This window comes from Mustela putorius, unplaced genomic scaffold (genome assembly GCF_011764305.1).
Source record: "Mustela putorius furo isolate JIRA1106 unplaced genomic scaffold, ASM1176430v1.1 tig00003899_pilon_pilon_pilon, whole genome shotgun sequence".
Taxonomy (NCBI): domain Eukaryota; kingdom Metazoa; phylum Chordata; class Mammalia; order Carnivora; family Mustelidae; genus Mustela; species Mustela putorius.
In genome coordinates this window covers 16,440,700-16,509,830 of record NW_025422048.1, presented here as the reverse complement: position 1 = coordinate 16,509,830, position 69,131 = coordinate 16,440,700, and the positions used below count along the sequence as shown (strand labels likewise).

The following is a 69,131-nucleotide window of genomic DNA, read 5'->3' as shown; positions in this document are numbered from 1 at the left end:
AGGCCGCGAGGAAATCTTCAGGGTGTTAAAATCTGGCCTGTACAGTGTGTGCTAGAATCCCTATAATACAACAGTTAAGGGCACCTGGGTGGCTCGGTCGATGAAGCATCTGCCTTCGGCTCCGGTCATGATCCCAGGGTTCCTGGATGGAGTCCCACATCAGGCTCCTTGCTCAGCAGGGAGCCTGGCTCTCCCTCTGCCAAACAAATAAATAAAATCCTAAAAACTAAAACAGCCACTTCACTAGCCCTTATACCCACAAACATGAATGCTATCACCACAATGCTTGAAAAGAGATACCAGTTCCTATAGTAGTAAAAGGTAAACCTAAAGTAACTTGAGCTTCTTTGACTTGACAACTTTCCCTGTGTTGTGAGCCTAAACTACAAGACAGTTTACTGTTGATCTCATGAAACATACATGAAGCATACCTATTATAATTATTGCTAACACACACCCCTCCCTACCTTTGCTTGTGAGGTCACACTGTGAGTCAGGTACTAGCCGGCATCTAGGAGAACAGCTAAGGATGGGTTTTGGTGTAAAATACCTCATCAGTTGTATTATTCTGAACTTGGTGCCTGATCCTAGGAAAAAGCAACATTAGAAAGAGATGTTGGGCAGCGGGGGGGGGGGGGGGGGTTAAATGTGCGATGGGCATTAAGGAGGGCACTCGTTACATAGCACATGCCCTCAATACCCATCACCCTGTTACCCCTACCCCTCCTCCCCTCTGAAAGCCCCAGATTGTTTCTCGGGGTTCATAGTCTCTCATGGTTCTTCTCCCTCTCTGATTTCTCCCCCTTTGGATTTTGCTCCCTTCCCCTATGGTCCTCCACGCTATTCCTTAGGTTCCCCGTAGGAGTGAAAGCATATGATTGTTTTTCTCTGCTTGACTTATTTCACTCAACATAATCCCCTCCAGTCCCATCCATGCTGATGCAAAAGTTGGGTATTCATCCTTTCTGATGGAGGCATAATACTCCATTGTGTATATGAACCACATCTTCTTTATCCATTCATCTGTTGAAGGGCATCTCGGCTCCTTCCACAGTTTGGCTATCTTGGACAATTCCTGCTATGAACATCGGGGTGAATGTGCCCCTTCTTTTCACTACATCTGTATCTTCGGGGTAAATACCCAGTAGTGCAATTGCTGGGTCGTAGGGTAGCTCTATATATTTTCAACTTTTTGAAGAACCTCCACACTGTTTTCCAGAGTGGCTGTACCACCTTGCATTCCCACCAACAGTGCAAGAGGGTTCCCCTTTCTCTGCATCTTCACCCATTCTGAAGCTTTAACCTTTGACCCAGTTTTGCCTGTAAGGGTTTCATTTCATTGTTTTAGGACTTGGCCCTGGAGCCAGAATTTTACAAGCTTCCCAAGTGACTGGACTGTGCCACCAGGGTTGAGAACCCTCACTAGATCTATCCTGTCTCTTCTGGAATAACTATATTGAGGTAGGATAGGGACCAACCATTTCTTATTCATCTTCAAGCCCACTGATAGACCTAGCACAATGTCTTACAGTTAGCAATTTCTTAGGAAATGCTCCTTAATATCTCTCTGTCAAAAAAATAAATAAAATCTTTTTTTAAAAAAGGAAATGCTCCTTAAATACTCAATTTCTAGAGAACACGCTGTACTACAATATTGGTGTTTGTCATTTTGGTGCAATGGAATCACTGTTTTCTTTCAGATATACATTGGTTAGATACTTTGGTGAGAATGTCTAAAAGAATATCACTCAGCTCTATACCTTGTTGTGGCACACATTCTTAATTTTCTTTCCAATAGTCCTTTCCCCCACCTTCTTTTCTTTGCTAACAGAACCCTGGGTCTTGTTCAGTGGACAATGTGCCCAGTCTAAACCAATTCCCACTGACCACTGACTGGTTTAGAGAGAAGTAAGTGTGACACAGTTTTTGGCCATCTAGATTACAGGGGGGTATATGAGAAAGACTTTTCTTCCTTATTAGAGAATTGTAGAAATAGGGTCTTGGGGAGCCCTCTTCCCTCCTGTTGTGCTTTGAGTCTTGTGTGAATGTCTGGAGCTACAGGAGACATCTTGTGACCAAGAGGGGACAAACCTGAGAAGGGTATAATAGAATGGGAAGAAAGGCTTGACTTCTGGATCATGTCTTTGAGCACTCAAAGCCTGGGATGGTTTTCCGTCTGATTTCTAATTCAGCAAACAGTAAATGTCTTCCTGGAATACAAAAAATAATAAAATAAAATAAATTTTATAACCTAATACCCAGAGCTTAGTTTCTAATACTAGTATTTTCTCCTACTTCTAATACTACTTTCCAATGAGTGGAACCAGGGCTTTTTGGAAAAACAGCCAATTCCAAGGCTAGGATAGGAAAAGTACAAGATGAGCCTGGTGTATCTTGTGGTGCCAGAAATTAAGAAAGTGCTCAAAGAATGATGGGAAAATAACCACAAAGACACAGGAACCAACACAAAGGGACTCCCAAGAGCCAACTTCTGGGCACAAAAGTAATTAATGCTACTGATGGATCACTACCTACAGGATAAAATGCCTGGGTCTCTGGTGATTTAAATAATTTAAGAACTAATGAATAGAGAGAAGAGAACACTCTTTATTACAGCAGCATTCCAAATAGTAAGCGAAGAAGTAATGATATTCATGGAAAGAGCAACATTCGACAAACATCCCAGTAAGAACTATTATAGTCCAGAATCACCAGTGGATACCAGAATGAGTCAGTGAAAGTTTGATGGGGAACAGAATAGTTCAGTCTCCAAGCAGCCTGCCTCATGGTCCTTATTAATTACAAGGAGGAAAATAGTATGTAGTGAAGAAATATGGCAGACACTGCCTTAACTGAGTGATTCAACTTATCATCAATAATGGAACAAACTAGGGCACCTGGGTGGCTCAGTCGTTAAGTGCCTGTGTTTGACTCAGGTCATGACCCCAGGGTCCTGGGATCGAGCCCCGAATCAGGCTCCCTGCTCAGCAGAAGCCTGCTTCTCCCTCTCCCACTCCCCCGGCTTGTGTTCTCTCTCTCTCGCCGCGTCTCTCTCTGTCAAATAAATAAATAAAATCTTTTTTTTAAAAGGGACAAATTGACAAGCCTGTGCCTCCTAATAGAGAAACACACCATTGTGACTATTGTGTATCTCGTCCAAAATGGAACACCTGAAATTCCGTCGTGTAGTAACATCAGACAAACCTGAACCGAGGGATATTCTACAGAATAACTGGCCAGTGCCCTTCGAGAAACGTGAAGGTCATAACAGACAAACACGGGAGCTGTTCCAGAATAAAGGAGGTTAAGGAGATTTAAGGAAAGGCAACATGTGCTCCCGGATCAGATGTTGGTCCGGAAAAAGTACACTGATGGGACGACTGATGAAATTAAGATAAGGATTCTAGATTAGTTAATAATGTTACATCAATGTTAATTTCCTGATTTTGATCATTGTACTGGGTGTGGTTATATTAAATGTTAATGCTGGGGAAGGGTATACACACCTTGCCCCGCTTACAGTGGGGGGAGACCCTGATAAACCCACTGTAAGTTGAAAATATCATAAATCAAAAAGCATTTACTACACCTAACCTATCAAATATTACAGCTTAGCCTAGCCACCTTAAACATGCTCAGAACACCTACATGAGCCTACAGTTGGGCAAAATCATCTAATGCAAAACCTATTGTATAATCAAGTGTTGAAGATCTCATGGAATGTATTCAATACTGTACCGAAAGCCAAAAACCAGAATGGTTGTCAATGTATGGGTCGTTCACCACCACCCCCCCACCCCGTGACCGTGTGACCGACTGGGAGCTGTGGCTTGCTGCCGCCACCCAGCTTCACGAGAGAGGACCGTACGGTATGCTGCCAGCCTGGGAAAAGACCAAAATCCTAAATTCCAGGTATATGTTCTACCAAAGGTGTACCGCTGTTGCACCACCATAAAGTCGAAAAAATGTAGGTAAGTCGGGAACTATCTGTACTGAGAAGGTGGAGAGAGAAAACCAGACTGGAGAGGCAGGACAGTCAGGAGGGTGGTGTCCCAGAAGCCAAAGGAATAGAGAGGCACAAGAACCCAGTGACAAATCATGTCAAATACAACAGCGAGGACGGTTCTAGGCCAAAAATAGCATCCATTGGATCTGGCCAGAGAACAGTCCATGGTGTTGTCCAAGCCAAGGTGTTCTGGCACCGTTGTGGGTGCGGAAGACAGAGCGCAGTGAGTGAGGAGGCTAACGGCAAGGGAGAAGTCTGAACAACTCACGAAGCTGGTGCTGTGACTGAAATTTTTTTTTTAAAGATTGTATTTATTTAGCTGAGAGAGCTAGCAAGCGAGCAGGGGGAGGAGCAGAGGGGGAGAGAATCTCAGCAGACTCTGCGCCAACTGGGGAGTCCAAAGCGGGGCTCAACCCCACGACCCATGAGATCATGACCCGAGTCAAAACCAAGAGTCTGATGCTTAACCGACTGAGCCACCCAGGCATCTCCCCGAAAAAGAATTCCTTTTTTTTTTTAAATTTACTAAACAGTTTATTAAAAAAAAAAATCCTGGGGTGCCTGGATGGCTCAATGGGTTAAGCCTCTGCCTTTGGCTCAGGTCACGATCTCAGGGTCCTGGGATTGAGCCCCACATCAGGCTCTCTGCTCAGCGGGGAGCCTGCTTCCCCCTCTCTCTCTGCCTGCCTCTCTGCCTACCTGTAATCTCTGTCAAATAAATAAACAAAATCTTTTTTAAAAAATCCTAAGCAGACAACAACTTCTGTGAGCCATGTGTGATTTTGAAAGTTCTAGAAATCAGTCTATATAAAAGACTCCCTGCAATAATATCAGAAAGCTATGAAAGACGTTAAGACGACCACAGTAGGCAGCTGGGAGAAAATTAAGTCCTGCCAGTAAGAGTTTAGTGGACGTTAAGAAGACCCTGATCTATGGGGCACCTGGGTGGCTCATTGGGTTAAAGCCTCTGCTTTCAGCTCAAGTCATGATCCCAGGGTCCTGGGTTCGAGCCCCGCATTGGGCTAACTGCTCAGCAGGGAGCCTGCTTCCCCTCCTCTCTCTCTACCTGCCTTTCTGCCTACTTGTGATCTCTGCCTGTAAAAAAAAAAAAAAAAAAAAAAAAAAAAAAAAAAAAAAAAAAAAAAAAAAAGAAGAAGACCCTGATCTAGACATGGAACGTTAGCCTAGAGATTGAATGAGGGAAACTCTGGGTGATGGGTGGCTGACAATTTTCAGAAGAAGAGATACAGAATTTGAAAAGAATCCAATAAGAATACATAGTCCTATGATATAGCACCTGGCCTTATTTGTTATAAACTCGTTTCTTTGTTCGAGCTAAAGCCAGTACGCGTGACTTACAACAGCAGTTAACTTGCTGTAGACATTCCTGTCATAAACTGTTTCACGACATCAGATTTTCCTCAGAATGTCATGGAAATTTTTCTGAGAACATGAGGGATGACATCAGGAGAGGACTTTCAACATGCACAATCATTCACTCCATTATTCACTGACTTATTTCTTGGGAGAAGAGAAACTTGAGTCTGTACAGGCCTGAGGGGAAAGATGAGGAGGAGGACAGAGCTGTGAGACAATAAAAGAGACAGGTACCAGAGGGGATGGATGTGCTGGTCAGAGGGGCTCCTCACCTCTGGCCTTGGTGGAGAGAGAAGACCGCGTAGATGTGGTGGGAGGGACTGACGCGCTTCTTCCCTCATTTCCGTTGCTCTCTTCGTAAGTTAATGGTGTCCAGTCTACCTTCCAGAGTGAGGATGATGAGGCTGAATGGGGGGAGATGTTCACAACATTCCTGAGGGGAACAAGAGGGGTTGCTGACCAAGGACTTGCAAAGAACTGTAGCAGGCTGTTTAGAGCCCAGAAGAGACCTGAGCCCATGAACCCATCTCCATGGTTGTGGGATTTCCTCTGCTGCCTGGTAGGGGTAGATAAAACAGGCTGTGGGGCTGAACCATGGTGTGGCTTTGCCATCTTGGCAAAGCAGAATTAAGAAAGGTACAAAGGGGGGTGCTTGGGTGGCTCAGTGGGTTAAGCCTCTGCCTTTGGCTCAGGTCATGATCCCAGGGTCCTGGGATGGAGTCCCGCATTGGACTCTCTGCTCAGCAGGGACCCTGCTTCTCTGCCTACTGCTCCCCCTGCTTGGGCACTCGCGCCCTCTCTCCCTCTCTCTCTGACAAACAAAACCCTAATAGAAAAAAAAAAAGGCTACAAAGCACTTCCAGCAGTTGGCAAGAGAGTGGTTCTGGTGGAATCCAACCTGATGTGGGAAGGAAGCCAGGGGCTCCGTGGTAGACCGGGAAATTGGAGGTCGCCCACGAGCCTGAAGCACAATTCTGCTAGGCAGGGTGGCCGGGGACAACTGGAGAGGAAGAAAATTGTGGTCGGAGGTCAGGAGACCGCAGCCAAGAACGGCCATCCACAGTATTGAAAGGCGTCCCCACCATTGAAAGGCGTCTGCCACCGCAGGGGGGACTCTACTTTCCAGTTTGCCTGGGAGGGATGGTTACCCCAGCAACTTGTCCACGGCAGCATTTGTCCCAGAGTTTTCATTTCCCCACCAGGTGTAAGTAGGAATCACTGAATCGCCCTAAGCCAGGATGCGTCTGGGGGGCCACCGCTTTTTAATTCCAGCTTCTCTGCCTTGGTCTTGTCTGCCAGCTTGCGTGGTGCGTACCAAGATAAGCACATTCTCCCTTTACCACAGAGTTAAACTAGTGATAACCCTTCTCCCTGTTTCTAATCTTTTCCAAATACGAAGCAGCCCTCTCAAGGACGGCGAGCTAGGTGTTCACAGATAACAGAGCCAACGCACTCAGGCATTAGCCGTTGGAGACAACCGACTCATTCTCCTCCCGGGCGGGGATGAGAGGGAAGATTCAAGATTGTGCCCCTTGCTGGACCCACAGGCGTCCCGGCAGGAAGCTGCCCGGCCACGAGTGGGTAGCCCAGTGGGCATAGTAAATTACCTCCTTCCATGGACATAAAATATCTTTAGGAAAAGGAGGCTGAGGTGTCCTGACGTAGAGCACAGTAAGGATCCTCAATGCTCTCAGTACCACGGTTATGTCATTCATTATATGGCACAAATCTACGACCCGTGCCTTTTTAAGAATTTGCAATCCCCCCCTTTCGACATGGGAGTTCAAACACTAACAGAGCGAAATTTGTGAAAAAGTAAATACCGTATTTGCTACCTAGGAAAATTGATCATGACTGTGTGTGTCCCGTTCACGAGGAAAAGTGAAGTGATAGCTTTAAAGAAGTAGCCATCTAGACCATTAGAGGCTTCCAATAGGAAACCAGTTGTATTAGGGTTCCCCGGAGAAAGGGAACTAATGGGATGTGTGTATGGGGGGGATGGGGAGAAGAGAGGAGGGGGAACACGAAAGAGAGCAAGAGAGGTTTATTTGAAGGAACTGGCTCACGATTGCGGAGGCTTGACGAGTCCAAAATCTGATGGGAGAGGCCGGCAGGCTGGACACTCAGGGACGAGCTACGGTTCCAGTCCAAAGGCAGTTGGGGGCCCGAATTCCTTCTCGCTCAGGGGAGGTCAGCCTTCCGCTCTTTCCAGGCCTTCAAATGATTGGATAAGGCCCACCCACATTGGGGAAAGGTAATCTGCTTTAGTCAAAGTCCACTGATTTAAATGTTAATCCCATCCAAAAAACACCTTCGCAGAAACATCCAGAATATTTGTCCAAATTACCTGGGCACTGTGGCCCAGCCAAAGGGACACGTAAATGAACCATCCCATTAGTTAATTCCAATACTAGTTCAGTGTTCATCCAGTTTCCGGAGTCAAAGCAAAGTTTATGGAAATTTATTCTGATGAAGGTGGAAATAATCCAAGATTATTGGGAAAGCTCCTCTAAATTCAATTTTATAATCCAACATTTAGGTTAAGTACTTTTGTGGTGATTTTTTTTTTTTTCATAGAAATACAGCTTACTTACTAAGTGAAGAAACGTGTGGAGCCGAAATATACCCAAAATTGGTTGTGGAAGGTAAATAATTCCTCATTCTGTCCAAACAAGTAGACTTTTTGGAAAGGCAGGAGTAAAGAAGGGGAATGTTGGGTTACACCCAAGCTTTCCTTATCTCTTCCTGCATGCAAATATTCTAGTAAAACTGGCTACCTCGCATATTTCACACCCAGAGTAGATAATATTTTAATCAAAGATTTTATTTATTCATTTGACAGAAAGAGAGTGAGTACAAGCAAGGCAAGTAGCAAAGGGAAAGGGAGAAGCAGGCTGCCCTCAAACCCGGCAGGGAGCCCAATGCAGGATATGATCCCAGGACTCTGAGATCAGGACCTGAGCTGAAGGCAGATGCTTAACTCACTCAGACACCCAGGTGCCCCAAAGTAAATAATAATTATTATTATTTTTATTTTTTTAAGATTTTATTTATTTATTTGACAGACAGAGATCACAAGTAGGCAGAGAGGCAGGCAGAGAGAGAGGAGGAGGAAGCAGGCTCCCTGCTGAGCAGAGAGCCTGATGTGGGACTCCATCCTAGGACCCTGAGATCATGACCTGAGCCGAAGGCAGAGCCTTACCCACTGGGCCACCCAGGTGCCTGATAATTTTTATTGTAAAAAAATTACAAAATGGGGCACCTGGGTGGCTCAATCAGTTAAGCATCTGAATCTTGGTTCTGGCTCAGGTCATGATTTCAGGGTTGAGAGTGAAGCCCTGAGTTAGGCTCTGTGCTGGGGGCAGAACCTGCTTGAGATTCTCTCTCCCTAACCCTCTGCCCCCCAACCCTGCTGGGGTGAGCCTGCATGCTTTCTCTCTCTCTCAAAAAAAAATGACAATTATTTCTCTACATGAAAATTTTATTTTATGTAATAATGAGTAATAATTATTTTGATTTCTTTTTTGGGTTTAAGACAATTGTAATTTTAATTTTCCAATTTTTTTAAAAGATTTTATTTATTTATTTGACAGACAGAGATCACAAGTAGATAGAGAGGCAGGCAGAGAGAGAGGAGGAAACAGGCTCCCTGCTGAGCAGAGAGCCCTATGCGGGGCTCGATCCCAGCATCCTGGGATCATGACCTGAGCCGAAGGCAGAGGCTTTAACCCACTGAGCCACCCAGGCGCCCCTAATTTTCCAATATTTTTTAAGTAGGCTTCACACCCAATGTGGGGTTGAACTCATGTCTCTGAGATCCAAGAGTCGCATGTTTCACTGATTGAGCCAGCCAGATGCCCCAACTGTTATAATTTTAAAATAACACACTTTGATTTTAAATATATTGTCCAAATTCAGGAAAATATTTCATATGTGAGCCAGATTTCCACTTCCCAAACAAAAGTACTGCATCTCGCAACTTGAACTATCTGCTGTTTTAAATTTTAAACACAAACAAAAGCTCCAAGTTGTCATAGAATGACAGGACTGAAATAATAGTTCTGTTTGTCCTGACAATCACCAGACTATCAGTGTTTATTTCAATCCTCCGTGAGAATACAAGAGTATATGTGCTACCACAGGGCTCAGAGAAAGATTTTGCAAGCCACCGACAAGCCAGAAGAGCTCTGGAAGTGTTGGATATCTTATTTAGAAACAAATGGCGGAGGCGGGCAGGGAGCGGCACCTGGCTGGCTCAGTTGGTCTGACTCCTTGATCTTGGCTCAGGTCTCCATTGCTGGGGATGGGCTTACTTAGACAAAGAAAGAGAGAGAAAGAGAGAAAAAGAAAGAAAAGAAAAGAAAAGGGAGAGAGAGTGGGAGAGAGGAAGGAAGGCAGGAAGTGAGGGAGAAAGGAGGGGGAGAAAGAAAGGCACTCAGTCCACCTGTGCAGGGGTCCAATGTATAAACCGGAAGTGCTATGAATTAATTCCTGGTGGGACACAGTGTTTGTTAAAAGGATAAGTAATAAAAATGTGCTGGTAATGAATCTCAAAGTCTATATCCAAGAGAAATGCATTCATGTGTTTATGTACAAAATATGTATAAAATGTTCATAGCAGCACTATTTGCGGTAAACGAAACCTGCAAACTGCCGAAATGTCCATCAGTAGGAGAATGGAGAACAGGTTTCATATGCTAGAAGGATAAATAGAGTGAAGAATTGTTTCAGGCAAAAATATGGAACACACAGCATTGGTATTAACATTTTTTGAAGCAAGGACTATATTAGGAGCTCTGGCATTATTTTGTTTAAACTTCGCCATGCTCTGTGATGGAGATATTATCTTCATTTGACAAATAAGGAAACTGAGGCACACGGAGGTCAACGATCCTGCTCAAGGTCTAACACTGGTTCGTGGTGAACTCAGGATTTCAACTTAGATCTTTCTCAGTCCAAAGCCTACATGTACCTTTTCCACTACAGTCTGTTAATCGTTCCATGATTGGGGGGGGGGGCGAGAGAAACTTGGACGCTGTGGTGTTCACATACTCATATGTCTACAATTATAACTGCTACTATTTCTTGAGCACCTACTAGGAGGCAAGTAGTATGCTACAAAAATGGTTTTTACAATTCTCGGAACAACCCTTCACAGCAAGAATTTTTTTTTTTTTTGATGAAGGCTCAGAGGAGTTCAGTGACTTGCCCAGTGTCACAAATCTCTTACCATCACGTATCCCTCAGTGGCCCTAATAGAAGACCCCTACTATGTGCTGGGCACTGTCGTGGGGGTAGAAGCAGTAGGAACGTCAGGAATGGCACAACCGATTATTTGCTTACCTGACCTATGTAAGACTAGGTAAGACTAGGTCAGGTCAGGGAAGATCCCCCGCCCAGTTCCATACAGGGATTTGTGGAGGCAAAAATAAGGATCGGTAACAGCCACATTTCCCATTTGCTGATTATGCAATGTCTCAGGTACGGTGCAATCTATATACATATGCACACACAGATACCATGTCTAATCCTCACAACGATCCTGTTAATATTCTCACTTAACAGAGATGAAAAGAGGCTCATTGGGTCTGATTCACACAAGGCCACACAGCAGTTGGGTGTTCTCCAGCGGATCTGGACCCTGACCTGCTGACTCTACAGTTCTAGGTCTGAACTCGCACACCCAGTTAAAGTTTTTTTTCAAAAGGTTTTTTATTTCTTTATTTAACAGAGAGAGAGATCACAAGAAGGCAGAGAGGCGGGGGGTGGGGTTGGGCGGGGAGCAGGCTCCCCGCTGAGCAGAGAGCCCGATGCGGGGCTCCATCGCAGGACCCTGAGATCAAGACCTGAGCTGAAGGCAGAGGCTTAACCCACTGAGCCACCCAGGCGCCCACAGTTAAAGTTTTTTGGTAGAACTGGGCCACCAGTCTGGAAAACGAAATCCGCAATGTGGTCCAAGGTCTTGGGAAGGGGACGCCGGGCGAGAGAAGCACGCGGTGACTGCAAGCGGTAGAGCCGGAGCCCAGTTTAGGGCCGCAAGGAAGAAGCGAGGCGGCGGCAGGTTTGGGAATTCGGGAGCCCTCTGGCTGGCGGACGCGGGGAAAGCGTGACAGAGGCCGCACGCGAGGAGTCTCTGCTTTTTCCGGAGGAAAGCCCCCCCTTCGGGAGCGTGGACACCAGCGGGCGCCCGCCCAGGCTCGGGGCAGTCTGGGGGGCGGAGCCGGGGCGGGGCGGGGCGGGGCGGGGCGTGCTTTGCCTCTGCTCCGGCGGCGGCCTAGAGCGCTGCGACCAGCGCATCGCTCAGTTCTCCCGCGTGTCGCCACCTTCAGCGGAACCTCCGCCTCCTCTGCTGCGCCGCCGGCTTCCTCCTCTTCAGGCTGCCGTCGACCCGCACGCCCGCCGGCTCCGTAATGGCGACCCGCAGCCCCAGCGTCGTGGTGAGCAGCCTACCCCGCCGAGCCGTGACCGTGGCCGTGGCGGCGGCGGCGGCAGCGGGCGGCCCGCGAGGCGCGCGGCCCGCGGTGCGGCCGCCGGGGTGGCCGGGGGAAGCCCGGAGGGGCGGGGGGCGGCCGCCGCGTCCCGGCTGGGGCCTTACGTCACGCGGGGCGGCGTGTGGGACGGAGGGCGAGGTGCCGGGTGGGTGCCTCTGGACGACCCTGGCAGGGAGGGCCGCGTGTGGGAGGGGAGGGTGGAAATGGCGTTTTGGTTCACTCGTGCTGCCGGGGAGCGTGCTGCGGGGAGGGGCCGCGCGGGCCAGTTCGGGAAGGATCTGGCGCGCCGCGGGTTTGGGCCGTTTACTGGTGGGGAGTTCGGGGCGGGGGCTTTCTCCCGGGAGGCCCTTCTCTAAACTGGGGGTGTGCTGCCCAGGTCCTCGGGGTGCTGGTGTAGAGGGCCCAGGCACGGGCACGACCGCAGGGGAGGGCGCGCGCGGACTGGCATTCGTACCTAGTTCCGCAAATACCATAGTGACTGTGCGAATGCGCATTGCCTGATTGAATCCTCACGGCAGCCTTGGTAGCGGTAACCATGCCTGCCTTTTTACACACGGGGAAAATAGACGATATTAGGTAATTTTCCCACGGCCCAGAGGTAACCAGGCCTCGAATTGGGATGCGCCTCAACCTGGTTCCTATGCTCTTCGATCCTGCGGGGACAAAATACGCGAGTCCGCTCCTTACCTTCAAGGACATTCCTACCATCATCAGCCTCTCGTATCCTGTCTCCAACCTCATTGGTTCTTTTTGTTTCTCGAACAAGCTCAGCTGCATGCCCCTCCCACCTTTCGGATCATTCTTGCTAAAATGGCCAACGCCTCTCCCAGACAGTTACATGCCTTAGTCTGCATCTTCGTCGTCATCGTCATGGTCGTTGTTATACTCAGTCACCCGATTACCTGTTGATTGTCTTTCCCACTAAACCATAAACTTTGTAAAAGGTCAGGGATCACCACCATAACCCCAGCACATAGGACAGTGCTTGGCATATAAGGAATTACCAATAATGCTTTGCTGAATTAAAAAATAATTAGTCACTTGAGCCCTAAAAAGGGAAGGATTCTGTTGATATTCGGAACTGTGGCTTAATTAAGGTAAAAACCAATGTTCTTAATGGAGTCTGGCCTGGAATCCTGCTTTTTTGGGTTGTTTCCAAGCTGTGTGGCTTTGGGTAACTGACTTCACTTTTCTGGGCTTAAGTGTTCTTAATGAATCACTGAGGTGCCGTTGAAAAGATTGTAAAACTGTCTGCAGTCTTAACTGACGAAAGAACCTTTCTATGGTCCTTGACTGGGAATAGTAATATAATAGAATAGCTATCATTGTGTTTACCTATATAGTCCTACTTAGTCCTCAGAACAACCCTATAACAGCATGATTATTTTTAAAAAGATTTATTTTTTTGAGAGAGAGTGGGGACCAAAAGAGAGAGAGAGAGAGAGAGAATCCTCAAGCAGGACTCCCTGCTGGGCTCGGAGCCTGATGTGGACCTCTATCCCAGGACCCCAATATCAGCACAATGATTACCATTTTACAGATGAGGAATCTTTGAAACCTCTGAGAGGTTAAGTAATTTAAGCATACGCACATGACACAGTTACTAAGAGGAACTCAAACTCAAACCTTGGTCTCTTTTCCAGAGCCCAGGCCCTTAAAATGGGACACTAATAGTAGGTACTCAAAAAATGGCCGGGGCTGTTTTTTTTTTTTATTCAGTTGCTGAGGAAGTTAGACACTTTTAGCTGTGATACCCCGCCCCAGCACATAGTGAGTTATTATTGCTAGAACTGGCTGTTAGTTTTGTTTGAACATTAAGATCTTCATTGTGTTTGCAATGTTTGCCAATTCCCGTTCCTTTTTTAATTTCCTTCCCAGAAATGGTCTGGATGTTAGTAGTAACAAACACACAGTGGTTACTATGTGTTGGTTTCTTTGCTAAAAAAAAGACAGAAGGACCAACCAGATCAGCAGAAAAGTGGGGTCTTGGAGTTTTCCTTTCGTTTTCTTGTAATTCATCAGGTAGTCATTGGGCCATGTCTTGTGGGGAGAGGCTGAAGATGCACTAGTTTAGCTTTCTTTCTTGTATAATTTTATCCTGTGTGGATTCAGTAAGATTCACCTGCTCTAAAAGTGTTAACCACCTTTGTTAATACCCACGGTGAGACTGCATTGTTCCTTTGCCATTGCACCTGTGCCGCCAAATCACTAACATTTAGAATAACTTGCTACTAACAAGAATTCATACACACTTCTGATTGCTATGGAACTACTCTACTCTCCACAGTGTGTGTCTGGTAATTGACAGGTATATATATATTTTTGTCCAGAATGAACATGGCTGTTACTCCACAGTGCACACTAATAAAAGGAAAGGTCATAGTGTAGGATAAATTCATGTACTTGAACATAGAGCAGTTATGGACCAGCTTATCTAGAAGCAGCTAATAATTTACCCCTGGGTTGAATAGTAAGAAAGCTGATTTTAGGGGCATTTGGGTAGCTCAGTCGGATGAGCATCCAGCTCTTGATTTCCGCTCAGGTTGTGATCTCAGGGTCTTGGAATTGGGCCCTACATTGGGCTCTCCACTCAGTGGGGAGTCTGGGGAGTCTCCCTCTTTGCCCTCTCCTGAAATAAATTTTAAAAATCTTAAAAAGAATGCTGATTTTAATTCTTTTTTTAAAGATTTTTATTTTTATTTATTTGACAGAGAGAGATCACAAGTAGGCAGAGAGGCAGGCAGAGACAGAGAGGGGGAAGCAGGCTCCGTGCTGAACAGAGAGCTCGATGCTGGGCTCGATCCCAGGACCCTGAGATCATGACCTGAGCCAAAGGCAGAGGCTTTAACCCACTGAGCCACCCAGGCGCCCCTGATTTTAATTCTTACAATCCTTCAATTCTTAGAAACCTTTTAATTCTTTAACCCCTAGAAGGGAAGGCAAACAATTTATATATGTAGTTTATTTGTAAGACTGATACTAAATTGGAAGATGAACATACTGCTAGCTTAAATTACTTTCACATTAAGAATTAAGTGCATCAGTGATCCATAATTTCATTTTATGATTCCCCAGGTTATCACAAATTATCCCAAAGCGATGGCATATTCTCTGCTTTGGTGTTTTTTTGTTTGGTTGGTTTTGGTTTTGGTTTTAACTTGCTATTTTAGTAACATATAATGTATTATGTTCCCCAGGGGTACAGGTCTGTGAGACATCAGACTTACCCATTTAACAGCACTTAACATAGCACATACCCTCCCTCGTGATATTTTTTAAGAATTTTAATACTTTTGGGGCACCTGGGTAGCTCAGTGGGTTAAGCGTCTGCCTTCGGCTCAGGTCATGATGTCAGGGTTCTGGGATCGAGCTTCGCATCAAGCTGTCTGCTCAGCAGGGAGTCTGCTTCCTTCTCTCTCTGCCTGCCTCTCTGCCTACTTGTGATCTCTATCAAAATAAATTAAAAAATAATTTTTTCAAAAAAAGGTTTAAAAGAAGTTTGATATTGTTTTCCAGATTTTTTGGAGATTTTATTTATTTGACAGAGAGAAAGATAGCAAGAGCAGGAACACAAGCAGGGGGACTGGGAGAGGGAGAAGCAGGCCACCCGCGGAGCAGGGAGCCCAATACGGGGCTCCATCCCAAGACCCTGGGATCATGACCCGAGCTGAAGGTAGAAGCTTAACCGACCGAGACACCCAGGCACCCAGGTACCCCTTTGTTCGAGTTTTCTTTAAGAATTTTAAAGTGGGGGCACCTGGGTGGCTCAGTGGGTTAAGCCTCTGCCTTGGGCTCAGGTTGTGATCTCGGGGTCCTGGGATCGAGCCCCGCATTAGGCTTTCTGCACAGCGGGGAGCCTGCTTCCCCCTCTCTAGCTGCCTCTCTGCCTACTTGTAATCTCTGTCTGACTTATGATCTCTGTCTGTGAAATAAAATTAAATCTTTTTTAAAAAATTATTTATTTTTTTAAAAGATTTTTATTTATCTATTTGACAGAGATCCCAAAAATAGAATTTTAAAGTATCTGACTGTAAAAGGTAGAAATATGCTACCTAGCAATTCCTGCCCATTCTAGAAGCTTGGAATTGTTGTTGGTTACTAGGAATAAGTAAAATATATTTTGTCTATTACTGTACATCTTTTAACTCATATTTTAAGCTCATTTTGAGACTCACTTCTGTTCGGTCTTGTCTGGACCCATGGGCATTGCTATATTTTGACCACACAGAGGCTTAAGCCATCCTGGTCACAGATGATGAATTGATGTAGCTCCTGTTGCCTCAGGTTGAGGTAATTTCCTTGCCTGCTGTAATTTTAGATAATAATATTTTTGTAATTAGAAATCTTACGTGTAAACCACAAAAAAATGTTCACTGTGGAAACCGTTACTACAGATGTGCGCACATAATTACTAAGAATTTGTGATGCCAGTTTTATGGGGAAGGAAAATCATTTTGGCAGTCTGTGATAGCGAAAGTACTGACCTTCTGGACACATGTTACAAATGCTAATGTTACATTTTCCGGTAGTCTTACATATTAATGAAAGCACCTGTGTAGCGTTTACCATTAACAAGTATATTTACAGAGAGGCTAGAATTTGAGAGTTGTGTTCTGAAGCTCAGAGGAGATGCGCAGATTTACCATTACTGAGTAAATGGTAAGTAACTCAGAGCTATTAGTAACCTATTCTTGGATTTCCAGTTCAGCCAGATACGGCCATAGTGGGAACAGTGGGTCTGGAGAGAAACCATTTTCATTTGTTTACCGCTTCCTGTGCCCCCTTCTGGCAGCACATACACTAACATTGTTTACCATTTCTTGCCCTTCCAAAGTGCTCCCCAAATATTTTGGGGTTGGGCTCTCCCCAGAGCCATCTAGAACCTTCTTCGTGATCTTCTTTAGCCATTTATGTTAGGTGCTTGTGACAGACTGAAAAGGAGCCACTCCTGCCCAAATTCCTCTGTTGAAGCCCTAACTGCCAGTGTGTGGTATTTGGTGATGGGGCGTTTGGATGGTCATTAGGAGTAGATGAGGTCATGAGGTTGGGACCCTGTTCTTTTAAGAAAAGACCTCAAAGAGCTCCCTCCCCCACCCTCCACTGTGCACATAGGAGAAAGCAGCTGCTTAAAAGCCAAGAGGAGAGGCCTCAGAATGAAACCTGCTTTGCTGGCATCTTGATCTTAGACTTCCAGAAGGAAGCCTCCAGAACTGGAGGAAATAAATTCCTGCTGTTTAAGCCCCTCAGATGGTGGTATTTTGTTACAGCAGCTCCAGCCGACGAATACAGCTGTTACAGAAGGTGTCAGTGGTAACCTCCTGCTTGGACATGCAACACCAAGTTACCAAACATGAAGCAGATGGGATTTCCATTCATACAGAAATGTTACACATTCATAATCAACTATTGCCTGGTTGGTTTAGAAGGCTGTGCTAATTAAGTATCAGAGACATGCCAGTCTACCCAGTTTACAACCTAGGCAATGGAACATAACGACTAAGCCCGTTGGTGCTTTAGGGGGAGTCACTGTGCTGGGTTCTTGGTTTGCCTTTAGTGTATGTATAAGTGCTTTTGATAATCAATGGTTATTGGCTTGTCAGATTAGATTCAGGTAGAAATGACAAGCTTAATTGTGCCATATAGTTGTGTGTGTGTACGTATGTCTTTTCACCTAGATTATAAACTCTAAGTTTATAATGATAAATTATAATTATAATAAAGTTATAAATTATGATAAGTTATTATAAGTTATAATTAATTTATAATATAAAAGTTATAACTAAATTTAAATTTAGGGCTCTAAATTTAAAATCATCTTCGGCTCCCCCTACAAAATCTGTTGCACAGTACCTTTCTCAAAGTGGATGTTAAATGCATTTTGATGTAATTTTATATATTGCAATCCCTTCCTATCAAAGCAGCCACTGGATTATTAAGTAATCTGTATCAGATGAGGTTAATAGTAGACATTAAGTAATATCAGATGGGACTGATAAGGGCTAATAAGATTAAAGGCCACCAAGTACATTTCTGTCTAGGTCTTGTGGAGATCGAGGTTGTTGGACGAGTTGAATGTGAAGTTTGGGTGTTTGGGATGATTAAAAACAAGTTCCTGTTTATTGAATTGTGTCTTAGTTTATTTCTTCTCAGTGATCCAGGTGCAAATGAGGCCTCTGAGAGGTTGGGTGGTCTCCTAAACCTCCGGCACACATCCCCTATTTCTTTTCCATAGCACCTTACCACCGTCTCGTGGTTATTCACGTACATGTCAACTCTTCTGAAGGAAGCTGAAGATTTATCTAGTCCTCTACAGTATGTACAACATAGTAGGTTCTCAATAAATATTTGAGTATTAGTAATAAGAATTCATGTTCTGGATAAGGTCATCACCATTTTAAAATTAGTACCCTAATATTTACTCATTTTATATGGATTTAAAAGACTTGGACTTTCATTAAATGTAAAACTGGGAAAAGCGACGTTTGTACCTTGTCATCATTTACATATTGCTCTGCATTTAACTTCATATTTGAAATATCTACAAGTAGACATAATAGCATAACCCCCATATACCTGTTGCTCAGTTCTGACAACTACTATGGCCAATCACTTATTTCTCAAATGATGACCCCCCTAAATATACCCCCATTTATTTGTAGTGAATTAGAACAAAGTTGTGAATTCATGCCTTGAGTACCTTAAACAATGCAAGTTTTTTTGTTTTTTTTTTGTTTGTTTGTTTTGTGAGTAAAGCGATGGAAGTTTATTAAGTGAGGATAACGGAAAAAGCTCTTAAGGAGTGGGTCCACAGGGTTGCCTTAAGGGTTCGTCTTTTATGGAAAGCTAACCAGGAAACTTAAATCCTTTTAACATCTCTGTGGATAACACCTTCTATGAGGGGCTGGTTATACTTTGTTGGTCACAGGTGATTACCATAAAGACGCACCCACCCCACTCACCTGGCACCCTAGGGCATGGTGGCACACCTCGGGCATGGTTGCCCTATTTGTCCCCTTATCTCTGGTTTTCTCACACCTCCACATTTTTGGGGGATTTCTGTGTGCCTGATCACTTAGCCACCTACCTCTCTCCCCCTACCTAGCCCTGCCTGTCCTTCTCTCATTCCCCCTGGGATAGTAACCTTAACTGCCGTTAGGGAATCGAATCGGGACGATGACTGCTCTGGCTGCTTCCTGCTGGAATGTGGCAGCGGGCTGTGCCGCAGTTAGAATCTATCCAGGGGTTGGTATGGGGGCTTGTGGTATGGTCCCAGGGGATCATGATGGGCAGCAAATGGTCCATGCATCAGCAGATGGAAAAGTAGTTCCTCAAAAAGTTGAAAATAGAGCGCTCTATGACCCCGCAGTTGTACTACTGGGTATTTACCCCAAAGACATAAATGTAGTGATCTGAAGGGGCATGGGCCCTCAATGTTTATAGCAACAATATCCACAATAGTCAAACTATGGAAAGAGCCCAGATGTCTGTTGACAAATGAATGGATAAAGATGTGGGGGGTGTGTGTGTGTGTATGTGTGTATATATATGATGGAATATTATGCAGCCATCAAAAAATGAAATCTTGCCTTTTGCAAAGAGTGGATGGAACCCAGAGGGTATTATGCTAAGCAAAATAAGTCAATCAGAGAAAGATAGTTATATGACCTCGCTGATGTGTGGGATTTAAGAAACAAGGCAGAGATTGCTTCTCGGCCTTTTGGCTAAGATCAAGTGAAGAAAACAAGGCAGAGGATCATAAGAGAAGAGAGGAAAAAATGAAACATAATGATACCAGAGAGGGAGACAAACCATAAGAGACTTTTAATCTCAGGAAACAAATTGAGAGTTGCTGGAGGGGAGGGGAGTGGGAGGATGAGGGGAGGCTGGGTAACAGACACTGGGGAGGATATGTGCTATGGGGAGCACTGTGAATTGTGTAAGACTGATAACCTGTACCCCTGAAACTAATAATACATTACATGTTAATTAAAAAAAAAACTGTAGAGGAAAATTTCAGTAAAGGTTCATTTGACAACCAAAGAAAAAGTATTAGGCCCAAAATTATGATCACATCCCTTAGATAAAATCCCCAGTTCCCAATTTTGTCAAATAGATCAGTGGATATCTTGATCTTATTTAATTGATCACAAATGCCACGTATTAATTGGGGCACCTTCGAGCAGTGCAAGTTTTAAGAATTTCTTTTTGCCTTTTCTGGGAAGAGTTACATTAACATGTTTTTTTATGCTTGAAAGAACAAATCAGCCATTTTTAAAATTTTTATTGTTTTTAAATTTTAATTCCAGTATAGTGCACCTGGGTGGCTCAGTCAGTTAAGTGTCTGCCTTTGGCTCAGGTCATGTTCCTGGAGTCCCGGGATCTGGCCCCACATTGGGCTCCCTGATCAGTGGGGAGCCTGCTTCTCTCTCTGCCACTCCTCCCACTCATGCTCTCACTGGCACACTCGCTCTCTCATAAATAAAAATCTGTAAAATTTTAATTCAGTATAGTTAACACAGTGTTTTGTTAGTTTCAGGTGTACAATATAGTGATTTAACAATGATTCTATATGTAACTCAGTGCTCATCATTTAGGTGTACTCTTAATCTTTATCACCTATTTCCCTTATGTTTCCCCCACTCACCTGCCCTCTGGTAACCATCAATTTGTTCTCTATAGTAAACAGTCTGTTTCTTGGTTTGTCTCGCACTCTTTTCTTTCTTAAATTCCACATATGAGTGAAATCATAATGATACTTGTCTTTCTCTGACTTATTTCACTTAGCATATACTCTAGGACTCCATCCATGTTGTTGCACATGGCAAGATTTCATTCTTTTTTATGGCCGAATAATATTCCACCGTGTATATGTACAACATACCTTCTTTATCTTTTCATTAGTCCCAACAGTTGGGCTGTTTCCATAATTTGGCTGTTGTAAATCCTGCGTCCATAAACATGGGGGTGCATATATTCCTTTGAATTCGTGTTTTTGTATTCTTTGGGTAAATACCCAGTAGTGTGGTTGCTGGATCGCAGGGTAGCTCTGTTTTTAACTTTTCTGAGGACCCTCCATACTGTCTTCCACAGTGACTGCAACAGCTTGCATTCCCACCCACGGTGCAAGAGGGTTCTCCTTCCTCTACATCCTCACCATCCCCTATTGTTTCTTGTGTTGTTTTGAGTTTCGCCATCCTGATGGGCGTGAGGTGGTATCTCATTATAATTTTGACTTGCATTTCCCTGATGATGAGTGATGTTGAACATCTTTTTGTGCATCTGTTGGCCATCTGGATATCTTCTTTGGAGAAATGTCTGTTCATGTCTTTGGCCCATTTTTAAATTGGATCCTTTGTATTTGGGTGTTGAGTTGGATATGTTCTTTATATATTTTGGATACTATCCTTTATTGGATATGTCATTTGCAAATATCTTCTCCAGTTCTGTCGGTTGTCTTTTAGTTTTCTTGATTGTTTCCTTTGTTGAGCAGGAGCTTTTTATTTTGATGCAGTCCCAATAGTTTGTTTTTGCTTTTCCTTCCTTTGCCTTAGGACACATATCTAGAAAAATATTGCTATGGCCTACGTTAATGTATGTGTTCTTGTCTAGGATTTTTATGGTTTCAGATCTCACATTTAGGTCTTTAATCCATTTTGATTTTATTTTTGTGAATGGTATAGTCAGGTGGTCCAGTTTAATTCTTTTGCATGTTGCTGTCTAGTTTTCCCAACGCCATTTATTGAAGAGACTATCTTTTTCCCACTGGGTATTTTCTTTCCTGCTGTGCTGAAGGTTGACCATATAACTGGGTTTGTTTCTGGGTTTTCCATCCTGTTCTGTTCTACTTTTGTGCCAGTACCTTACTGTTTTGATTACTACAGCTTCGTAGTATAATTTGAAATCTGGAATTGTGATACCTCCAGCTTCCTTTTTCTCCTCTTTTTTGAGATGCACTTGTAAATGGGATTGCTTTCTTAATTTCTCTTTCTGTTGCTTCATTATTTGTGTATAAAAATGTAGTGGATCTCTGCACATTTCTGCACTTTGTATCCTGCAACCTTACTAAAGGTAAGGTCAGTTTTAGTTGTTTTTTGGTGGAGTCTTTAGGGTTTTCTATATATAGTATCATGTCATTTGCAAATAGTGAAGGTTTTACTACTTCCTTACCAGTTTGGATCCTTTTATTCCTTTTCCTTGTCTGGTTGCTGCAGCTCAGACTTTCAGTGGTGAGCGAGGACATTTTGTCTTGTTTATGATCTCAGGGGGAAAAGTTCTCAGTTTTTCACCATTGAGTGTGGTGTTGGCTATGGGTTTTTCATCTATATCTATGGCCTTTGTTATGTTGATGTATGTTCCCTCTAAACCTGTTTTGTTGAGGAATTTTATCATGAATGGATGTGGTATTTTGTCAGATGCTTTTTCTGTGTCTGTTGAAATTATCATATGGGTTTTATCCTTTCCGCTACCGACGTGATTCTGCCTTTGGCTCAGGTCACGATCTCAGGGTCCTGGGATCATTCCCTCGTCGGGCTCCCTGCTCAGTGGGGAGTCTGCTTCTGCCTCTGTCTGCTGCTCCCCCTGCTTGTGTTTTCTCTCTCTCTCTCTGTGTCAAACAAATAAAATCTTAAAAAATAATTTTTTTAAAAAACTGTTGCAGCTCTTTGACATTAAATGTGATATATAAATCTAATAGCATTGATTGAAAATAAAAACTTTTGAATTAGACATTAATTTGGTGTTTTGACAGAGATAGAATTCGTATTTTGGCATACATTCCAGCTGTTCTGTGTATAGCCGACCGCACGTCTGGGATGAACTCTGGGCAAAAGTCACCTTGGCTTTGATTGAGACAAACCAGACTCTTGAAGTTCTTGGGCTGCATGCAAAACCTGTAGCTAGGGCCTGAGCCACTTTTGCAGAAGCTGTAGTCTTTCCGAGTGTTACATAATTTCGAAGAGTCCTGGGTGGGTCCCTGGTTATGCTTGTGCAGAAGCAGTGAGCGACTGGGAGGAGGTGGTGAGTAAGCCTCAGGGAAGCCTTTTTTTTTTTTTTTTGGTGCTCTGGATCTTTTTAGTGAAATGGTTGGGACATTTTCATTCTTGTCAGGTAATAGCAGATACATTCTGATGAGCCGGACTTGAATATTTATCTTCTTATCCTACACGATCTAGCAAGGTCTGTCTTTTCCCAAAACCTGAACTAAATTTCAGTTTATAAAATTTATAAAAGGAATACCGCTTGTTATAGAGAGTGTTCTTGGAAAACTCCTGGAGGTGACCAATGTCCCGTTTCCATTCTTTTTGTAGTGACTGTGTTCTGAGATATGCATGACTTGAACGTTTAGCAGACAGGTTAGCACTTATCTTGGTTCTCCTCAACCTTGGAGTGTCTGCTGTGAAGGCACGTCATGAATTGATTATAACAGTCTCAGACTTCTAAGAGTTTGGGTGCTTAAGAAATCACTTAGCTTTTTAGGTGATTTTTTTCCCCTGCTGTGAGGTGAGAGAGGCTGTTTGGAATTGGGGTGGGGAACAGCAGTTTTTGTTCAGTGTGACATTTTAGCTTGTTAGACTACAGTGTGTTAAAAATTTTTTTCTACAGTGTATTTAAGGTTTCTTTTTTTTACTAAAATTTCAAACATACTCAAAAGTGGAGAGAACAGAATAATGAACCCCCATATGCTCATCACCCCAGTTTAAAATGTTACCATGATTTTGCCACATTTGTCTTCACTCTTTAAAGTGTTTTGTTTTCTTGTTGCTGAACTGAAGGAAAGTTCATATCCTGTCATTTTATGTCTCCAGTCTCAACTGTTCATCTCTAAAGCATACAGTTTGTTTCTTATGTATAACTCTAATTCATAATCATACCTACAAAGTTACAGAAAGTTCTCGATTTGTCATACCTGAATTTCTCTTTCAAGCTACGGTTTTTTAATATCTGAGGTCAATCTTGTAATGCTGCCACTGAAATAGTCCTATTTCTTTTTCAGATTAGTGATGATGAACCAGGTTATGACCTAGATTTATTCTGTATACCTCATCATTACGCTGAGGATTTGGAAAAGGTGTTTATTCCTCATGGACTAATTATGGACAGGTTAGTAAGATCTTCAATTTTGGGTTTTCTTTTTTCTTACAGTAATTTCAAGTGTCAGCAACTGTTTTAAGTAGTTGATATTTGAACATAAACTAGGCCAGCGTGTCAAGTAAAAGATGTTTTCTATTTTAGAGCCCTCTTTACAAACGAGGTCCAAGGAGAGCTTACTAATTACCCAGAGTAAGTCATGGTATGCTGGGAGTCTGTATGGAGTAGAACAAAGTAAACAGCAAAGGGAGATTGGAGGAGTGAACTCCAGTCTTTGATTACTCAACCTTGAGCAGGGCGATGGGGTGGGGCTAAATCACAGGAAGGGGAGGTCCTAGGTTGATTCGTCTGTGCATCTAGCTTGCAAATCGCTCCTTAACTGAATTGCCATGAAATACCTAACTTGGTATTTAAATGCTTGCCCTGTGTGTCTGGCCAGTTTGTTTTTGATTTTCAGATCACAGTATCAATACATGTGTTTTGCAAAATATTCTAAGGATTGAGGCTATGAATGAGAAGAACAGGGTTCTCTCCTCTCAGCGCCCCATGCATAGTCCTTGCCTACACACAGGTTATGCACATACACTGTAGACGAATGTACGTGCAGTAAACTCTTGACTCGCCCCAAAACTTTACTTACTAGTAGCCACCTGTGGACCAGAAAGCTCACCGATAACATAAAGTTGATTAACACATACTTTATATGTTATATATATATTCTTACAATCAAGTAAGCTAGAGAAAAGAATATTTTTTATTAAATATTTTATTTATTTATTTGACAGAGATCACAAGTAGGTAGAGAGAGAGGAGGAAGAAGGCTCCCCACGGAGCAGAGAGCCCAATGTGTGGCTCGATCCCAGGACCCCAGGATCATAACCCGAGCTGAAGGCAGAGGCTTTTTTTTTTTTTTTTAAAGATTTTATTTATTTATTTGTCAGAGAGAGAGAGGGAGAACACAAGCAGGCAGAGTGGCAGGCAGAGGCAGAGAGAGAAGCAGGCTCTCCGCTGAGCAAGGAGCCCAATGTGGGACTCCAATCCCAGGACCCTGGGATCATGACCTGAGCCGAAGGCAGCATCTTAACCAACTGAGCCACCCAGGCGTCCCTGAAGGCAGAGGCTTTAACCCACTGAGCCACCCAGGTGCCCCAAGAATATGTTTTTAAGAAGATAATAAGGAAGAGAAAATACACTGATAGTACTGTATTTATTTTTGAAAAATCCCTGTATAAGGGGACTTGGGCAGTTCAAACCTGTGTTGTTCAGGCATCAGCTGTGTTTCATTTTAACACATAGGAATGTGCTATCATACAGGTCTGAAATTTATTGAACATTTTTTCATGTTAGTATACTTAGAGCTATATCGAGTATCTTGAAAGTTGCGTAACAGTCCATTTTCTGACTGTACTGTAATTGATTTAAGCCGTCCTTTATTGATGGACATGCAAGATGTCTCTCCACTATTTTGCTTTTACAGACCACACTAGAAGGAAACATCCTCTTACACATGTTTGGGCACTTGCTTTGGCTTGATCCATGGGGAAATTCTGGGTTAGGGGGAAGGTATTTATTGAATATTTTCATACTGCCAGGTTATCCCAAAAAGTTACTGTAATTTTTACTCCTAGTGTTATATGAGAGTGCTCTCTCTCTCTCTCTTTTTTTTTTACAATCTCTAACAATATCTCTATTATCAGGGAAATTTTATTTAGTCAGAATTGTCAGTCTGATAGGTGGAAATGGTATTTTAATCATTTATGTTAGGTGTTACAGTGTGTATGTTTTTTGAAGATTTTTAAGTTTTTTTTTCACTTTTTTGAAGCAAGAGTATAACTCCTGAGGGGCAAAGGATGTGTTTTGTGGAGGTTTAATGCCTAAGGGAGATGTTTATTATAAAGCTAAATATATTTTTTAAAGTTAATTTCTCTTAAGTTAATCAGAGAAAGACAATTATCTTATGATCTCCCTGATATGAGGAAGTTGAGAGGCAATGTAGGGCGTTTGGTGGGTAGGAAAGGAATAAATAAAACAAGATAGGATGGGGAGGGAGACAAACCATAAGAGACTCTTAATCTCACAAAACAAACTAAAGGGGGCGGGGGGGGGGAGGTAGGGAGAGGGCAGTGGGGGGTGGTTACGGACATTGGGGAAGGTGTGTGCTATGGTGAGTGCTGTGAAGTGTGTAAACCTGGCGATTCAAAGACCTGTACCCCTGGGGCTAATAATTAAAAAAAATTTTTTTTAAGTTAATTTCTCTTAAATCCCTGATTTTATTTCTGTAGGACCGAGCGGCTTGCGCGAGACGTGATGAAGGAGATGGGAGGGCATCACATCGTGGCCCTCTGTGTGCTCAAGGGAGGTTATAAATTCTTTGCTGACCTGCTGGATTATATCAAAGCACTGAACAGAAATAGTGATGGATCTATTCCCATGACTGTAGATTTCATCAGACTGAAGAGCTACTGTGTAAGTATATCTACTCCTGAAACCAATGTCATATTGTGTGTTAACTAAAATTTAAATAAAATTTAAAAATGTGTATGTGTATATATGTGTATTATATACCTATCATTTTATATACATATATGTACATATACATGTTTATATACATACATGTACATATACATAAATGTATGCATGTTTTTTGAAAAGCATGGCAACGGTAGGTTTTACTGTATGCTTTTGAAGCTCTACAAACTTAAAGTTACATATTCATTTCTCTTGGTTACAGTGAGATTTTCTAGTATCTTCTCTACTATTTTATATCCAGGTGAATATTATCTTTTTCAAACTAGTCACCCTGTAGGCTATCCACTTATTTTAAAGAGCTTTTGGTTTGGTTTTGTTTCTTGGATTTTTTGAAAACCACTTTTGAGGAGTTGCCCTTGGGACCTGGGAGATTTTTTTTCTTTTTTCTTTTCTTTTCTTTTTCTCAGTGTTCCAAGATTCATTGTTGGGAGCACCACACCCAGTGCTCTATGCAATATGTGCCCCTCTTAATACCCAGCACCAGGCTCACCCAACTACCCACTCCCCCTCCCCTCCCCTCCAAAACCCTCAGTTTGTTTCTTAGAGTCCACAGTCTCTCATGGTTTGTCTCCCCCTCCGATTTCCCCCAACTCACTCCTCCTGTCCATCTCCCAATGTCCTCCGTGTTATTTCTTATGCTCCACAAGTAAGTGATACCATATGATAATTGACTCTCACACTGCTTGACTTACTTCACTCAGCATAATCTCCTCCAGTCCCGTCCATGTTGATACAGAAGTTGGGTATTCATCCTTTCTGATGGCTGCGTAATATTCCATTGTATATACAGCCCACATCTTCCTTATGCATGTGTCTGTTGAAGGGCATCTTGGCTCTTTCCATAGTTTGGCGACTGTGGCCATTGCTGCTATGAACATTGGGGTACAGATGGCCTTCTTTTCCCTACCTCTGTATCTTTGGGGTTAATACCCAGCAGTGCAATTATACTTACCATTGGCAGATAGCTTCTGTGGCGCTGGATTGGTTTGGTGGGGAGCAGTAAGTCATTTGCAGCCGAGTCTGATAAAGAAGGTGGGTCCGTGGTTGTTTCCTAGAAAGGCAGCAGGAGGGGGTTCGGGTCCCCCTGCCCGCGTCCCTCCGGCTCAGATGCTTCACGATACTGACATAATGAGCGGTATTGGCCCTGGGATGAGCCAGAATCGGTGATCTATACACGTGGATTTCATCATTCGTAGTTTTCTTTGGTCACGTGGATGTTTGATTTTTTTGAGTTCGTGCTGTGGTTTGCTTCTGGTTGCTTGAGTTACTGTTTTCCTTCAAAGTGGGGTTTCTCTTGCCTTCTTCAAAGATTAGAATAAATGTCTGCTGTTTGCGGTTTCATGAATCTGTGTCCTGCTTCCCTGTAGAAACTGGCCTTCTGTTTATGTTTTCCCTGAGAATAAGACCACTTATCTACATTAACTTTCAACCTCATTCTCCCAGTTAATCATCTATTTGACCCAAGTGTTTGACCTTTTCCACGTTTTTCGTCAGTCCTACGGGTCACTGGAGAACCACTGAAGACATTTTCCCTTTCCGCTTGAGCCCCACTGTGCTCATATACCATGACATTGCTTCATACTCACAAGCTCCGTGTCACTTGATGGGGTCTAAAATGAATTAGAGAATTGTTTAAATACAGGGTTTGGATTTCCTCTCACCAGAAGTTAGTGAGCGAGTGAGTGAGCTGGTTTACACTAAGATTTAATTCTAGCCAGTAGTAGCTGCTGGCAGGTGTAGGTACCCAGCCTTTGTGCCTTGTTGGCTTAGAGTCAAAACATGTATTTTCAGACTGTGGTATGATTTCTTTTTTTGATCTCCATAAGTTCCCCCCTCCACACCATACACACATGAAAATCAGTTTTGTTACTTTATTTCTTGGATTTCCTTTCTTCTGGGATATGCATAGAATGTTTATTCTTTGAAAAGAAAACTTGTAAAAAAAAATGAGGGGAGTTTAATCTTAGTATTTTCTTTTTAAAAGTATTTTAGGGGCGCCTGGGTGGCTCAGCGAGTTAGGCCTCTGCCTTCAGCTCCGGTCATGATCCCAGGGTCCTGGGATCGAGCCCCACATCAGGCTCTCTGCTCAGGAGGGAGCCTGCTTCCTCCCTCTCTCTCTGCCTGCTTCTCTGCCTACTTGTGAGCTCTATCAAATAAATTTTTAAAAATCTTAAAAAAAAAATTTATTCTTACAAGAACAAATTGAAGCTGTAGAAACAGTTTGACCCTGTAATGCCATTTTCTACTGTTAGGTTTTTTCTATTAGTTTTAGATTTTAGAGGATTATTAAGCTGCACTCCTCAGCTGATAAAAAAAGTGAAATCTTAAACATAAGCCAAGCAAGTTTTTAGTTAGTTTTTACATAGAGAAAAATATTATCTGTCTGTTTTATGTGAAATTCTGTGTGGACTTACTACTGAACAGTAGAAATTAAATTCGTATGTTTACTGTTGATTTGAAGTAACATTTCTGCCCTATTTAATAATTCATCAGCTTGTCATGGAAGATATTCATGTACATATAAAAAACCAGACAACCTAATTGGATAAAATCATAAGATGGAAATTTAAAATTGTGCAGCATTAATAACATGGATGTCAGTATAGTTTCATGTGCTGATTTTCCCCAGTTTAGAATAGTGAATTAAACATTAACTGATCTGTACTAATCCTAGAGAAATGCTCCGTGAACTATTAAATGTTTCTGGAATATATAAAGAGCCCTAATAGTATCAACACACCCCATTTAGTTTTCCTTCAAAATAAAAATTTCATTTTTTGATTAAAGAATACGTGTTTTGTTTGTTTGTTTTTTTAGATTTTTTTTTATTTTATTTGACAGAGATTACAAGTAGGCAGAGAGGCAGGCAGAGAGAGAGAGAAGGAAGCAGGCTCCCTGCTGAGCAGAGAGTCTGATATGGGGCTCTATCCCAGGACCCTGGGATCATGACCTAAACCAAAGACAGAGACTTTAACCCACTGAGCCACCCAGGTGCCCCAAGAATACATGTTTATTAATGAGAAAAGCATACCACCACAGGAAATAAAGACATGAAGGAATTAAAGTCACCCTGAATTCTACTACCACTTTTATTTCTAATATTTTAAAGAATTTTCACATACATGTCATAATTTACATACTTTTTAAAAAATATTTTATTTATTTGAGAGAGAGAAGGAACAGGGGAGGCATGGCAGAGGAAAGCAGAGAAGCAGACTCTGCTGAGGAGGGAGCCCAATGTGGGACTTGGTCCCAGACCCTGAGATCATGACCTGAGCCAAAAGCGGGTGCTTAACCCACTGAGCCACCCAGGTGCCCCACATAGTTGACATACTCCTGATCAGAGTAGCTGGGTAGGATTTTATTTGCTCAGTGCCTCAATGAGAAGTTGCCAGGCATTCCAAATACCGTATTTCATTCAAACTCTTAAGATATCACTGATGTTAAGACTTAACTCTGTTTTTTGTACTGCTAAGAAAGAAGACGCTGTTGGTTACATTGTAAGGCTGTTGGTTACTTTGTAAGTTGATGTCAGTTGTGATATATTGACTACAGGGGTATTAAAATATGAGTGTGCATCTTAAACAATGAGATGTTCTGTCTCTAAGGCTCTGTGACATTCGGAAAAATGAAAGAAATGCATTTTCTTTCTTGTGAGTTCAATTTTGTAGGAAATTTTTTCTTACCAATTTTATTTCATATTAAAAAGATGAAGCCTCAGGAGGGAAAATTACCAGACAAGTAAATGTTTTGTGGCAATACTTCCATGTGGGCGTTAAGCAAAGGGAAAATGAGCCTGATTTACTGTGTGTCCAGACAGAGCGGCTTACATGAAAATGAAATTGATCTTAGAATTTGATAACTTGCAGAAAACTTTTTGTGTTCTGAATTATTATCTCCACATATATTTGAGAACAGGGAGGCTCAGAGGGGTGAAGTGACTCGCCAAAGATCATACAGGTCTTTGCTTGGAACCCACGCCTTTCTTTCACTCTGCAGAACTCAGAGTCTTATTTGGGAAAACTTAGAACTGACTCGAGCCCTGTAATACGTTCTTTCTTTTATTTCTTCATTTTCTACTAGTCAGGAGTGTTATTTTTTGTTTTTGTTTTTGTTTTTGAGAGGGAAGGGTGGAGAGGGGCAGAGCCCAGAGAGAGAATCTCAAGCAGGCTCCACGCCCAGCATGGAGCCCTGCGTGGTGGGACTTGGTCTCATGACCTGGAGATCCTGACCTGAGCCGAAAACAAGAGTCACACAGTAAACTAACTGTGCCACCTAGGTGCCCCTCCTAGTCAGAAGTTCTCTCTGCAAACAATTCATCTGGCCCATTGTGGGATTTTTTTTTCCCCTCAGTTGTGGTCACAGGGTGCATAGAGCTATAATTCAGTCTTGATCTTGGAGGTTGCGTGGTTAGTAGCTTGATTGAACTGTTTAATATATCAGAGATATAAATTACCTAATAGTAATTTGTAAGAAGGTAGCTATTTGAGTGAACTTGGTTAAAGAAAAATACAGAAAGTACTGGAGTAGTTTCTTGAAGTATCTCTTACAAGAAGAGAGGCCAGTAGCTTTCAGTCTGACCTTTCGTTCATGTGGATTTAGTCCTTGCTTTAAGGTCTGCTTTTTCCTCTAGAAACGGTTGAAGTTAAATGTAAATGTGCCACTTGGATGTTGACTACTAGTAAAGCTTATCTTCTGTAAAACTAATCTCCTTCCCCCTCCCATATATGTGTGTGTGTGCGTGCGTGTGTGTGCATATATATATATAAAATGGAACGATTTATGTCTCTTTCCTGCTTATTGAATTAAGACCATAGACAGGTGTGGGGGAAAGAATTTGTTCAGTTTAAATGGGAGGGAACAGGGATGCGCACCATCTCTAATAAAAGGAAACCTTAACAGAACTGGTGTCAAAAGTATGCTCTGTAGCTATTTCCGGTGGGTTTTCACTTTGATGTCGGCCGAGGTATTATATAAACACCCTGTTTCTTAGAAAATAAAGGTAATGTTCAAGTTTGGTCTTGGGAACCAGAAATTTTGTATTAGGAAATTTAAGGACATTGATTAATTCACTCAGGAAGCACATATTGATCCTCTCTGCTGTATACAAAGCCATGCCAAGTAGTTCCGTTGAACATGTTTATTTTATCAGATCCTAGTCCCAAACCAGTCCTGGAATGAAAAGCATGAAGATTGGATGCAGTAACTTCTGAAGCGAACCTCTAGGTATTAAATACCACCACTGACTCAGTTCTTTCCAGTATGTTGTGCTAAACGGTGTCTTCGATTTAATTAGAGCAGCGCTGACCAATAGAACTTTCTGTGGTGATGAACAGTACAGGGGTTGGGGCGCCAACTTTTTGTGTAACTTTTGACTCCCCCACAATTTAACTACTGATAGCCTGCTATTCGCCAGAAGCCTCACTGATAATAGAAACAGTGAACACGTATTTTGTATTTGCGTCATATACTATATTTTTACAATAAAGGAAGCTTGAGAAAAGAAATATTATTAAGGAAACCATAAGGAAGAGAAAACACATTGACCATGCTATTCGTATTTATCCAAAAAAATCCATGTGTAAGTGGCCTGTGCAGTTGAGACCCGTGACGGTGACGTTTAAGGGTCAGCTGTAATTTGCACATGTGCTTAATGGGCCACTGTAGTGGACAGTGCATGGGTCCAGTAGATGACCTGAGGGCCCTGCTTTATGAGCATCATTTTTTAAAAATTATTTTTTATTTATTTTTTATGTTCAGTTAGCCAGCATATCATACATCTTTAGTTTTTGATGTAGTGTTTAGCGATTCATTAAGTGTGTTTAACACCCTGTGCTCATCACCACCCGTGCCCCCCTTAGTACCCATCAGCCGGTTACCCCACCCCTGTACCCCCTCCCTTCTGAGACTCTCAGTTGGTTCCTCAGAGTCCACAGTCTCTGATGGTTCGTCTCCTCCTCTGATCCCCCCATTCATTTTCCCTTCCTTCTAATGGCCTCCATGTTATTCCGTACGTTCCACATATGAGTGAAACCATATGGTAATTGACTCTCTCTGTTGACTTATTTCCCTCAGCATAATCTCCTCCAGTCCCATCCACGTCGATGCAAAAATTGGGTATTCATCCTTTCTGACGGCTGTGTAATATTCCATAGTGTATATGGACCACATCTTTATCCATCAGCCCGTTAAAGGGCATCTCGGCTCCTTCCACAGTTTGGCTATTGTGGACACTGCTGCTGTGAACATGGGGGTGATGTGCCCCTTCTCTTCACTATTTGTATTTTTTAAGTAAGCGCTAGGCCCAACGTAGGGCTTGCACTCAACATCCCAAGATCAGGACTCACACATTTTCCCCACTGAGCCAGCCAGGCGCCCCTCAACTATTAGCATCATTTTTTTTAGCTGGTGATAATAGATAAATATAATAAATAGATAAAATAGATAAAAATAATTTTTTTAACAACATGTTCTTTCCAAAACACTCATAAAATACAGGTAAATAGATTACTCCCTGGGTGTATATCCTTCCAGACTTCTTTTTCTCTGCATCTGTTTTTAGAAAATTGGGTATCTGCCACTTCTCATCTGAGGTGCCGTCTACCTGTAAAAGCATGTGTTTGTAATACTCTCACTGCTGTTGACACTTGATCAGGGTCTACAGGAAAACAGCAAAAGGACAGAGGACAGTCGCGATGAGGGTGTGCAGAGAAAGCATGCTTGGGATGTGGCGGACCGGGGATGTCATTCCTTCTGCCCGTCCCTCCGTCCTGGGGCTCCGGAGATACAGCCTCAGGTTACCCGCATCAAGCAAGCTTCGAGGCGCTAAGCCCAGACTTCTACCTAGCCTAGCCCTTGTGGGAGCTCAGCTTTGGGGATGGGCCTCTGTATTCTCTTCAGCAGGAGGAGATTGCTTTGTTCCAGGCCCGCCTTTCTCAGCCCTCGCCTGGTGTCTTTTCCCACAGCGCTCTCTCCTCTTTTCCAAAACCACGTTGTGGTCCCTGTTGCCTGGAGGGTCGCAGAATCCCTAGGCATAGACAAATAGGAATAAGCAAAGTTCCTTCCTATTCTCATCTTTTCTCCCAGACTCAAGCAAGGTAATTGGGGGCACCTGGGTGGCTCAGTCAGTGGCGCTTCTGACTTTGGCTCGGGCTCCCCAGCCGGCAGTAGGCTTGCTTCTGCCTCTACCCTCTGCCTCTCCCCGCCCCAAAATATTCAAAAGCAAAAAAGAAAGGTAAGTGTGCATAGGAAACTAATACAACATTGTATGTTAATTATACTTGAATTTAAAAACCTGGAAATCATTCCTGCCAGTCTTAACACTTAAACAAGAAAAAAAAGGTAGACCAAGTGGAAACAGAGATGCTAAGGGTAGAGCTGTAGGCTCAGAGAGCTTCTTTGGGAATTTTGCATAGTTGACAATGACCCTCTGAGTTCAGGCCAGCTGGGGCTCTCCGGCTGGGAAGAATGGGGTGATGGGGCGGTAGAGAAGAGGGGAGAAGAGTGGGGGCGGCAGGGCCTCTCCCCTCTCCTGGGCCAGCCCCACCGTCTCCTTCAAGATGGGGGCACATGGGAGTCCCTCAGTAATAAGCAGGAGGACAGTGGGAAGCTTGTCCCACCCAGGAGAGGTGGGAGGGGGCGCTGGGGACGGAGGGAGGTCGTCCTCTGCTGAAGGGCACTCAGACTTGTATTCTAGCACAGTGGGCTGCAGCGGTCTTTCTCAGCCAATCTTTATTAGCCTCCACTGGTCCGCGTGGCAGGAAGCCTCAGAAGACGGACGCCTGGGGACACCTGGGTGGCTAAGTCGGTTAAGCAGTTAAGTGCCTGCCTTTCGCTTAGGTCATGATCCCAAGGTCCTGGGATCGAGCCCCGCGTCAGGTCAGACTCCCTGCTCAGTGGGGATCCTACTTCTCCCTCTCCCTCTGCTTTTCCCCTTGCTGTGCCCCCCCATAAATAAATAAATAAAATCATTTAAAAAAAAAAAAGGCCTCAGAAGAGATTCAAGCTAATAATCTTGGAGACAAACAGGAGTGTGGAGATCTGGATGCAAGCTTGCATGCTTGAAGTTCTTTTTTCTTATCCTGTCAACATAGCCTCTGGATCACAGGGCTTTTTCTGTGACTCCATACTTTTCAGTTCTTTCTCTCTCTCTCTCTTTTTTTTTTTTAAAAAAAAAAATCATTGGGAATTGGACTGTAATACCAAACTTCTACAGAAGATGTCACTATATACTTTGATACACAGTGTATGTCATTTACTATGACCCAAGGATCATGGAAAGCTCCAGGTTTTGTATATGGGTTTAGGGGTTTTTTTTGTTGTTGTTTTTGTTTTTGTTATTGTCTTTGTTTTTGCTATTAATCACTTCCCTGTGTTTGAAACCCTGGATTTTAAGTTAGTTAGAATAAAGGGTATCTGTAATTTCCTTAAGATGAGGAGTAAGATGCTAGATTTTTGTTTTCGTATCAGAAGTCACACTTAGATCTGTTTAGGTTGCAACACTGAATAGTTTGGTCCCGATTGTGTTTTTCAAAGATGACACGCCATAAAAAATGGACATGTGTATCGAAGCGTATGACGAGAATGGAAATACAGAAAAGTAAAAAGCCCTGTAATCCGCATTTTCACAATCAGAGGTAATTGATGGTATAAAGCTGTTTAAAATCCTGAGCAAAAGTGGTTTCTTAGGCAACACATTACTCTGCTAATTGGTGTTTTTAATTCCTGTCGCCCATGTCAGTGTGTAAAGATTTCAGATTCTTTTTAATAGCTGTGTGGTATATTGCCTTGTGTGGGTGAACCAAATTTAAATCGGTTCCATTACTGAAGGTCCTCAGTCTCATAAATAGGTTCTGTTAATAGACTTGTTGCTTGTCTCCCGTTTTCTTTTTTTATAACTAGTTGACACAGTGAACCTCCTTGTACGTACCTTTGCATGTTTGTGAGTTTTTATAGCATTGGTTCCTGGAAGTGGGATCACCGGGGCGAATGGCACACATGCTTACGATTTTAATAGCTTATTGCTGTGCCATTTTCAAAAGAGGTTGTACCAGTTTGGGGCGCCTGGGTGGCTCAGTCGTTAGGCGTCTGCCTTCGGCTTGGGTCATGATCCTGGGGTCCTGAGATCCAGCACCCCATCGAGCCCCGCATCAGGCTCCCTGCTCAGCGGGAGGCCTGCCTCTCCCTCTCCCACTCCCCCTGATTGTGTTCCCTCTTTCACGGTCTCTCTCTCTCTCAGTTAAATAAATAAAATCGTTTAAAAAAGAGGTTGTACCAATTATTCTCTTACCAAGAGTGCTTGTTTCCCCTCACTTTCGTCAACATACATCATCAGGATTAAGTTTCACCGGGGTGAATGGGTGAACCACATGGTTTTGGTGTTTGCTTCTCTGATCGATATCATTTCCATGTTCTGGCCTTTTTTCCGTGAATTGCCTACTTGCGTTCATTTTTCATTTTCCTATTGGCTTCTTAGTCTTGGAACCCGGTATACAAAGGACTATTTGTTACAGATCTTTTCCTTCAGTTTGGGTTCAGGATATGCCTAGGTTTTTACCCTTTCTAAGAAATGTGAAAATACTACTTCTACATTTTCTCTCAGTCTGCTTATGGCTTTATTTTTTACATTTAGATTTTAATCCATCTGGAATTTATTTCTGTGTCTGCTGTGAGGTAGGGATCATACTTTATTTTATTCCCAAAATAGATAACTGCTTTGTTGAATAATTCATCTTTTCCTTACTGCCTTCTAATGCCATCTTTATCATATACTAAATCCTCAGATATTTCTGAGTGTGTTTCGGGGCTCTGTTTTGTTCCTTGGTCTCTTTGTCTGTTACTGTGCTGGCACAATGTTGGCTCCAAATTATGATTGTCACCACCACCCACGCTGGTGCATATGGAGTATTTTCCCTTTGAAATTCCTGTGCGGGTTTCTCCTGGATTCTGTGATAGCAGAAACCTGGGAGCCTGAGAGGTAGGCCTTGAAAGACTGCTGATCAGACCTGGTTTTCCAGACTATGCTGAAGATGACATGGGCCTGGGCCAGACTTTTGAGGGCTTGAGTGTGATACAGACCAGAACCCACAACTTGCTTGATTCATGGGAATGGTCCAGGGCCAGAACCAGACATCGGTCAGGCTACTAACTTCATGTTTCAGAAATGACCGTGATGGAAGATGGGTGGCTGTTAAGATAGTGCCCACTGGAAAATGTTGTGTGCCCTATTTTTAGGGCTCTGAGGAGCATCAGATCAGTAATGGCCAATTAGAACTTTCAAGCTTTTACTAATCTCTAGTTGAAAGTTACCTAGTCGTTCATTTCTTTAAACATATCTTACAGTGTGTATCATTTAGAATATCATAATGCGATGACATTAGATCGCTAACTTCTTAAATCTTCTAGTTCCCATTTGATAATTTGAGATGTGTGTGTGTGTGTATGTGTGTGTACACAAAAGGATATACATGGATACTTACATATCTTCTTTTTTTTTTTTTAAACTAGAATGACCAGTCAACAGGGGACATCAAAGTCATTGGTGGAGATGATCTCTCAACTTTGACTGGAAAGGTATGTGTCTTGAAGGGGAAGAAAAGAGTTCTCTTGACTTCATGCCAAGAGTCAATTAGTAACACTCTGCTTTATCACTAAGAGGAAGCTCACAAGTTGTTTATGCACTTAAACAAGGGCTGTTTAACCCTTGGAATCAACCTCAGCTGTCTTTCTCCAGGTCACACAGCAAAGAGGCAGCAGACTCCAACATTAAACTTCAAGTCTGTATTACAAAGTACCCTTGTCTTCCTCTGTGGTGATCTAATTTAGAATTCTTCAAAAGTATATATATTTTGGTGGGGAGTGGGGAGACAGTCTTCTTTATAAAAGTAGACCCACACAACAAAACATGTAGTGTGGTATCACGTGATAGTTGTGAAAGTGTGGGTTCTAGAGATGGGCAGCTTTTTTTTTTCCCTTAGGTAAACTCTACCCCCAATGTGGGGCTCAAATTCATGACCCCAAGATCAAGAGTTGCATGCTTTACCAACTGAGTCAGCCAGGCGCCCCAAGATGGGCGGCTTTGATTTAGAGGCTAGCTCACAACTTTTTCTGTGTGAACTTGGGCAAATTATTTAACCCCTCTGTCTCCTCTCTGTAAGGTGGGGACCATAACGGCAGTCCCCTCAAAGAATTCAGAACGTTAAGTGAGATAATGCATGTAGGCCTCTTAAAACAGTTTTTCTGGTAGTTCGAATACTCAGTAAATTTAAACATAGTACTATTTTAAGACCTCTCAAAAAGAGTTTTCCAAATACATCAAGATTGTTCCAGTATAGGCAATTGGCGGAAATAATAGAGATGTTAAGATATTTCAGCATTAGCCTTGAGATGCAGTGCAGTGATTTCCAAGTAACCAGTGACAAATGATAGATTGCTGTGTTTTTTTTCAGCTGCCAGTTAGTTTTTTATGTAGAAACACCACCAGTTATAAAGGTATAATCTCATAAAAGTTTCACAACAAGCCCTTGAGGCGTAGATACTGTTACCCCTGTTTTACAGATCAGGAAGCTAAGACAGCAGATTGGAAGGACTTGTCCAAAGCCATGCTGCCAGTGAATGGTAGAACTTGAATTTAAATGAAGGTCTTTCTGGCCTCAAAGCTCTTTTCTTTCTCTGGCTTTTAAATGTTTATAGCTTACTTGACTGGGTATGTAGTAGAAAACTTCAGCAGACAACACTTGTGTGTCAGATCCTCTTGTCACGTATGGCGGTCCTGCCAGACTAATCTGGTCCTCCTCAACATTTTTGAAAACTTCAAAAGAGAAATTATAATCATCTGTTGACTTTCCCCTTCCTGCCCATCCTGTGTACCACTGCCAGACCGAGTCTTCCCTTTCCACGTACTTTGCCCATATTTAGAAGTCATTTAAAGCCCTTACTCCTATAGTCAGTTTTTAGTGCTGGAAGGGGCCTAGCCTTCAAAGCCTCCTGGGATTTCATTTGATCTTGCCTTTCCCACCTAATGGCTCTGTCCTACTACATGGCTTTGTGATCTTAAAAGTTCTCTTTCGAAAATAATTTTCTTTTCCTGATAGTCACAGTAGAGCACATTTATTGTGGAAAAAATCAAGGCGTCTAAGTTGGATGAAGTTATTTCTTAGTGGTGAGATTGTGGGTTATTTAGACTTTCTATTTCAGCCAATTTTGGGGGGACATTCTATGTAGATACATACGTACATAAATTTTTTTTCCAGTTAGTGGTTGAGAATATGGACCTTGGACTCTGAAAATACTTCTTTACCACTTGGCTAGTTTTATGACTTTAGGCAAATCATCTGACTTCAGAGGCTCATCCTTTTTTTCATTTATGAAGTAAGGATATAGCTATTTGACATGAAATAAGCTTTCCATAATGGTAGAAATTCTCATTCTTTATTCTTAAAACCATATATTGAGATCATACTCTAGATACTATAGTTTTGTATTAGATAAATATTTAACCTCTCTGGATTGTGATTGATTTGTACAAGCTATCTCCTATTACTAGAAGTCCATGATTATGACCTAAGATCGTGCAGCTACTTAGTATTAGAGTCAAGACTAGAATCCAGGTTTTCTGTCTCATAATTCAGTGTTTTCTTTTTTTAAAGATTTTATTTATTTATTTGACAGAGATCACAAACAGGCAGAGAGGGAGGCAGAGAGAGAGGGAGAAGCAGGCTTCCCGTTGAAGAAAGAGCCCAATGCTGGGCTTGATCCCAGGACCCTGAGATCATGACTTGAGCCGAAGGCAGAGGCTTTAACCCACTGAGCCACCCAGGCACCCCTCAGTGCTGTTTTCAAACTATAACTCCATCCCCTGGTACACATTGCTGCGGCAGTGAGCCACAGTTAGGGTGGGAGAGTGTTACCCTTCCGATGTGCTAGCGAGGGTAGAGAAAATGCTGAGAAAGAATCACATAGCAGGTGATGAAATGATGATTGGCCCATTAATTGATTAAATTCAGTTCCACTAAAGATTGAGATTGCGGTATCTTGAAAAGAGACAAAGTAGTTGTCATAGGAGGAAAGGGACAATAATACAGACTGTGGTGGTAGTATTATGCATATTGCAAAATACATGCAAAATTACAGCTCAGACAGGGTGAGGTTTTTAAAAAAAGGCCTAACATTTCTTTCTTGCAACCCTGTGGATCTTGTGTGCCCTACCGTGGTAATCACTGACTTAGAAGAATATATAGAACATAAAGATTTTCATACAGCTGGTATGTGACCAAGAAGGGAGAACAGCAGGTCACAATATAGCATGACTCTTCCTGTGACAGTGATTATAACCAGTGTTTGAAATGGGGCCTTGTTCCTCTAACCAGCATGAGAACAGATAGGACTGTTCTGTACCTCGGTGGTGATTCTTAGATGGTTTCTTCTGTAAGGGCTCTTTCAGCTATAAAATTCTGAGAGGTAGAAATTGGGGTGAGGGTTTATGGTGGGAGGAAGCATTGGTACCTTCCTTTAGTTGAGTCCAAGCATATGAACACACCCAGCAAATACAGATCAGTTTTAGTCTAATGAGAAAATAGGTTTTGAACTGGATTCCGTATGGTGAATTAAAAGCATGATTTTGGAGTTCTAGTACAAATTATAGTTCTTGAACCTTAGAGTTGGAAGATCTATACTAGTTCACATCCCTTATTTAACACATGGTAAACTGAGGCCCAGAGAAACTTCATGACTTGCCCAAAATTAGACCTCTGTTTAAAGGAGTGAGAATTAAAAAAAAAAAAAATGAACCTATATAGATCAAATTTTGTTTTTAAAAGTTCCACTACAATGAAAATTTCACATTAAAGAGTACTAAATCCCAGCAGATGGCCCATTGTTTAAATCAGGCTTTGAGATAGGAAAGCATCTTAAAAACAAGAATTCGGATAATGAGTTTGTTATATGATGTGAGTTATAATTGAAAACACTGATTGACTGTACTGATTTTCATTTCTTTTCCTTCTAGAATGTCTTGATTGTTGAGGTAAGTTCTACATACTTTCAATATAGTGTTTATGATTTTCTAACTTAGTATGCACAGTCCTAAAGGTAATCCCGGAAAATAAATTCCTCGTCATCAGTTTTAACTGTGGGCTTATGTTGTTATAAGGGAGTAAGATTGGTTTTTTTGTAAGAAATACTTAGTAATTTGTTTTTATTGGATAATGGGAAAATGCTAGTATATTTCTTTACCCTCTCTTTTGGGTTTCAAAGTTTTTCCTTTCTTTTAAAGTTGATACACATCATCCCTGTGCGTGTTTTTTTATGCTTCTATTACATGTGTGTATCCACATGCAAAACATATTTGGGGATCTAAGAACATATATGGTGCCGCACTATACATAACCTCTTATATCTTATTTTCACTCCTATTAAGTTCTGAGGTTGTTCACCTTGAGACATGCAGTTGTCCTAAAATGCAAAGTTGCAGTCGGTGTGCCCTTGTGAGTCCCCTCTAAATGCAGGCAGTGACCGAATCATAGAGTGGGTCCCTTTTCAGTTTTACCATTCCTGCCAAATGACTCGACAGAGTCATTTGCTTTATACTCTCACCAGTAGAATGAGTTTTCATTCTTTTATATAAAATGTCTTAAGGCTTAAGAGCACCAGTAACCCCCAATTCATTTTTATTAATAGAAACTTCAGCTTATGGATCAAAAACTAAACAGGTGACGCTGTCTTCAAAAGATTCGAGTTCATGAATATCCCTGGGAACTAGTTGCTTGAGAGATTTTTTGGTTTGATTTTAAGTAGACTTCACACCCAGCGTGAGCCCATCGCCGGGCTTGAACACTTGACCCTGAGATCAAGGCCTGAGCTGAGATCAGCAGTTGGACGCCTAACTGACGGAGCCACCCAGGTTCCGTTGGTTGCTTGTTTTTAAGATGATTGATTGATTGATTGATTGATTTGACAGACAGAGATCACAAGCAGGCAGAGAGGCAGGCAGAGAGAGAGAGGAGGAAACAGGCTCCCTACTGAGCAGAGAGCCTGATGTGGGGCTCGATCCCAGGACCCTGGGTTCATGACCTAAGCTGAAGGCAGAGGCTTTAACCCACTGAGCCACCCAAGTGCCCCTGGTTGCTTGTTTTTATTTTTTTATTTTTATTTTTTTTATTTTTGGGGGGGAGGGGGAAGGGTATGTGCTGATTTTCTTTTAAAGATTTTATTTATTCATTGGACAGAGAGATCACAAGTAGGCAGAGAGGCAGGCAGAGAGAGAGGAGGAAGCAGGCTCCTTGCCGAGCAGAGAACCCGACGCAGGGCTCAATCCCAGCACCTTGGGATCATGACCTGAGCCAAAGGCAGAGGCCTAACCCACTGAGCCACCCAGGCGCCCCTGGTTGCTTGTTTTTAAATGTAAATTTATTAATTCCACTTCAGATCGATTTTGTCTGGGGCAATGCTGCCTAACACATGACCACAAATTTAACAGCTGAAAACAATGCATGTCCAGGTTAGCAGAGTCCTCTGCTCAGGCTCCTGGGGCTGAAGTAAGGCTGGGGCTCCTGTCTCGCCCAGGGCTCGCGGTCCTCTTCCAAGTTCACTTAAGTTGTTGGCAGAATTTAGTTCTTGGGCTTGCAAGACGAAGGGCCTTGTTTTCTTGCTGGCTCCGGGCCAGGGGTTGCTCCCAGCTCCTAAAGGCCAACTTCGTGTCCTTGCACGTGGCCCTCTCACATGGCCACTAACCATTCCAGCATTTTCCCAGGTTGTGCTCCCGCTGGGGTTGGGAGGTTATTCTGGGCGTGCGCATGAGGGGACGGGAGTCTTGGGCCATCCGAGTTCTGGCCACTGCAGCCCGAAACTCTGCATTTTTCACAAGTCTCCAGCCCTGATGCTTCTGACGGCTCCCAGACCGCACTTTGTGAAGCACCGCTTTGTACCGTCCATCACGTTTTCATTGAAGAACATTAGGGTTAGGGTTTAAGCAGTATTTTTCCAATTAGAGATGTATTTATTTTGAATAGTCTCCTACTTTTGACTAAGTAGTTAAGGTTCACTTTAATATAAAGTCATTTTATGTAGTAAAGCCTTATTTGGAGACTTTAAAGATGGCATGGAGCAGTGTTTCTCATCTTGAACCACCTGCTTCTGAGAGTTGGCGACCCTGAAAACAATAGCATTCTTATACTTATCCATGGGGTTTCGGTGTCTCATGTTTATAGGATGCAGTTTCATTTGCTCTTTAAATGTCTTGTCTTGGGCACCTGGGTGGCTCAGTTGGTTGGGCGACTGCCTTCGGCTCAGGTCATGATCCTGGAGTCCCAGGGTCGAGTCCCGCATCAGGCTCCCTGCTCAGCGGGGGGTCTCTTTCTCCCTCTGACCCTCCCCTCTCATGTTCTTTCTCTCTCATTCTCTCACACACAAATACATAAATAAATGTCTTGTCTTTTTCTTTTAAAGGATATAATTGACACTGGCAAAACAATGCAGACCTTGCTTTCCTTGGTCAAGGAACACAATCCAAAGATGGTCAAGGTCGCAAGGTATGTGTATAACATTTTGACGGGCTATTTTCTTCATTTGAAATGGGCTTCAGTCATTAATTGCTTCTCGTAAGAGTAAATGTTCTCAACTTGTTTATCTTCAAAAAGTAATATGATCTCAAATAAGACTCAGTAAATATGCTTTGTAAATAATTTTGTCATGTGTTAATGAAGCCCTTCATTGCAGTCATATTTTTGCTTAATATTATTAACACTTGGTTTTTCAGCATGCTAATAATGATGTCACCTTGTCTTGGGTAGCCTGGTAGAACATTGGGGCTTGCTTGACGAACTGAGACCAAGGATCCCACACTGGGTTTAGGGGGAGGTCGTAGGGAGGGGGTAGGTGCTGAGGATCTGGAGCTCCTGGAATTGAGTGATGACGTATGCCAACCTCCCCTCCGGGCCCTGCCTCTGCTGTTTGGCTTTTGCTTTCTTAGCTCTACCTTTGTTTCTAGTTTACAGCTGAACCCCTTACAACTCTGAAGGAGCACTGTGGCTCCCACTTTGCAGATAGGGACACCAAGGCATAGGGAATTGTCCAGAGGCACAGCACAGCGCCCAGCACACTGTGGGGTGAGGCTTGAACCAGGCCACCCGGCTCACAGTTCCTGCTTTGTTTACCACCGTAAGGTTCTGGTAGGGTAACACCCGAGGTGGTTTTGGGGGATTGTTTTTTGTTTTTGTTGTTTATTTGTTTTTTGGCTTTTGCAATTTCATCTTCTATTTTTTTTTAAGATTTTATTTATTTATTTGATAGACAGAGATCACAAGTAGGCAGAGAGGCAGGCAGAGAGGCAGAGGGGGAAGCAGGCTCCCTGCTGAGCAGAGAGCCCGATGCAGGACTTGATCCCAGGACCCTGAGATCATGACCTGAGCTGAAGGCAGAGGCTTTAACCCACTGAGCCACCCAGGCACCCCTCATCTTCTATTTTTAAGTCTTTGACCACTCTGTAATTTTTGTGTAGGGGTCAGATAGTAATCTAATTTTTTTCCTAAATGAATAACTGGTTTTGATAAACCCCTTTTAAAGGGTCCAAGTATCCCATATCGAGCATCTCTGAATCAGCGTGAGCCTTCTGTGAACTGTCTGTCAGCAGTTTGTCCTATCAAGCTTCTCTGATAGCTGGCGCCCGTGTGGGTAGGTCCCTTTCGGTGGATTGAGGACAGGTGTGACAGAGGGTCTCTATCCACATTGCACTCTGGGGCACTAAGTGGCTTCCTGTAAGCCAGGCCTGCACTTGCTTATGTCTCTCCTGTGGCACAGGGTACTTCTGTAGCCTCGGGATAGTCTTTTTTCCCTCCTTCCTGGAGGAGGCTGCGGAATTGAGGTAGACTGCCTCATGAGAGAGGGCTTTTGTGTTGCTGGAGGTGTGGAGTGCCCAGAGGGTGCTTTGGTCATTCATTTCTTAGTGATGGAGCTGGCCTAAGTCAGTGTTTTCTTAACCTTTTTTTCTTAATCCCGCCCTCACCATTCAGTTTTAATATCACAGATACATATCTGTTCGTGGTGTGTATGTAACCTGTGCTCAATACATAGAAAGTAAGCCTGGCAGCTTGTTCTTTTTATTCAATGCAGGCTTAAGAAGGACTAGATAAGCATTTTAACTTAAAAAGTTCAATTAAGGGGCGCCTGGGTGGCTCAGTGGGTTAAAGCCTCTGCTTTTGGCTCAGGTTATGATCTCAGGTCCTGGGATCGAGCCCTGCATCAGGCTCTCTGCTCAGCAGGGAGCCTGCTTCTCTCTCTCTCTGCCTACCTCTCTGCCTGCTTGTGATCTCTGTCAAATAAAAAAATATTTTAAAAGTTCAATTAAAATTTACTTATTTATTTTTTAATATTTTTTTAAAGATTTTATTTATCCATTTGTCAGAGAGAGAGAGAAAGCCCAAGCATGGGGAGCGGCAGGCAGAGCAGGCAGAGGGAAAGGTAGGCTCCCCGTGGAGCAGGGAGCCGAACGTGGGAGCCGATCCCAGGACCCCCAGGATCATGACCCATGTCGGAGGCAGTTGCCTAACTGAGCCACCTGGGTATTCCAAGAAGTTCGATTAAAAATTTTAAAACTGTGAATCGGTGGGAATGTCAGATGGATTGGCTGCCTTGGCAAACGGCTTGTCACGTTTGTGAGAAACTAAGCACGTAGCTGCCGTACGACTCCAGCACTTGCATTTGTCCCGGAGAAATGAGCACGTAGGTCCTCCTGGAGATTCATACACGAAAGCTCGCGGCAGCTTCATTTGTCATAGGCCCAAACAGGAATCAACCAAAGTGACCATCAGTGGGTGAATGACGAAACGGACCGCAGGGCAGCGTTCCATGGAGTCCTGCTCAGTCGTACGAAGGAACACGGGACAACCTAGATAAGCCTCAAGGGGCTTGTGCTCATCAAAGCCAGTGTCCGGGGTGCCTGGGGGACTCAGTTGGTTAAATGTCTGACTCTTGATCTCTGCGTCATGGGTTCAAGCCACATGCTGGGCTCCACGCTAGGTGTGGAGTCTCCTTAAAAAAAAAAAAAAAAAAGCCAATCTCGAAAGGTTGCCTCCTATATGATTCCATTTATGCAACCTTCTTAAAGTGACAAAATGCCAGAAGTGGAGAGCACATGAGTGGTTACCGGGGGTGAGGGCGGTGAACGTGATGCGTGACTGTGAATAGAGCCTCGTGCGATGGGACGTCCTGTCATCCCGAGGCGGTGGTGGTCACTTGAACCCGCATGTGTGATAAAGTCGTGCAGAAGCACACACACTCGCACGCAAATGCATGCGTGTGAGACTCGTGGGATCTGGACAAGGTCAGTTCCCCGGAGCCCGCGTCTTGGTCGTGGTGATCTGCCAGTTAATGGGAGCTCTTAGTACTGGAGGAGGCTGGGCGGGGGGCACATGGCACGGCCCTGCGCATTTCTGTGACTTCCGGCAACCTGTAATTATTTATATTATTATTTCAAAAATTACATAATTCTTTCAAAATGAAGAATTTGAATAAGCTGTTCATGTTGGACTTTCTATCTGCTTAGTAACTCTTAACGTAGGCATAGTTCAGTTTATTGTGCTTTTGCTTTATTGCACTTGGCAAATACTGTGGGGTTTTTTTTTTAATTTTATTTATTTACTTGAGAGAGAGAGACAGCAAGAGAGGGAACACAAGCAGGGAGAATGGCAGAGGGAGAAGCAGGCTCCCTGCCAAACAGGGAGCCTGATGCAGGGCTTGATCCCAGGACCCTGGGACCATGAACTGAGCTGAAGGCAGATGCTTAACGACTGAGCCACCCAGGCACCCCTTCTTATTTATTTATTTATTTTTTTGGATTGTACTTACGTAACTGAGTTTAGACCTTTCTTTTTTTTTTCCCCCACAAATATATGCCACCCATGCGCCCCAGATACTGTGTATTTTACAGATCAGAGGCCTGTGGCAACCAGCATCAAGCAAGTCTGTAGGCACCAGTTTTCCAACAGCATTTGGTCACTTCACGTCCCTGTCACTTTTTTTTTTAAGATTATTTATTTATTTGAGAGAGAGGGAGAGCATGAGCAGGGGGAGGAGCGGAGGGAGAGGGAGAAGCAGGCTCCACTGAGCAGGGAGCCTGACGCTAAACCAGCTGAGCCAGCCGGGCGCCCCTCTCTGTCACATTTTGATAATTCTTGGAATATTTCAAACTTTTTCATTTTTATATTTGCTGTGGTGATCAGTGATTATGAATTCTGAAAACTCAGATGAAAGCCTTTTAGCAATAAAATGTCTCTAAGATGCGTGCTTTTTTAGACGTGATGCCGTAGCACACTTAATAGACTACAGTGTAGCATAAACATAATTTTTATGCCAAAACATTCATTTGACTCCCTTTACTGTGATACTTGCTTTGTTGTGGTGCTCTGAAACCATACCCACAAGATCTCTGAAGTATGCCTTGTAGTTTATTTACTTATACAAATTGTAAAACAAAACAAAACAAAACAAAACAAAAAGAAACCACGTTTGTGCTCCATCCCCAGCAATTCTGACGTAATCGGTCAGGGGTGTGGCCCGGGTACCTGAGTTTTGTTTTGTTAAAGTTCCCAGGCGAGTCTGATGTGTAACTAAGATTGAAAATCATTTTGTGCCCTTCCCAGCTTTTTTTTTTTATTTTTTAAGATTTTATTTAACTATTTGAGAGGAGACCAGAGTGGAGAGAGGGAGCACAAGCAGGGGGGCGGTGGGGTACAGATGGAGAAACAGGCTCCCCACTGAGCAGTTAGCCTGATGACCACGATGCGGGGGAGGGAGGGGCTCTATCCCAGGACCCCAGGATCATGAGCTGAGCTGAAGGCAGGGGCTAACTGACTGAGCCACCCAGGCACCCCTGTCCTTTCCAGCTTTTGAAATATATTTATCTAAGAAGGTATAAAATCGTAAGTTTTACTGGGACTGCCCTTAACATATATAAAGGTTATCAACACACTGTTGATAGCTTCTCTTTTTTTTTATAGGATTTTCATATGTTTTTGTTTGTTAACGTTTGTTTTTTAAGATTTTATTTATTTATTTGACAGACAATGATCACAAGTAGGCAGAGAGGCAGGCAGTGGGGTGGGGGAGCAGGCTCCTTGCCAAGCAGGGAGCCCTATGCGGGGCTCGATCCCAGGACCCTGAGACCATGACCTGAACCGAAGGCAGAGGCTTTAACCACTGAGCCACCCAGGCACCCCAATAGGTTTTCTTAATGGCTGAAAAATTCCAGCAGGCAGTACACACTTGGGTTACGACATGAGCTTATGTTAGAGGTGGCGTGTCCCAACTGCAGTTTTTGTTCTGAAAAATCAGTACAAGCTCCTTGAACATGCTAGTTATTTTTAGCCTCACGATCTTTGTAAGCCACGTATTAAGAGTCTCAAAAGGTGACGCTCACATCTCCCGCACCCCTTTGCAGTTGTAGCATTGGCCTTCCAGGGATCCTGAAACTGCCCGTTGACACTCCCCATCCATTCATCCTTCTGATCCGCTGCCCTCTGATGGGTGCATGAGTAGTCGGGGTCAGAATCATCTCAGAATCATCAGTCACGTTCCTAGTGGGGATCAGGCAAGGGTCTCGGCTGTGGCGGGAGCTCACTGCTGTCCTGCCCGGTCCCTGCAAGCTCGCTGCCCATTTCGTAGTCTTTCTACATAGAAAATATTCTAGGTGCAGGAGAGACCATGTCTCAAAGCAGGAATGTCCCCTTTTGTAATGCCCTGTCATGTTTCCCTATGTCACATGTTACATTTTGTAATTAACAGCTTGCTGGTGAAGAGGACCCCTCGAAGTGTTGGCTATAAACCAGACTGTAAGTGAATTACTTTCTGTCAGTCATTTAACTGTCCTTAACCGGAGCAAGTTTTTTTTTTTTTTTTTAAGATTTTATTTATTTATTTGACAGAGTGACAGAGAGAGATCACAAGTAGGCAGAGAGGCAGGCAGAGAGAGAGGGGGAAGCAGGTTTCCCACCAAGCAGAGAGCCCGATGCAGGGCTCGATCCCAGGACCCCGAGATCATGACCTGAGCCAAAAGCAGAGGCTTTAACCTACTGAGCCACCCAGGCGCCCCAACCTGAGAAAGTTTTCTCTGAAATGGTTGAGAGTTACTTCAGAGGGTATTTATTTTTTTTTTCCTTAAGATTTTAGAGAGAATCTGTAGAGAGGCACATTCATAAGCATTTGAATCGAAAATGATGTTTTCTGTATCTGAGTGATGATTTATGATTCTTTTCAGTTGTTGGATTTGAAATTCCCGACAAGTTTGTTGTAGGATATGCCCTTGACTATAACGAATACTTCAGGGATTTGAATGTAAGTAATGCCTCTTTTTCTCACTCATTTTTCAGAGCCTGTATAAAAATTTACGAAAGAGAGGAATTGTTTTCTCTTTCCAGCACCTCATAATTTGAACAGACTGATGGTTCCCATTAGTCACATAAAGCTGTAGTCAAGCGCAGACGTCCTTAGAGCTGGAACTTGGCCAGGCTGGGGTGACACTTCTGTTGGCTGCAACAGTCGAACAGCTTTAACATATAGTAACTGTCCCATTATTATTTCAGATGATAGATGTGGTCATAAGTGAGAAATAAATGAACTGGTCTAAGTCTTTTCACTCACTCTCCTTCAAGCACCTGCTTCTGCTCCGTGGGCAGGAGGCGAGAGCGTGCCTTTCCGCACCCAGTGAGGAAGGCCCCCGCTAGCCTCTGTCTGTCTGTCTGTCCGGTGGAGCCCCTGCAGCGCAGCGCTGTTCCCCCAAGCCGTGCAAAATGCTGTTCTTGCCTTCCATTGCAGGATATGCTTTTCTAATGCGAATCTCTGGATTTTTATCTTGTAGCATGTTTGTGTCATTAGTGAAACTGGAAAAGCAAAATACAAAGCCTGAGATGAGAGTTTACGTTGAGTTCGGAAGCATCTGGAGCCCCACTGAAATCATCAGTAGAATGTTCTAGTTCTGTGGCCAGCTGCTCCATAGAGCTTTATTGCATGTATCCTCTCAGAATTTTATCCATTTTGTATTTTAGAAATGCCCGTTGCTCCATTCCTGAAGTCTTTATTTGCAATACGAGCCTATAGACTATCCGTTCTCTTGGCGTGGAGTGTTGTTTGACTTGTGAATAAAAAAAAATCTCTTAAGCTACACCACTATCGAATGAAAATATTGAAATTGTATCTGTAAGAAACATTTAAAGAGAAGATATATTAGTTTTTTAATTGGTATTTTAATTTTTATATATTCAGGAAAGAACAGAAGTGATTGAATATTGTTAATTATATATCACTGTGTGTTTAAAAGAGTAAGGAGCAGTCAGTTTTCCTATCAGCAACAGCATCTACAGTCTTGTCTATTGGGTGAACCATATGTCTTGGAATTATTTTACTGTTTCAGCAGGATTAATTGTTCTCTCCCGCTTGTTCAGATGATTTCTGGGGAATCTGTGTCAACATTTCCTTTTAAATACAAATCAGTAAATAAATTAAAAAAAAAAAACCCAAACAAACCAAAAACCCGTTACCACGTTTTGAATTCTTCAGTGTAAACATCCCTACAATAAAGGCTGTCTCTTTAAAAGAAACTCCGCATACCTATCATTTCTCTACAGATTAACCTAGTGTCATTTTCTGTCAGTTACTTTTTCCTTGTCTGTTAAGTTTTAGCAGCTCTTTTAATTGTAATCTTTACCGAGCACAGCGAATGGTGATTGTATGGTAGAATGCGTTGGGGAAGCTAGTGACATTCGCACCCACAGTAAGTTTCAAACACACAGTAGCCTTGATGACTTGTCACTGTGTTTGAGTAACAGGGCTTTCTCTTGGGATCCTGGGAAATTGTTCATATCGCAGGCTCATCTTTGTGTAGATGAAGAACGGCACCAGCGGAACCTCTTGTTTCTTGGGAGCAGGAAGACAGGTTTTTTTTTTTTTAAAGATTTTATTTATTTATTTGACAGACAAAGATCACAAGTAGGCAGGGAGGCAGGCAGAGGAGGCGGGGGAGCGGGCTCCCTGCCGAGCAGAGAGCCCAATGCGGGACTCAATCCCAGGACCCTGAGATTATGACCTGAGCCGAAGGCAGAGACTTTAACCACTGAGCCACCCAGGCACCCCGGAAGACATGTTTTAAACCCAAACTCTCAGGGGCCTCTTGGCTCCAGGTGAGCTGTGAACCAGCAAGCCCAGGAGCCATCTAGCCACATGGATGCCTTAAAGTTTGCTGCCATTCTCAGCAGCAAAGTGGGGAACTTGAAGTAATACCGTGTAATAATTTGTTACGGTCCCGGAACATTCTAGTTTCATCCAGCCTTTTCACTGTTGTTACCTGCCTCATTTGATCTTCATGACCCTGTGCCCCCCGCTTCCCATCTGCCTCCCCCCACTCCCGACGCCCTTCCCACCTCCTATTAGGTGGAACCGTGTGAAATGACCCTTCTGGCAGGTAAAAAACTGTTAGCTGGTGGCAGTTCCGAGCGGCATAACCTGAACACGAGCTGGGTGGTTTACATTCGTATGGCTTCCTGTTTGTCTCCCCTATCCGCGTCTTCTAGAATGTAAGCTCCATAAGGAAGATGAGAACTTTTACCTGTCTTGTTCACTGACACATACACTCAGTGTCTCGAAGGTACTAGGAGCTCAGGTGACAGTCGTTGAATGAATGAGTAGTGAAGAGGTCTGGGTTGGACTGTCCTTTGCTTATTAGCTCTGTGACCTTGGGGTGCTAAACTCGGGGGCCTGTTTTCTCAGCTGGTAAATGGGGACAGTGGTGTCTCTTCACAGGCCCATGGCGAGGAGTAATGAGCTGTGACAGGGCAGGTGAGATGGGACCGGGGCCCGGGACTTGCCAGGTGCACCATACAGTGGCTGAGCCTGGCAGGAATGGATGTTTCGAGAAGTGAGGTGTGCGGCCAGTCAGCGGTGGAATGTGAACTGAGATCTGTCTGATTCTCGCCACTCTCGCCTGAGGCGACAGCACTTCCCCTTTCCTCATAAGGAGACGCCTCACATCTTACTTCACCTGCCATCGGGACCCCATTTCCAGTCATTTTTATTTCCTTCACCAACTTGCAGCAGGTGAAACGTAGTCCATCCATCTATGGGATGACGGAAGGGGCGCGCTACCGGGAGCAGCAGTAATTTCTGGAATAACAGTCGTCTGTCAAGGGAGAGGAAAAGTACTAAAAAGAAAGAAAAAATGCTAAAGCCTCCTGGGGCCCTTTAGTCATTTAGCCTGGGAGCAGCTGGTCACAGTTGTCCCACGTCTGTAACCCTCGGGGCTGTGCTTTCATCACAGCCTCGTGTCCTAGGAATGTTCATGAGGGATGGAAAATGAAATTTCAATTGCTTCATTTTGGGAGATATGGAAACATGGGATCTTACCATCCAAGGCAATATGGGTGCTTAAAGATCTGGAAAACTCGTGTGTGCCAAACCCTCTGCGTGTTCCCCCTGTTGTGAATGCTTGTATGTGACTCCTGTATGTGTCATGTCTGTAAACAGAGGTAGGTCCCCATTTTAATTCCGTGTGCAAAAAGGGCTTACTGCTCTAAATCAGTTCATGTCCTTTCCTGCATTGGAGATTCTAGAAACACACTGAGTGCCCTCTGGGTGCCAAGTACTGGGGAAGATAGGCAAGGTTGTGTGTGTGTGTGTGTATAGCGTAATGGGGCCAGAGGCTGTGCAGCAGGGTTTGTCTACACTGTAACAGGTGGCCCTTGAGGACTTTTAAGTAGGAAGTAGTGATCAAGCTTTTCTTTGCAGTTTTAAGGGCACAGGAACCTCCAAGAGCAGTTCGGAAAGTAGCCAGGGGTTTCAGGAGTCAGACCAGCACTGTCAGGGGTCACAGCCGGCTCCTGTGTCACACGGGGCACCAGGCGCTTTGTGTGTGCTACTTTTATGCATGTTTCACAGAAGAGACCGCCTCGGAGGCTCAGTTGTCAAGGTGGCGGTAGGGAGGCCTCCAGGGGCAAATCAGCCCCCGTTTCTTCCCCGGATGACTGCAGTCCCATCTCCAGTTCCCGTCTTGTCGCCGTCCCCCTGACTGACACCCACGCGGCCTCCGTGCAGTGGTGCAGCTGTTGAAGCGATTCAAAGGAAGACGGGGTGGTTTGGCTCAGATCCTTCCTGGGGCTCCCCATTTGGGAGTGAAAGCCCAGGGCCTCCCAAGGTTGGATCGCGTAGGGTTCCCGGCTTGCTGCTACCCGGGCCGCACCGCTGGCAAGCCCGGGCCGCACCGCCGGCAAGCACACTGCGCTCGCGCCCAACTGCTCACTGCTGCGTGGGCCCGTCTCCCTCCGCTGGAGCACTGGGATGGCTGCTGCCCTTGCTTTTGCCCGGTTCCCGTTTACCCCCACGCTGTGGGTAGGCCCCTCTTCTCTCGGTGTCTGCTTGCCTTTTTTGGATGATCTTTTGAGATTGGGCGCCTGGGTGGCTTAGTCAGTGAAGCGTGCGCCTTGGGCTCAGGTCGGTCCTGAGCCCTCCCCCCGTTCATGCTCTCTCTCTAATGAACAAAATCTTTTTTTTTTTAAGATTTTATTTATTTATTTGACAGAGAGAGATCACAAGCAGGCGGGGGGGGGGGGGGGGAGCAGGCTCCCCGCTGAGCCGAGAGCCCGATGCGGGGCTCGATCCCAGGACCCTGAGATCATGACCCGAGCTGAAGGCAGCGGCTTAACCCACCGAGTCACCCAGGCGCCCCTCTAATGAACAAAATCTTAAAAAAACAAAAAACAAAAAAACCCCAGAAATCAGACTATATCACTTGCCTGGTTAACACTTGAAAGCAGGCCGTCGCGTGGCCTGCAAGCTCTCCTGTGAGCCAGCTCCCGGCCACCTCACGTCACCTGTCCTTGCTCCCTTCACTTCAGCCACGGCTCTTCTTTCAGTTTCTCACGCCTGCCACCCCCCCCCCCAACCTCCCCATGACCTCAGAGCCTCCGTTCCTGCAGTTCCTTGTGCCCGTCACTCAGTTCCCCCCATCAGCCGAGCTGGCTCTACGGGTCACCCTAGTGAACCCCTCTCTGATCCTCCTTCTCTAACAGCCTCAAAGCGACCCTCCATGACATGACCTGTTTCCGGTTCCCCGTGGCCCTCAGCACCGTCAGGTGGTCACGCCTTCCCCACAGGGCAGCAATGGCCACGGTGGCCACTCTGCCCCATGCTTGGCTGGGAAGGAAGTGGCCCAGGCGGACAGTTACCCTTAGCGACGTCAAAGGCCCCATGGCTTAGCCTGAACTTAGGGGGCCGATGAGAAGCTGCCTTGTGGCAGACCCTGTGAGATCGGGAGGGGCACAACAGCCTTGTGACAGCTTGTCGCTCGGCTGCTCACCTCTCTTTGTTCCTGGCAGGGTCATGGAGTGTCTGAGACTTGGGTCCAGAGGCCGTCGACTGTGTTTACATGGCCTAGGTGGTGACATCTGGGGCAGAGCCGTTCCCAGACAAACACCTGCCCAATGGATCTTTTCTTACTCTAGTTCTTGCCTGGCTTCGCTTGTAGACCCCCAGCCCCGTGAGGGCAGCACTTTGCCCCTTTCCCTGCCTGGTGCCCAGCACCTACCAGGACAGGGAAAACATTTGTTGGATAAAGGACAGGAAGTTAAAAAGCAGATAAAATTTTTAAAAATGGTACCTGAATTGCCCAGAATGACAAGCAAAATGTTGTCTCAGGTTGAGCAAAGCAAAAAACCACCACCAGAATTTGATTTCTTGTTAACACTCGCTAACCTTTATTGAATTGTTACTGTATGCAGTGGAGCCTTACTAAGCACTGTCGAATCTTGGTAGATGTTTTTTAATCAACCCGATTTTGCAAATGAAGAAATACAGGCTCAGAGAGGTTGTGTAATTTGCCCAGGATCACACAGCTAGGAATTTGAACCTAGGCGGTCTTACTCCGGAACCTGGCCTCTTCATCCATTACCACTTAACCTTTAGAGCCTGGCTTTTAATGTGCAAACTAGTACACCGAGGGCCCAGAGAAAAATACTAAGCTTGTTGGAGGTACTAATTCCAAAGGACTTGTACATTGAGCAGCTTTTTGAGGGCCCAGCTGATCTTTAAGAATGTGCGCTGACTTCCTCCAGCACTGGGAACCGTTTTCAAAGATGATTCCGGAGTTCCTCCAGTGCGATCTCCGAATTTTTCAACTGGCTTATTTTACGACCCGTGGGCAGCTTCAGACAAAGTGACTCTTTGGCATGAAGGATTGTGTGTGTGCTCTCTGCCATTTTTAAATGTGAATTTTATAGATCCTTCAAACCACTTGAAAGAGTAATGATTTTTTAATGGTTTTTCATTATTAGCTGTAACTTCAAGCATTACTGATAAAAACTGCCAAATTCTTTCAAGTTTTCTCTTTACATGACATGGGTGTACTTCGTAATGAGCCTTCTCATGATGATTCATGACCGAAGTGACTTTGAAACTTGGTAGCTTTACAGTAGAGCTCCCTTTTCTTGGCGTTTCTTTTTCCTTTTGCCTTCATCATGAGAATATTTGAGAGCTGTGACCGTGAACGAGTTCAGTTCTCCCGCGCATGGCATCCTCTGGAGGGCTCATCCCGGCACCTGCCCTGTGGGCGCCCCCCACTCCCTGTGTCCTTGACGGGTTCATCCTGGATGTGGCAGCTGGCCCTGCTCATCACTGTCAGGGTGTCCTGGCTTCCGGGGCCTCCTGATGGGCCGAGCTAGAAGAGGGAACATGTACCCTCACGCACATACCCGCACCCTTATGTCTATTTCTGCGTCTGTATACGTAGGAAAAGAAGGAGTTCACACTGGCCGCTGCTCTCATCCACACCCCAGGATTCGTTCTAGCCTCCTTGCCTCTTTGGAACTTTTTGCTTTGACTTTGAGACTCTGGCTCCATTCACTTCCTTGTTCAACCCCGTATCATAAAGGAGTCACGTGTGCCCATGACAGATGATGTAACTGACTAGAGCCCAGTCTGCCTTTTGGGCAGATCTTTTTGTTGTAAGCCTTAACAGTATCCAATGGAAATACTGTTTTCCAGAATTACTTTCTTCTCCCTCCCTCTTAGCGCAGCTGTGGTGTTCACCTGTCACGCAGTTTGATTCATTTGTTCGCGTATTTTATGTAGGCTCTCATATCTTAGTTGTGATTATTATGGTTATTATGGAATATAATAAGAGTGAGAGCGATATGGACAGGTCTAGTCAGAGATAGTTTGTCCTCTCCCCGTCACCGCCGGCCCGTTGCCATCACCCCAGCTTTCCGCTCCTTCTCCCGCCCACTCCACGATCATCATCTTCCTGGCTTCTAGTGGCAGCCCTGTCTGTGCTGAGCACATGTCGCCTCTTTCCTGTTCGTGACAGCTCCCAGAGGTAGGTACCAGTGTCAACCCATTTTCTTAGATGAGGGGATTGAGCCCCAGAGACATAAGGACGCTGTCCAGGGTGACATCTGGAAACATGACCACTACTCCAACTGGGATGTGATGACAACGACCAACATTGGTCCCACCTTTTTCTTAAATTATATGGTCCTTCCTCATCCTGGGTCTCCCTGAAGCTCCTCACGTCTGAAGTCACCTTTCTGAAAATATTCTGTTAACTGTCGGAAGCCTTGTTCTGCTCAGGCGCGGTGAGACAAAGGCCACGAGAGGCCACCTGGCCTTTGCTTGGGACCTGGGGAAGACATTGCCCTCGGTCGATGCCACCCTCCCCATTATCAAAATGTGTTGACACGTCTTCCTTGTAAATTCAGCAACATAGCAGTTTCTTTACAACATCACCAAGGCTTCATTGAAAACTGTCCCATTCGGGAGGTGATGATGGGGCCTTCCTGGGTCTCAGGCTGGGTGTTCGGTGTTTCCGGGAAAGTGCTGAATGCAAAAGGTCCACATCCCCGAGGTGCCTAAGGTCCAGGAAGGAGAGGGGGGCAAGTCTACCAGTGTTCTAACGCAAGGCCAGGCTCCGTTCAGTGCTGGAGAAGAGGGGACACCTAACGTAATGGGAATTCAGAGAAAACTCAACGAGCAGGGAAAGGCAGCAGCATTTAAAATATGACTTTGGAGAAGCGCCTGGGTGGCTCAGTGGGTCAAGTGTCTGCCTTTGTCTCAGGTCATGATCCTGGGGTCCTGGGATCGAGCCCCGCATCGGGCTCCCTGCTCAGTGGGGAGCCTGCTTTTCTCTGTGCCCGTCTGCCCCTCTCCCCGTTCTCTCTCTCAAATAAATCTTAAAAAAATAAAATATGACTTTGGAGAACAGGAAAGGTTTGGATAGGTAGATAGAGAGGAAGGAAGGTTGGGGAAAACGCTTCAGCCAAAGGATCTGCTTGGGCAGAGGCATGGGTTAAAAACAAATCACAGGGTAGTGTGGGAAATGGTGAGGAGTCTATTTTGGCCCTGGCAGAGAGGCTGTCAAGAGGAGTGATAAGGGAGAAAGGCGGAAGAGTAGATCAGGGCCATTTTAAGGGCTTCTGTATCTGTTAGGATGATCTAGGCTTCCTGTCAGAGTGCCTGGCTCAGACCAGCTTACACGATAAAGGGCATTGGCTGCAGAACTGGGAAGCCCAGGAGTGGCTCCAGCCCGCTCGGTGTGACAACCTCCCCCCCACCCCAGCCCTGGCTCCATGATGATGCCAGGCTCCCAGTGGCTGCCCCGGACCAGCTTCATCCTAAGGGCAACCCTCCTGTGGTCAGGTGAGGGGCGCCAGCTGCCATCGGGGAGCAAGCTTCTCTGAGAATGGCCCTCTGTGTCAACTTGCTTTGAGAAGTGATGAGAAGTCCCTCCTGGTGTCTCGCTAGCCAGAACGGGCACAGATGTCCATTTCGTCGCCAGTCACTGGCGAGGGGGGCGGGGGGTGGGATTGTCCTCTGGCCCATCAGGCCCACTTCCGGAGCGAAGATTAGAGTCCATTTCCCCTCAGGACACATAGCACAAACTCAGAACCTGGTTAAGAGGGCATGGCCGGGATTCGGTGTGAGGGACGCAACCGACCCCTATGCTCGCAAGTGCCAAGAAAGTGGAGAATTGTGTTCGTTAAGTGAAAAATGGGGAATGTAGAAACAATGAGAAGTTTGATAAAGCAAAAATATTCCTGGTTTTCGCTGAGTCCAAGATACTATCAATTGTTTATCTGTTGGGCAAACAACCTGGTTTCTTCAACAGATAAACTGCAAGGAAAAACATGAGGGAGGAAACCTTAAGACTTCCGAAAGAAAATTAAGAGACTGAAAGAAATCTCAGCCAGGACCTCATTTAGATCAAAACCCAAGTGAACTTGAAGATACACATTTATGACATGAGACAACTGGAAATGTGAACCCTGGCTCAAATGTACATTGGTACCAAGGAATCACTGTGGTTTTTAAAATGTGGAATAATAGATCGTGGATCTGTTTAAAAGAAAAGAAAAGAAAACAAAAACAAAACAAGAGTCCTATATTTTAGAAACAACAGACTAAATTATTTACAGATGAAAATGACTCGATGTCTGGGACTTGTTTCCCAAAAATACAGGAGCCAGGGGAAATAGGTCATGAGCTAGTATCACTGAAGAAGGGTGATGGGAAGTCCTGAGCTACCATATGAGAAATTCTGGAAGCTTCCAGTAGACCATCTCAGCTGAACTCAGTCTTCTATCCCACATGGAACCTTCCAGACCAGCCCATCGGCTACAGGAAATAAAAGAATCACCCAGCTGAAACCTGCCTGAATTCCTGACCCATAAAATCACGAGATGTAATTAAATGGTTGATGCTTTAAGTCATTAAGTTTTGTGGTACTTTCTTAGGCGGCAAAAGGTGGCCAGAATAGAGCTATATATCTAAGTGACAAGTTATTTAAGCGAGGGAATAATAAACCCAGAAGTCAGGATGGTGTTTCTTGGGAGAAGGAGGCACAGGTAGGAAGAGGTGAGATGAGTTGGGGGGACACAGGTAGATTCAAAGGTATCCTTAAGGGCCTAATGCTAAGGTTGGGTGTTGTAGGTTCGCAAATATGCGTTTTTATTTTATGGGTATGTGTCATATAGGTCCTAAATATAACATGCTCAAAGACTTTTATAAAAGATCTCAAGCAAGCATGGGAAATGGTAAAATTTGTGAAGGCTGCGTGGTGGGGACACATGATTCTCTACACTTCGTATTTGAAATAGGATTCTCTAGACACTTGCAATCTAATAAAACAATCCTAAAATTAGTAGGACTTCTGCAAGGAGGAAAAAGAAAAAAACAACATGCGATATGCATATACATAAGTGTAGAAGAGGCACGGCATGTTGAGTTTCCCAAATGTTAATGATTATTATCTCAGTGGGGGGGGGGGGGTTCTAGTGCTTCTATTGTGCTAACATATACCTAATGTAAAATTTGCCATTTAAAATATTTTTGAGTATACAGTTCAGTGGCTTTAAGCAACCACCACCACAATCTGTCTCCAGAATTTTGCCATCTTCCAAAATTGATGCTTTTGTATCCATTCCCAGTAAGGCTGTTTTCTGCAGTGACAACACCATTTCACATGCCCACCCGCAAAGCACAAGGGTGCCATTCTCTCTATATCCTTGCTGACACTTGTTATTGTCTGTTTTCTTTGTTTTTTAATATTTTAATTTTTTTTTTTTTTAAGTAAACTCTGTCACCAACGTGGGGCTCAAACTCACAACCCTGAGGTCAAGAGTTGTAAGCTGTATGGACTGAACCAGCCAAAGTGCCTCCTGTTTTCTTGTTAATGGCCACCCCGAAGGGTATGAAGTGGTCTCTCATCATAGTTTTGATCTGCATTTCTCTCGTGGTTAGTGATGCTGAACATCTTTTCACGTGCCCATTGGCTATTTAAATGTATATCTTCATTGGAGACTTGTCTATTCAAGTCTTTGCCTAGTTTTTAATCAGGTTGTTTGGTTCTTGAGCTTTTGTGTATATATCTAATTGTATAGCATCAGAAAAAATGAAACTAGCTCTATCGCAGCTGAAACAGAAAAGGAGTAATTTTAAAAAGGAAGCGTATGCACTCTGATTCCCCCCCCCCCGCCTCTTCAATCATTCTTTTTCAATCATCCTGATTATATCCAGAAGAAAGCCTCGATTTGTCCTCTTACAGTTTTTAATGCTGATTTTTAAAAATGTGAGAAATACAGAAAACAAGGAAGTGAATCATCCAAATGCAATCAGAAGTGCAGTGTTTTTTATCCTAATTGTAATCACATTTTATATCTGACCATGACCTTTTGTTGTTGTTGTTGTTGCTCAGCTGTGTGTGTCATGCACATTTCCAGGCTACTGCATGAGAAGACCAACATGTGTCTCCTAATGTGTTTGTATTCCTATGTTCACCCTCACTTCCTTTCAACTTCTCTGAATCTCACATGCCACTGAGGGGTCCCCCTCCAATACCATGGGGTAGGTAGTCAGTAAATGGCAACTCTTTTTTTTAAGATTTATTTATTTATTTTAGGGAGAGAGATGACAGAGGGAGAGGGAGCAAGAAAATCTCAAGCAGAATCCCTGCTCAGTGCAGAGTCCGCCAAAGCGCTCAATCCCACCACTCCGAGATCATGACCCAAGAGGACCTACATCCACCCAAAACGATCTTTTGCAAATGAGTGGGAGACAGAGCTTCAGATAAACCAAAAGCGAAAAAATGTGTCACCAGCAAACCTTTGTTACAAGAAACCATTAAAGGGCGATGCCTGGGTGGCTCAGTCGGTTGAGCGTCTATCTTCATGATCCCAGAGTCCCAGGATCGAGTCCCACATCGGGCTTCTTGCACAGCAGGGAGACTGCTTCTTCCTCTGCCTGCCGCTCCCCCTGCTTCTGCTCTCTCTCTCTCTCTCTGACAAATAAATAAATAAAAATCTTAAAAAAAATAAAGGAAAGAAACTGTGAAAAGGTGTCCTTCAGACCATAGAGAAATGGCTCCAGAAGGACTTAAAGGGCAAAAGATTCTCTAACAGAAATAGCAAAAACTGTACACTGGGGTTTACAATAGTTGTGGAAGTAAAAGATAACGACAAAGTGACACCGAGAATAGGAGGGCAGCCGTATGGAACTAACTATTGTGTTGGAAGGTTAGTAGATCTGTGGCGTCACACATAAAGCGAGAAGGGGAGTTGGGAAGTTGATGTTTTGGGCGTGGAGTGTCACTCTAAGGAGACTCTCTAGACGAAAGACACATAGTTTTAACCTAAAGCAACCACTGAAAATAGCAAAAAGAGGTACAGCTAAGAAGACGTAGCATGTATCACAAAGAGTTGTTTTTATAAAAGATTTTATTTATTTATTTGACAAAGAAATTACAAGTAGGCAGAGAGGCTGGCAGACCGGGGTGGGAGGAGCAGGGGGAGCAGGCCCCCTGCTGAGCAGAGAGCCCAATGCAGGGCTCGATCCCAGGACCCTGGGACCATGACCTGAGCTGAAGGCAGAGGCTTAACCCACTGAGCCACCCAGGCACCCCACGAAGAGGTATTTTATTAACCCCAAAGAAGGGAGGAAATTCCCCAGTATTAGTAAATTGATGCACTTCTAAATGACCCATGGGCCAAAGAAGACATTACGTGAAAATTAAACTTAAAAACAAATAAAACCGGACTGTCCCGAACCCACACCCTTGGCCCCTCTGCCCGCACCCCCCCAACCCTCTTTTCTTCAAATCCTTGGCTAAGTGTTCTCAGAAGGTGCAGTCACTTTGTAAACAGCTTTCAGGTGAGTCGATAAGCCAATCAGTTACCCTGTCTTTCCTCTTGGAAAACAACCTCCAGAGGGCTTCCAACTCCTGCTCGCATCTGAACTTGGGGATTCCCTTTGTACTTCTGTGTTGCGTCCCCTGTTTGATGGATCCCCTCTCCCTGTCTTACTTAATTGGCTGACTCTCATGCTTTGGTTTCTTTCATTTTTAATCTAGGTCTCACTTTATAGTGTCCAGATTCCCCCCCACCTTTGGAAAGCTCGGCATTTTCTTCTCGAGCAAAATAAGCGATCGTTGTTTTACGATCATGCTCGCAAATTCTGGTATTTGCAGCTCTTCTGCATTTATTTCTGTTGGCTGTGATTTCTACTCGTTCTTGCTTGGCGTTGTCTTTAATTTTTATGCGTCTTTGTGTTGGACATTAGATTTTAAGGAAATAATTTGAAGCCAAAGTACTGTTGTTCTCCAAAGAAGACTTTGTTTTCCCTTGGTGCCTGGGGCTCCTAGCTATCTGAAGTAAACTTAACCTGATTTCAGGGTGTGAGGTTTTTCTGCTAGGGCACTGCTTCTCAGGATACCAGGCCAAGGCGGGTGACAGTTTACCAGTCTTTACTTTGGCCTGACCCTGGACTCTGACTTTTGTTCCCGGTCCCTGGGAGGCCACCCGAAGCACGTGATCTCTCAGCTGCTTCTTCCTGGTTGGAAAAATCTCCCTGAGCCGAAGTGACCTGAAGAGCTGTTCTCATCTCTCTGGGTTCTTGGCCTCTCCCGGATCTTGGCTCACCACTTTCTCCCTAGGATTATTTTGTCCCCAGTAGGAGTGTTGGTCTGGAATACCTAGTCTGCCATTTACAGGAGCTGAGGTCTTCTTCGTTTTGGTGGCATACATCTTCCTGAGAAAGCGTGCATAAGAATTAATTTTTTAGGGGGCGCCTGGAGGACTGAGTTGCTTAAGTGTGGGACTCTTGGTTTTGGCTCAGGTCGTGATCTCAGGGTCCTAACATTGAGCCTGCCATTGGGCTCTTCCCTCAGCACGGAGTCGGCTTGTCCCTCTCCCTCTGCTTCTACCCCTCCTCTCTTTTTCTAGAGTAAATAAATTAACTCTTAAAAAAAGAATTAATTTTTTGAGGCCTTGTGTGTTTGAAACTCCTATTCTCATAATCGTTAGTTTGGCTGGATTTGGAATTGTAGTTGGATGTTAATTTTAATATTGAAGGCATTGCTTCTCTGTCTTCTAGATGCCGGTTCTGATCCTTTTCATCTAATCTATGCGTTGTTGTTTTTTTTTTTTCCTCCTGGAAGCGATTAAATCTTCTCTCTATCCTTGTGTTTGAAATTGTCATCATGAAGTGCCTTGATCTGGGCTCTTTTCACTCACGGTGCTGGGCACACTGTATTCTTTCAAACTGGAAGCTCATGTCCTTCAGCTCTGGGTATTTTCATGTATTATTTTTTCAGTAATCTCCTCTCCACCTTTACTCCCCCCTGCTCTCTTTCTCGAGTGTCTAATATTTGTCTCCTGGAATAACTCTCTAACGTCCTTTTTCCTTTCAACCCTATTTTTCCCACTCTTTGCCTTTTTGTTCGTTCTACTCTCTGAGAGCTATCCTAAACTTTTAATTTGCAAGAGCCCTTTCTTGTTCCTTAAATGCCCTTTCTCGATGAATTACATCTCTGAGGATAGTGTGGATTTTTTAAAAGTTGTTTTCTGCCACGTGCATGATTTCCTTTTTGAGTTTCTTTTTCTTGTCTGCTTTAATCCTTTTTTGAAAAAGATTGTATTTATTTATTAGAGTGAGTGAGTGAGTGAGAGCGTGCATGAGAGGGAGGAGGGGCACAGGGAGAAGCAGACCCCCGCTGAGCCCGGAGCCCAATCCTGAGCTGAAGGCAAACGCTTAACCAACTGAGCCACCCAGGCACCCCTTGTCTATTTTAATCTTCCATGTTTTTTACTAGTGTCTTGGCCAGAACCCGGTCCTGGTGAGACAATCAGGACCTGAGCGTGTAGAGTTTAAGGACGCACTCCCTTCTCAGGCTCGTGCAAGGCAGTCAGCACGTGAGAGTACGTGCCTCCTTAAATTGTGCAGCCTGGACATCTCACCTTACTCTAGTCCCACTTGCGGGTCCTGAGCCATATTTAGCCATGAGATAGGAACATGCTGACCGGAAGCGCTGTGGCATGGGTCAGGCCCCTCCACTGGCTTCGTTCTAGAATGCCTGGACCAACACACAGATGTTTCCTTATGGCATCTCCAAATGGAAGACATCTAAATGAAGATTTCCTGAAAAGTGGAGGCTGAGAAAAGGATTTGAGAGCAGGCAGTTTATTTAGGAGGTGGTCTTGAGAGTTTGGAGTGAGAGAGTGACTGAGTCACTGAGAGAGTGACATGGAAAGAGAGAGAGCCAATGTAAACGTGCATGACTGAGGTCACCCCTGCGGGAAACAGGGGTTTCATCCCCCAGCCCCCTCCCCAGTGTCTCTTTAGGAGCCCTGGGAGGTGTCCTGGAATTGACGGAGGAGAACAAGAACCTGGAGCATTTAAACACCCGCTCCCACCTCCCCATCGGTAGAACATTAATCCGGGGCTGGTAATTGAGCGCACTTCAGGCTGCTGGTAAGAGTGAACCAGATAGGCACCTACACACATGCACTGGCTTGTTCACAACACACGTTACTTTCCCATAGGCCCGGAGGCTGGGAAGTCTGGGGTCCTAGCCCCAGCAGATCTGGTGTCTGGTGAGGACTCGCTGCCTGGTTCAAAGACAGTCATCTTCTCAATGTGTCCACCCATGATAGAGGCGACAGATCCTTCTGGAGCCTCCTGTGTAAGGGCACTGCTCCCATTCATGAGGGCTCCACCTTCAGGACCTAATCATCTCCCAAAGGTGCCACCACCTGATCCCATGCCCTTAGGGGGTGGGTTTCAACATCTGAATGGAGCGGGGCGCAGATATTCAGACCACGGTGTGCACAGCATCAGAGAAGACCTGGAAAATGCAACCAGAAAGAAACCTCATGCTCCCCGAAGGTCGAACACTACCAGCTCGAGGTCAGTGTGATCTTGAACAAAACGGGGTGTGTATGTGGCTGAAACCACACATGGCCCACGGGAAGGGACAAGACGTGTCGAAGGAGTCCACCGCATGGAGTTAAACTCCAGTCTCCAGACTGGTGGATGTATGCCAGGTTGCCAGCGTGCTGGGGGCTCTGGGGAAAGGCGGCTAGGGGTGAGGGCCCTGGACTTACTCATTTAGACTTTCCAGGAAATGTTCTGCTTTTGGGTTAGCCAGTAACTCCCATCCTGAGCTGCATGAGGGTGTTACCAAGAGCAGATCTTTTGTAATTCACCCCACCCCCATATTGATGCCTTCCTAAACTCACCTGGGCCACACCTCCACATGCAGGCATCATCACTCGTCTGAGGCACTGAGGTTTGTGTCCCATGGGTGGTCACAGGCAGAGTTGATGTCCAGGGGCGGAGGCAGGGTTGGTGGCAGGGTTGGTGGCAGTGGGGTGTGAGCGGGGGCGGGGGGGTTGGAATGAGCAGGGACAGTTGGGAGGCCTGGGTCTTCTCCTGCAGACTCCACTCCCCCCAGGCTTGGGTAGTAGGCCAGGTGGTTCCTGGGATGGGGCCATCCAGGATCAGGGGCCCTGCCTACCTGCACTCTGCATCCCTGGGGAGGCAGGAACCCCGCAGGCGCCTGTGGAGGGTCCCAGCTCGCCACTGGGGGGAGGGGGCGGTGCTGCACTCATATAGGGATCTAACTGACCTAATTGGAATCTTAGGATGCTTGGTTTTGGGGACTGCCTTACTTCTCTGAGTGTAATGTCCTCAAGGTGCCGCCATTTTGTAGCAGGTGTCAGAATTCCCTCCCTTTTTTAAAAAAATTTATTTATTTATTTATTTGACAGAGACCACAAGTAAGCAGAGAGGCAGGCAGAGAGAGAGGGAAAAGTAGGCTCCTCACTGAGCAGAGAGCCCGATGCGAGGCTCGATCCCAGGACCCTGAGATCATGACCCGAGCAGGTCGTTCTACCTTTTGGCTATCGTCAATAATGCTGCTATGAACACTGGCGTCCAGATACCATTTGAATCTCTGCTTTCAGTATTTTCGGGTATACACTCAGAAGTGGGATTGCTGGACATTATGGCCATGCCGTTTTCCACAGCGGCCGCACCATTGAAGACATGCACAAGAGTTCCGATTTCTCCATCTCCTGACCGACACTGTTCCTTTCTGTTTTGATTTATATATTTTTTTCCATAGTAGCCATCTTGAGGAGTGTGACATAAATTTATTTATTTATTTATTTATTAAAAAGATTTTATTTATTTATTTGACAGAGAGAGATCACAACTAGGCAGAGAGGCAGGCAGAGGGAGAGGGGGAAGGAGGCTCCCCGCTGAGCAGAGAGCCCGATGCGGGACTCGATCCCAGGACCCTGAGATCATGACCCGAGCCGAAGGCAGCGGCTTAACCCACTGAGCCACCCAGGCGCCCCAACATAAATTTATTTTTAAGTATAATTTCATTTCACTCCGGTAAAGAAAACCCATTTTCACTTGCCGTAAATAGAAAGTAAAAATAAAGTTTTCGCCTTCGCTGTCTAACCGCTTCCCACCTACCCCCAGTGGTGCTCATACTTTTGAACTCGGGGCACAGCAGTGTGGGTTTCTCTGTTCCCTCCACCTGCTCTGTCCTTGCCCTGCCTCCCTTTGCCGGACCGATGCTACCGAAAGTGCTAAGTCAGCACGCGCAGCAGGGAGAGTCCTACTTATAAACTTCCGTGTAACAAACCACCCCAAAACTTCGCTCTTCAAACAACCACAAATCCTTTCTTTTGCCCGGGAATCTGCCATTCGGCCAGGATGTCTTGTGATATCCCAGGACTCAGCAGGGATGACCTGACCGCTGGCAGATTGGACTAGTAAGGGACTGCCCAGGCCTCTCTTTCCCTCCTTAGTGGAGTCTCGGGGACAGTCCATGGGCATCTCTCCCCGGGGCTTCTCCAGCCCGAAGTCCTCGTGGAAGCGTGGAAGCTCAGGGCTCCGAGAGACCCAGGTGGAAGCCGTGAGACCACCTCTGCCACACTGGGCAGGAGGTCTCGGAGGCCAGCCCAGACTGGAGAGGAGGGGACACAGAATGCACATCCCGGTGGGAGGAGTGTTGGAGAATCTGCAGCCACCGTTCGCCCACCAAGGAGGGTCTGCCAACCGTGAGCACCCCAGGCACACTGAGCTTCCCAGGGCGGTGGCAGGATGGAGCCCTGACTCTGCGGAGATGGGTAGCCCATCTGTTGGGCTTCAGGCTCACTCTTGACTGCCTTTGAATTCTGTCTGCTGCTGGACCAGGCCTGTGTGCATTTCCAGTCCCTGTGGGGCGTAGCGGTGCTGTTTTCCGCGCCCAGGACATGAGAGCAACGGAGGCGGCATCAGAATCCTGCCACAGGTTGTACCGTGGCTTTCGTGCTTCATGTGCCCGGGGGTGTGTCGGAGCCGGATACAGCGGAGCAGGCAAGACGGTGGGGGGGGGGGGGCGGGCGCAGGACCGGCCAGAGCTCCGCAAGGAGCATGCGCAGTTCCAAGTGACCCAGCACAGAATTGCAATAAGATGCCGTTTGGGCTTTAAATAAACTCAAAATATTAAAACTCAAAATATTTTGTCCTATATCTGAAACCACTCCAACTCAGCTGCGACGACAGCCCCTCTGGTCCCCCGTTAAGCAGGCGGCAGTCTTGTTTATCATAAGGTGCTTTCGAGAGTGAAAGAGGATGACACTAAAACTGGCCTAAACCAGGACTGTCCCAAGAAAAGGACTTCAGATCACCTTATCCTGGAGCTGTCTCCGCAATCGGTTGCTCTAGCAGCCTGAGCTGAGCAGCCCCTCTGCTGGGTCAGGCCCAGGGCTAGGCTCCAGCGAGGAAGCCAGCGAAGGGGGCCCGGTGCCTGCCCCCAGGTGGCTTCCTATTGAATTGCAGGAGACACAGCAAGTGCCTGCACCTGGGTGTGGCTGGAGTTCAAAGGAGGTTCTGCCTGGCCTGGTCTGGATGGGGGGGGGGGGCAGTCAAGGAAGCCTCTGGAGAAGGAAGAGCAAGGGCTCTTTCACGTGCAGTGGGTCGGAACGGGGAGAGGGCAGCCTGGATGCGAGCTCCTGTGGGCCTTCCCGTGAGCTGACCCGGTCCAGCCAGTGGCGCAGGTGCACGTGGGGGCGGCAGCTGGACAAAGGGCCAAAGAAGGCGAAAGCGAAGGACCCCGCCTGATGAAGGTGACAGCAGGAGCCCCGGAACAGCTTTTCCTGGGGTTGAGTTTCATACTGGGAGCCTTGATTCAGGTATGACATCCTCTTTGTGTGGGTATTTTAAAAATGGAGCAAATCCAAGCCCCGCCCACCACAGCCTTTGCAAAGTCACTGCTTCCAACACGTCTGCTTCAAATCCAGAGGGCTGTGACAGGTCATGTGATTCCTCTGCTCCAGAAATTTCACTTTCCCTTGTTTATAGTATATAGACTCTCTCGCTCTCTGATCCTTATCGTAGCTTTTAAATTCTTCGTCATCTGGCAGGCAACATTGTTTTCAGTTGCAAATGACAGAAGCACAACTCAACCCAGAATGTAAACCCCGGGAGCAGGATCTGTCTCTTTTGTGGACTGCTCTATTTCCAGACCCTAGAAGAGTGCCTGGCAACCCAGAAGGCCCTCAGTAAGTACTTGAATGAATAAATGAAACCGGATTTAAAAAAAAAAAAAAAGGTGGGGGACAATATGTGCTCCTGACCTGGGCTCAGGGACTCAAGCAATGTCGTTTCTCTCTCTCATTCCCCCCCCCTCTCTCCTGTGTATCTGTGTGCGTGTCATTTTCATTCTCTTCTGCTGAAGGTGGATTTCCTCCCAGTGATGAGCATGGTAAAGCAAGGCAAGTGGGGGCAGAGGGGAAAAAAACCCACACGAGTACTCTCTTTGGTTAGGCTAGGCTCACAGGAGCTTTCTCTAGCACAGTCAGTGCAGAAAGCGGCAAGAACTGCTCTTATCAGAAGTGGAGCATCCTGGTGCTGCAGGAAAAACAGACAAAAAGCCAAAATGCCTATAGACCAGTACACAGATGCGCCCTTGGCATGGGACTGGGTTGGAAGTTCTGGGACAAACTCGAAATGCTTTTGAGGCCTCAGTTTGATCTTTTGGGATCTGTGCTGGTTTTAACAGGAGAACAGTGCTTTAAATGACTCACTATTGAGTCCAATGTGTTCTCTAGGAAGTTGTGCCATAAGTATTCTGTGGCTTTTTGCACCCCTGGGGACACTGGCTTATCCCCTCCATGGTCTGAATGGCTCAGGTTGAGAAGCCAGACTTGACCTTCACAGTTTCCTCCAGACCTATTTCCTGAGTGCCCATGCCGTGGAGAGGATGGGGGGGGGGGCACATTCCCCTGCCGGAAGCCCTCCCCTGCCATCTCTGCCTCTTCTGGCCCTGCCCACCTGCAAAGGTACTCACAGAGCCCCACATCCTTCAGACTGCCTTCCTGGGTGGCTCCGTCTGTCCTGTACACAGAGGGTGTTACAGTGGACGGAGCCCTGAAGATCAAGGTTCCAGTCCAAACGTGGCCACCGGTTTTCTGCATGACCCTCTCTACAACGCATTTCCTCTCTCGGCAACTCAGTTTCCTCTTCCGTAAAATGAGGGATTGCACTGACCCTGTTAGCAAAAAGGACAGCTCTCAGCTCCTTCGGCGCCTGCTCCTGCCCCTGACCCAGCCTTTCTTGGAATACTCCCAATTAGGAGCGCTCTCTGTCCTGGCGGAACTAGGACCATTTATTGGTTCAGAAGTTCAGGGGCTAGAGCTTTTCTCACTGGTAAATGAGAAGAGCTAAGGTCAGGGGTTATAATGAAGGCTCTCTCTCTCTCTCGCTCTCAGCTGGGCAGGAGACGTCCCCTTTGGGAAGGGGGCCCTCCCACACTCTTCCCGTCTTTTACACTCTGTCTAGCAGGGACT

General features: G+C 44.8%; 1 protein-coding gene across 1 annotated transcript; it reads left to right on the top strand.

The window, feature by feature from the left end:
• Nucleotides 1-11,626: 11,626 nt before the first annotated feature.
• HPRT1 (hypoxanthine phosphoribosyltransferase 1) lies at nucleotides 11,627-50,075 on the top strand. Its single transcript, XM_045068095.1, has 9 exons — nucleotides 11,627-11,820; nucleotides 23,867-23,973; nucleotides 26,244-26,427; nucleotides 36,997-37,062; nucleotides 40,496-40,513; nucleotides 42,934-43,016; nucleotides 48,265-48,311; nucleotides 48,737-48,813; nucleotides 49,337-50,075. The coding sequence occupies exons 1-9, from the start codon at nucleotides 11,794-11,796 to the stop codon at nucleotides 49,382-49,384; spliced, it is 657 nt and encodes a 218-aa protein (XP_044924030.1). The 5' UTR covers nucleotides 11,627-11,793; the 3' UTR covers nucleotides 49,385-50,075.
• Nucleotides 50,076-69,131: the final 19,056 nt, after the last annotated feature.

Excerpts from the sequence above, each read along its gene's own strand:
- HPRT1 (XM_045068095.1), top strand. The coding sequence starts at position 11,794 with ATGGCGACCCGCAGCCCCAGCGTCGTG. Across the intron at positions 11,821-23,866 it reads CCCGCAGCCCCAGCGTCGTG|ATTAGTGATGATGAACCAGG; the intron begins GTGAGCAGCCTA and ends TTTCTTTTTCAG. Across the intron at positions 26,428-36,996 it reads TCAGACTGAAGAGCTACTGT|AATGACCAGTCAACAGGGGA; the intron begins GTAAGTATATCT and ends TTTTTAAACTAG.